The sequence below is a fragment of the Setaria viridis genome, chromosome 9, assembly GCF_005286985.2.
Source record: "Setaria viridis chromosome 9, Setaria_viridis_v4.0, whole genome shotgun sequence".
NCBI lineage: Eukaryota > Viridiplantae > Streptophyta > Magnoliopsida > Poales > Poaceae > Setaria > Setaria viridis.
In genome coordinates, this window is record NC_048271.2 from 22,951,912 (window position 1) to 23,023,829 (window position 71,918).

General features: G+C 46.1%; 3 protein-coding genes across 5 annotated transcripts; all 3 read left to right on the plus strand.

The window, feature by feature from the left end:
* Nucleotides 1-21,354: 21,354 nt before the first annotated feature.
* On the plus strand, nucleotides 21,355-24,327 carry LOC117840913 (putative yippee-like protein Os10g0369500). Its single transcript, XM_034721458.2, has 3 exons — nucleotides 21,355-21,676; nucleotides 22,650-22,758; nucleotides 24,061-24,327. The coding sequence occupies exons 1-3, from the start codon at nucleotides 21,507-21,509 to the stop codon at nucleotides 24,139-24,141; spliced, it is 360 nt and encodes a 119-aa protein (XP_034577349.1). The 5' UTR covers nucleotides 21,355-21,506; the 3' UTR covers nucleotides 24,142-24,327.
* Nucleotides 24,328-25,422: 1,095 nt separating this feature from the next.
* Nucleotides 25,423-28,167, plus strand: LOC117836270 (zinc finger BED domain-containing protein RICESLEEPER 2-like). Of its 3 annotated transcripts, none has more exons than XM_034715659.2 (4): nucleotides 25,423-25,586; nucleotides 25,976-26,544; nucleotides 26,632-27,871; nucleotides 27,959-28,167. In XM_034715659.2, the coding sequence occupies exons 2-3, from the start codon at nucleotides 26,339-26,341 to the stop codon at nucleotides 27,332-27,334; spliced, it is 909 nt and encodes a 302-aa protein (XP_034571550.1). In that variant the 5' UTR covers nucleotides 25,423-25,586; nucleotides 25,976-26,338; the 3' UTR covers nucleotides 27,335-27,871; nucleotides 27,959-28,167. The 3 variants fall into 3 exon arrangements, with proteins under 3 accessions (XP_034571550.1, XP_034571549.1, XP_034571551.1); XM_034715658.2 differs by having other exon boundaries at nucleotides 27,962-28,167; XM_034715660.2 differs by lacking the exon at nucleotides 25,423-25,586 and adding an exon at nucleotides 25,628-25,886 and having other exon boundaries at nucleotides 27,962-28,167.
* Nucleotides 28,168-32,470: 4,303 nt separating this feature from the next.
* LOC140221145 (zinc finger BED domain-containing protein RICESLEEPER 1-like) lies at nucleotides 32,471-35,134 on the plus strand. The gene is made up of 5 exons (XM_072290468.1): nucleotides 32,471-33,051; nucleotides 33,251-33,414; nucleotides 33,478-33,599; nucleotides 33,855-34,233; nucleotides 35,043-35,134. The coding sequence occupies exons 1-5, from the start codon at nucleotides 32,471-32,473 to the stop codon at nucleotides 35,132-35,134; spliced, it is 1,338 nt and encodes a 445-aa protein (XP_072146569.1).
* The last annotated feature ends 36,784 nt before the right edge of the window (nucleotides 35,135-71,918 follow it).

The following is a 71,918-nucleotide window of genomic DNA, read 5'->3' on the forward strand; positions in this document are numbered from 1 at the left end:
TTATTTACACTGTTCCTAAGGCCATTGTCGTGGACATCATGGAGAAAGACGCCATAGAGTGCTTCCACAATGGTCTCTATGACTGTCAGATGTTATAAGACTTTGGTAGAAGACGCCCAGAGGATATGAAGTCTCTCAAGACTATGATCCAAGTCTGGGCAGATGAAGAAGACAAGGAGATCGAGCGGTTGGAATCTAGTCATAACAGAGGCTAGAACAACAACAACCAGAGCAATGACCAAGGTAACGGCAAGAATCACAACAACACCCCAACAACAACCGAGGCAACTACTTGGGTGGTCAAAACCGCAAGAGGAAGCCAGACAACACTATCGTGGCAATGTCTGAGTCCTCCAAGAAGAGCGCTGGAAACCAAGAAAGAACTCCTTTTAAGGCAGTGCCCATGGCACCCCAATTCTAAACACTCTGCGATGGAATGCATAAGCCTTCATAGAGTCATGAAAGATCTGCCGGAATCTTCTGGAGCTAAAGACAATGGAATGGCCAAAGAAGACGGAGATGAGGTTGACAATGGGAAATTCTAGAACCCGTCCAATACCATTAACGTCATATTCGGTGGCACTCCGGGTATTGCTACCAAGCGGCCCCAGAAGTTAACCCTCGGGAAATCATGTCCATTGAGCCAACAACGCCCATATTCCTTAAGTGGTCCGAGGTGCCAATCACCTTCTCAAGAAAAGATCAGTGGACTAGTTCTCTGACCCAGGACGCTATCCTCTCATACTGGATCCAGTTGTCGCAGGCTCTCACCTCACAAAAGTACTCATCGGCAGGGGCAGTGGACTCAACGTGCTCTTCGCCAAGACTTTGAGGAAGATGGGCCTCGATGTGATAGATATGCTCACCCCAACGAACCCCCCATTCTATAAGATTGTCCCAGGTAACACGGCTGTACCCCTTGGTCAGGTGGTTTTGCCAGTTACTTTTGGGACCAAGGATCATTACCAGATCAAGTACATCTAGTTCGAGGTGACTAACTTCGAGACTTCGTACCATGCTATCCTCGGAAGACCAAAACTAGCCAAATTCATGGCCATCCCGCATTACGTGTACCTATTACTCAAGTTGCCAGGACTCAAGGAAGTACTTTCCCTGCGCAGAGACTTGAAGAAATCACACGACTGCGATACAGAAGCTGTAGAGCTAGCAGCGACTACTCATGTGCCAAACTTCATGATGCAAGTCTTCACCGTATCCAAGCAATTGTTCGACATAGCTTGAAATCCAAGAGAAGAAGTCAGGGGCAACCAAGGTCAAGCAAGCAGGAGAGGTTGATCTCAAAGCCATTGACCTCGAGACCGGTGACAGCTCCAAGACAGCCCTGATTAGCGCAGGGCTAGATCCCAAATAGGAAGACGCGCTCATCAGCTTCCTCTAGGCCAACCGGGACATCTTTGCATGGAAGCCATCTATTATGCCGGGAGTGCCCATGGAGTTGATCGAGCACTCACTGAACGTGGATCCCAAAGAATTTTATGCTCTTGTTCATTCACTAGAGACGTGGCAGCACTATTTATGGCCTAAGGAATTTATTATTCATTCTGACCATGAATTCCTTAAGCACCTTCGCATGCAAAGTAAATTGAACCGTAGACGTGCTAAGTGGGTTGAATTCATTGAATCTTTTCTATACATCATTAAACACAAGAAAGAGAAAGATAATATTATTGCTGATGCTTTGTCTCACTGTTATACCATGTTGTCTCAACTTGATTGTCGTATTTTTTGGGCTTGAATCGATTAAGGGACAATATCAATTTGATTCTGATTTTAAAGATGTGCTTTTGAATTGCAAAGAGGGACGTTCGTGGAACAAATATGTGCTGAATGAGGGATTTTTGTTTAGAGCTAACTGCCTATGCATTCCAGTTGGTTCCGTTCGTATTTTGTTGTTGCAGGAGGCACATGGCGGGGGTTTGATGGGGCACTTTGGTGCCAAAAAGACAGAGGGAGTTTTGGCCACACGCTTCTTTTGGCCAAAGATGAGGTGAGATATTGAGAGGTTTGTGAGTCGTTGCACTACATGCCAAAAAGCTAAGTCATGCTTGAATCCACATGGTTGTATATGCCTCTTCCCGTTCCTTCTATTCCTTGAGCGGATATTTCTATGGATTTTGTTTTAGGATTGCCTAGGACTAAGACGGGGAGGGATAGCATTTTTGTTGTGGTTAATCGGTTTTCTAAGATGGCACATTTTGTACCATGTCATAAATGTGATGATGCTATCCATATCGCTGACCTCTTTTTCAAAGAAATTATTCATTTGCATGGTATGCCTTCTACTAATGTTTCAGATTGTGATGCAAAATTTTTGAGTCACTTTTGGCGAACGCTATGGAATAAGTTGGAAGAAAGCTGTTATTTTCAACAACATGTCACCCACAAACAGATGGTCAGACTGAGGTTGTTAATCGTGCATTATCCACCATGTTGCGATCTATCTTGAAGAAGAATTTAAAGATGTGGGAAGAGTGTTTGCCGCATGTGGAGTTTGCATATAATCGGGCGGAACACTGTACGACCAAGGTAAGTCCTTTTCAGATAGTGTATGGGTTTAATCCCCATGCTCCTATTGATATTTTACCTCTATCTTCATCTGAGCATGTTCATCATAATGCTAAAGAGCATGCTAATTTTATTCTGAAAATACATGAAACTACTAAAGATAACATTGAAAAGATGAATGCCAAGTATAAATAGAAAGGAAGTAAAACTTGCTCAAGGTGATTTTGTGTGGTTACACTTAAGAAAACATAGATTTCCTGAGTTGAGAAAGTCCTAAGCTAAAGCCAAGAGCTGCTGGTCCTTTTAAAATAATTGAGAAAATAAATGATAATGCATATAAACTTGAGTTGCCTCCCGAGTTTGGGATTAGCCCCACATTTAACATTTCAGATTTGAAGCCATACTTGGGTGAGGAGGATGAGCTTGAGTTGAGGATGACTCCAATTCAAGAAGGGGATGATGATGAGGATATCGCTGATCAGAAGCCGGATCGAGTGTGCTGTTTCTCCACCATATCGAGAGTTACCCTCACCTGACGGAAGATTGGGCACCCTAGTTCCCATCAAGTGGTAATCAGAGACTCAGGTATTACTGTCGGATTTACCCTAATTTAGTTTGTTTTCGCCTTCATCCCACAGTCCACGAAAAACCCAAAAAAATTTGTAGTCATATTTCCCTGTCCTACAACCTTTTGCTTAGCCTTTGCACAATTTGGATTCGGAGTCCACAGTTCTAAGTTTGTGTCATATTAACAAATTTTTCAACTCCAGGATTCATAAGGTACATCAATGCCACCGCTCAAAGAAATCGGGGCAACAAAAATACAACAATATGCTCAACAATGACTACAAGCCTCTGCTTATCAGCAGTTACAACAGAAGTCCTAGGCTTTTACAATATCACACCAAGCGTGTGTGAATAGCCCCAGGACTACTCTACACCTCGGAGCAAGAAGCGTCGAGGCAAAAAAGGAAAAAAGAGCACACGCAAGAAAGCTGCGCTCAAGGAAGCTGTACTTCAATCCCCCCTTAGGAGTGACCTAGATAAAGACCGGGATGCATGGTGCTCTCTCCTTACGAGAATTCTTCTAGCATCGTGGCCGAAGAGACTGCAGAGGGAAGGAGCATCTGGGCACTCATTACGAGAATTCTCCTGTCATCATGAGATCTAGTGGAAGCTACCCCTGGCGAAGAGAAAAAGCCTCAAACCAACTATCGCTATAAACCAAGCCATGAGCTCTCCGAAGGAAAAAGCAGCCCTATTTATAGCCAAGGCAACAAGAGTGATACACCACGCACCCGTGATCGCAGAGTAAAAGTTCCTCGAGCACCAGACGCCAGTGCAGTATTCACGTGAAGCTTATCCTTATCGTCAGGAATCAGGAGCCCGTGCTCACATGCAGCTCATCCCTTTTACAACTAGATAAGGGTGAACATTACTCCCGTGTGTCCTTCCTGACAAAACAACAATAATGCAAGTCCTCCCGCTACAAAGAGTCAAGGGAAAAAGCCCTATCATGAGAAATCCTGGAGATACTACTCAATGATTACTACCGGATAGCTTGAGTACCCAAGTACTTAGCAAATCATTTCCGAAGAGGCTCATAATAGTAGCCTTGTGCACAGACACTCAACTTGGTCGAACGAGCAGAATCAGGACTAAAGTTTGAGATGCGCTAAACGATGCAGATAACTAAGTTGAAGAGCAACAAATCGCTCAAAGAGGACTTATGTTTTTCATTGGAGGACTTATGTTTTTCATGCCCAACAAAAAGGGGAAAAAGATAAGTCAACTGCATATCCAAATACTTGGCCACCTCTTCAGCGATGGGATCCACCTCTTCCAGATACTGTTGAAATACTTCATTAGTACAATCCCCAGCGATCCCCTCCGTGATAGGAGACAGGTCGGCCTTGGGGTAGAAGGACATGACAAAGCCTAGCAGCTGCTTGGACACAGATTTCGCCATCCCTTGGATATAGCTGGTGATCTTCGCTAGCGCGTCTCAGAGTTTTTCCACCAGTGGGCGAGGTTCTGCGCCTTCAACTGGGGGCTCCACCATATCAACCAAGGGCTAAGCCACCTCAGCCCACTGCTGGAGTTCAGCTTTTTGCGCTCGGAGGGTAATCATTGCTTCAACAAGGCTTACTTCACCATCCCAACGCATTTGGGATTCCTTCTCCAGATCATGCTCCATCTTCTCCACCTGTTGCACCAACTTATCATGCTGATTGGTCAATCGGTAGAAGGCATTCTTCCTACCGGTGACGGAGTTCTTCAGCACAGTTTCTTGATTTTTATATTCTGCGCAATGGAAACAAGAAGTCAATAAAAAAGCTACAGATTACAGACAAACGGAGGCCGCAAATTTGAGTACTCACCTTCAATCTTGTGGTACAACAACTTATTACGGGCAACAAGGCAGTCTTTTTCACTCATAAACTCTTGCCTCTCCACTCGGAAAGACACCACCGTACTGTCAAACTTCATCACGAGCCGGGAGGATTGCAATGTTCTTTGGCCAGTTGTCTCTCCAGCACCTCAATCCGGTGCACGGCTTCGCCATGTTCCCGCAGAAATTGGGCATTCCGGCGAGAATGGTTGATCAGGTCTTGCTCACTAGAAATTAGTACTCGAAGAATGCGCAGAAGACAACTTGCAAGATAAATAGTACAAAACCAAAATCAGAATTTACCTCATTATACGACACGACATGCTGGTTCATCTCCAGAATGGTAGCCACCGTCTGCGGATCCAACAGGGGGTCTTGAAGGCCTGGATTTCCTCAAGACGCAGTAGACTCTCCGTGGGCAACTCGCTCCTTGTGGCGGGTACCGAGACTAGATCGCGGCCTGTTAAAGTCCCCACCTCAGATGACATCCCAGCTGCAATAGCCTCGAGCTCAAAGTCTCCGGGATCAGCAGTGTTGAGAGGTATCACCTCCAAGACCTACGACATGGGCGGATTCCACACAGGCATGCCTTTGGGGAGTGCTTTGGGCACAGCGGGCTCGGGAGCTAGCACTGTAACATCCCCCAGTGAGCTGATCACACCACACATCAGTGCAGCAACAAAGGATGTGGCACCCGCCTCTGGCGCCGGAGCCGGATCCTCCTCGGTTGGGACTACGGTAGGTGCGGGGCCTGGATCTTCAATTGAGTGGCTTGCGCCATCAGTTGTCGACCCCGAACTTGATACACCAAGGTACACATTCGAGGATGTCCTACACAAGGCAGAGCATAAGAAAAGGAAGACAACCAAGTACTCGATACAAAATTGGTACTCAAATAACAACAGAGTACTCACCTGGTGGATCTCTGCAGCTTTAGTGATGGGTTCCCCACCAAGCGCATCGGCTAGACAGTGGGGACGGACACCCTTGGCGGGGCTCGCGGAAGCATTTCCTGGATGTTGCCAGCTAGGATACTCCCAACTTCATCCCCTATGAGTACCTTAGTACCCGTAGGGTTCATTTCAGCAGCGGGAGGCTCACGGTCATCTCCAGCATTAATGTCCTCCCCAGCAGCTGGAATTTCTGTTGGAGCGGTATCGGCTGCCATCTCCATTGTCTTGACTACATCATCAGTCGCCTATAGGAAAAAGAAGCCATGATCAGTAGTCGTGGCATTACTATACAAGCTTAATCGTACCCACACCTCAAGGTCTTTCCCTTCCTCAAAGTTTATTACCGACGGAGGAGCATCCTCGACGATGTGAAGACTACATGAAAGGCGCCTTTTGACAACCGTTGTCCGCCTCCTCGGCGGCGGGGCTAAACTGGCATCAAGCTCATCTTAAGCAGGACGCTTCGACGCGCCAGAGGGTGCTCCGGCCTGCTCGGAGGTTCGATGCTGCACAAAAAAATCCTCAGCAGCATTAGTGTCAGAGCTACTGAGGGACTCAATCTCTTCATCCTCCTGGGTGGCCCCAATTATAGAGCAACCCGGTCCGAAAATACGCCGCGCGTTCTTGCTTTCATCAGCACTGGGGGGAGGAGGGGGTGAAAAGAACACGAGTACGTCTTCCTGCATACAGGGAAACAAGTCGGCAAAGAAGATCAACAACAAATAGGTACTCGGGGGCTACGGCCACGAGTACTTACTTCTCTTGGCGGGTCGGAAGCATTGAAGGTCCCGACTACCTTGGGGATATCCTCAGCATTCTTGAACATGCACCCGAGTCTTCCATCACTTCATCAGTGGAGATCTCTTCAAGCGACATCCTGGACGGGTTATTAAGACCTGAGTAATCATAACCCCACGTGTGGCGGAATTGCAGGGGATGTACTCGTCTCTTCAAGAAACTAAAGGCTACCCTAGTGCTTGTCAGTCCTTTCGTCTTCAGATCGGCGATCCTGGCCAGAAGCTCAGGTACTTGCATACTTTCCTCGGTCGTCAGCTCATCGATCCACCTACTATTCCACACCAGGCAGTGGCCAGTGACCTTAGGCAACTTTAGCACATGGTCTTCAACATAGAACCACTTTGCTTTCCACTAAGGGTGCGATTCGATGGTCTTGTAATCCAGGTACAGACTACTTCTTTTCTCCTAGATCTGGATCCCTCCACAACGGACTACCTCAGTATGCTCCTTACTAGGTTGTGGCTTCACACGGAATATTTTGCGAAACAAGTTGAAGTGGGGTTGAATCACCAGAAAAACTTTGCACAGATGTACAAATATGGCAATATGGAGGATGCTATTGGGGTTGAGATGAACCAATTGCAGCTAGTAGTATTCCAAGGGACCCCAGAAGAAATCAGAAGTGGGCACAGCAAAACCCCGCTCAACAAAAAGCCCGAAGGTTACCGTCTCATCTGGGTGTGTCTCCAAAGGCCATGGATTCCCGTGGGCGCACCTCCAGCCTACAATGGCCTTGTTTTTCATAGCTTCGCTGTCACGAGCTCTTGGATCTCCTCCTCCTTCCTGCTTGACCTCTTCCAAGTCATGGCCTGGTTCAGCGGCGCAGTTTGGTTGGCAAATGACAGAGTAAATGGGAGGGGCAACTTCTCTCATCCCTTTATAGCAACGGTGGAGTTAATGGAGGTAAGAGCCCGATGTTTTCGCACTTGGCCGAAAATTTTGCACTCGTCCGGCGGTTACCAGATTTATCACAAGAGATAGAATTAACTATTGGAAAACGGTCACGATGATAGTGGTTGACCCTTATACCTCCTGGAGCTAGTCGTGCAACGGCTCGGGGGCTGCGTACATCGTGCCTGTTGGTTTAAAAATTCTTTTGCCAAGATCAAGATGAAGATAATACAAATACAGATTGATCCTGAGCCTGATTCTTTGGTTCAACCTAAGGCTCGGGGGCTACTCCATATGGAGTGTGATTTTCATCGCACTCCAATATAAAGATTCAAGAACAGATGTTCAAAGGCAACGTCAGATGAGGCTTGAGCACATTCCAGCCGCATGATAGTACTCGAGTTACTTGAAGACTCAACCCTAACAAAGTAATCAAAGAGCACCATGGACTAGTCGAGCGAAGTCTATAAAGGTACTCGAGACTGCTACATTTGACTCAAACGTACTTGGGGGCTTGTTGTACATACATCTATGGGCTCACCCAAAGGTTTGGATAGATCTGCATATGGGGCTGTACACCGAGATGTACTGGACATCGAGACTACGGTGCCGGACGACATAGCTTTCATGGAGTACAAGGAACTAGTCGAGGGCAAGGAAACTACTTGTAGTAGTTGGAGTAGGACTCTCTGGTCGAATCCGACTAATACTTTTGTAAAACAACCGACCTGTAACCCTACTCCCCCGGTATATAAGGGCGGGTAGGGACTTCCTCTAGACAAGTTCAATCCAATACGAGCAAGCTACACACAAGACGTAGGGTATTACGCGATCTAGCGGTCCGAACCTGTCTAACTCGCGTGCCTACGTACACCATCGAATTCCTGATTTTGGTGACACCCACCAACCAAAACTCTACCTCGGGTACTCCCTTGGTAGGTTGCGGGGTTTAAACACCGACAGTGTCCACGCTAGCGGATCTCCTACAACAAGACAAGTAGCATGACACACTACTCAACGACATCAAGTTGACATCAGTACACGGATACTTACTGGGTGGACCTTCTTATCCTGAGGGAGGGCCCGGTTCCCAAGCGCGGTGCCTTGACAGTAGGTGATGACTTCTTTGGCGTGGCTTGCCGGATCACAGTCGGATCCTCGGTAGCCTTAACCATCGTCTCCTCTCGTCGGGCACTTGACGCTGGGACTTCTTTTATCGTTGGCAGCCTCCCACCGTAGGATCAGAGTAGTCGGTTCTTCCGCCTCTGTCTCCTCCACGACTACCTGCACATCAGCAAGATCAAAGTCAGATTTTGGTGATAAAGCAAACAACGAATGGGTACTCGATCCTCAGGATCTTGTTACCTGACGGGGGGACTTCGTCAGCTACCACCTTCCTCACCGCCCGTTTGGCAGCGGCAGTACGTGCCTTCTTCGGGGGTGGCGCCACATCAACTTCCTGAACGTCCTTCGCTGCACGCTTGGATCCCACATGTTAGACACGCGTGGCAATGGGCCCACATGACACATGCCTTTCTTTTCCTTCTCTTCCTCCTATTTCTCTCCCCCGTGAGCAGCCCTGGTGACCTCAATTCCGCCGCACTATGGGCCACTGTTGACTCCGCCGTGGCCCGAGCCTCCCGTGTCCGCTGCGCCTCCGACGACGAGGACCACCGGGGTCTACAGCGAGGTGCTTCAGCCCACCCGCTTGTTCAAGTCTCTGCGGCTCACCTCCCCTTCCTACGCCACGGTGCCGCAGCCCGCGCTGATGCCTCTGCTTCTACCCCCACCCTAGGCTCATGCCTTGCTCTGCAGTACACCCGACGCCACTGCGGCCACCAGGAGCCAGCTCGTATTCGTCGCTAGCTAGCCTGATCCATAAGCCCTGGGGAATTTAGACCACCATCCCCGACGACGGTTGCTTGCTTCCCTCCCACTCCGTGGCCAACCTCAGAAAATACTAGGAAGTATCCCTCTCGGTGCGTTCTCCTCCCACTCTCGTTTACTTGCAATTTGCAAGCTATAGAGACTAATTTTGAGATCTAGTCACCGACAATGCTTCATCAGACCCATTTTTTATGCAATTACCGAGATGGGAGCCTCTTTGCTGGAATTGTAATTTGCATAACTACCATTGCATTGGGGTTTGGATGGAAATGATGTAGTTCAGGCGACCACCCTAGGGAGAGGGCTGCGCGGGATGGCTACGACGCGGCGCAGCAGTCGTCCCTCACACGAGGAAGGCTTCTCCTGCTCCGGCCGCATCCTTCTTGTTTTCCGACCGCTCGTCCGCTTCCATGGCATGACCTGGGTGGCGGAGGGTGTCGGAGGGGCGGCGAAGAAGGGGAAGGAGCGAAGAAGAGAGGGAAGGGAGGAGAGAGAATACATCACACGCAGACCCACCTATCAGGCATACACCCCAGGACCACGAGTGGGCCTTGCACGGCCCACTAAGGGACGTACTCGGACAAGATCAGAACAAGGATGGGCGTATCCTACTCGGACTAGTCAAGTATGTTTATGGAAAACTACTCGGGCCTTTACCGAGTAGAACTCTATAATAGTACCCGACTAGGACTCAGGCTTGTAACCCTGCCCTCCCATGTATATAAGGGCGGGCAGGGACCCCTCTCAACAAGAACTCCAGTTCATCAAATACAAAACCAACACACAGGACGTGGATCTAGCGGCCCAAACCTGTCTAAATCGTGTTCCTTACGTAACCATTGATTCCTTGATTCTCGACGACCCTTACCGAACAAAAGACCACCTGGGGTACCCCCTAGGCGGGTTGCCGATCTAAAACACCGACAGCTGGTGCGCCAGGTAGGGGGACTCGTTGAGTTTCTCAGCGCGAACTCAATGGCAAAGGTCATCATCAGGCCCGTTTTCTTCATCGAAGCTGGCGCCACCTTCGTTTTTGGATCCTGGTTTTGCGTCGCCGAAGGCTCAGGTTTGTTCCGCCGCCAGATCATCGATGTTCAGGAGAAGAAACCAGAAAATCTGATCAGAAAAAACCAAGATTTCAAAGTCGACGAGTTCGAGTTCGACTACGCGTCAGATTCAACTTCGCCTCGGACTTCTCCAACCCTCTGCTCAAGGGTCGGGCGCATCCGACCCCAGGACTCGGGGTCGGGCGAGGCAGAGCTACTCCCCCAAAGGGTTGGGCTCGGCCGACCCTAGGACTCAGGGTTGGATTCGCCTCAAACAAGTCGGTCCCAGCCAGTGTCCAAGTCGGTTTCGATTTCAAGGCGGTTCCCGCACGGACTCCGCAACGCAACCAAAGTCCACCAAGGATTTCTTACTCGAACCCGATTCGAACTCGGGCATGACGAAGACGTCGACTCCGACTCATCCTATTCGCCAGAGATACCATTGTCTGGTCCAGCCCAAGGATTGGTAATAACTGCAACATCACAAGGCAGATTCATCCACTGGCCGGGATTGCGCCCATCTCTCCTTGACTGCAACTACGACTCGCGCCTTGTCGCCCATATAGACAACCTCCCGTATCAAGAAGGCGTTCCACTCACTTCCAACCGCGAGGAAAATTCCACGGAGATTGCAACATCAAGCTCCGGAAGCTACTACCCGGACAGGGAGATACTTGTTATTACTCAGAATAACAACCCGGGTACTAGCCAGAACAGAACCCCCAGGTGATTAGCACAAATCGACAACATCTCCGAGGATGAGTCTACAGCTGATGCTCATCACGATGAAACCTCCGAGCAACGTAACCAAAGAAGGACGCGCAACACTGCTCGAGCCGAGCGACGACAGTCGATGGCTACAAACATTCCCATTACAAATCTTGAAAGGGCTTTCAATGCAGTTCAGGCTCAGGAGCACAATACTCCACTAGCGGCTATCACCTCGATCAACCTTTTAACAACATCGATTCCTCAGGATAGGGACAATGAAGCCACAGCTCAACTCGTGCAGCGTGACAATGGACTGATCGCACAACTCGCGGAGCAAGCTTACAAGTTACTCGACAAAGAATCACCAATTCCATCTGTTCCTCGCATCACTGCTCACCAAGAAGGCAACAGGGGGGCTGCAGATAACAACAATGTCCCAAAAAATGGCAATGAAGTTAACCAACCTAGGCAGCATAGCCAAGGTCCAAGCAAGCACAAATCCCCAGCTCGCCATAAGGATGTTGGCGAGGTCAGCTACACCAACTCGGTTAAAAGCATCCGCCCTACTCGGAAGAACCATGAAGTGTCCAACTTCAGTGATCTGTGAGAAATCCTCAATAGTCCGCGTGAGCGAGAAGTCGACAGCTACAATCACTTTCCTGCTTTCACAAACCGGGTAATGAAAACAAAACTACCCGAGAAGTTCAAGCCAACCGGAATCACCAAGTACGATGGCAAACAAGACCCAATTCAATGGCTACGATGCTACTCGCTAGCCGTCCAAGCAGCCGGGGGTAATAACGATACCAAAGTTATTCACTTTCCCATATGCATGGAACCCGCACCGTTGACCTAGCTTGAGTCGCTCAAGCCCAAGTCCATTGACTCCTGGGCAAACTTGACAAAGGCTTTCACCAACAACTTCGCCGGCTCCATGGCTAGACCAGGCAACAAGATTGACTTAAGCCAAATTAAGCAAACGGAAGGCGAAACCCTATGCGATTATCTACGACGATTCTTCGAAAAGAAGGCTACCATAGTTGATATCTCCGAAATAGACGTTATCGAGTGCTTCCAGAATGGACTCTATGATCGACGAACATACCAAGACTTCGGCCGCCGACGACCAGCTGATGTCAAAGAACTCAAAGTCATGGTGCAGCAGTGGGCGGATGAGGAAGACAAAGAGCGAGAACGGTTCGGCTCCCACCGTAACCGTGGACGCGACAACAACCATAACAACGACCAAGATAGAACTCGACATAATGATCCTCGGAACAATTATTCGAGTAATCACAATCGCAAAAGGAAGCCCGACAACACTGTTGCTGCCATGACCAACTCCGGGAAAAAAGGAACCCGTAAAAATGATGAAGGGCCAACCTTCACTGAACTACTCAAAAAGCAGTGCCCATGGCACCCGACTAGCAAGCACTCGGCCATAGACTGCTACAGCATGCGCCGAGTCATGCAAGACTTACCCGCACCACCACCTCCTGAAGAGTACACCAAGAAAAGAGATAAGGGGAAGAACAAAGCCCGCAGCGATGAAGACGAAGAGGGCGACTTCCAGACAGCCTCAAAAACCGTCAACGTCATTTTTGGCGGTATCCTAGGCACCGCATCCAATCAAGCCAACAAACTCGTACTCAGGGAGATCATGGCCATCGAACCAACGGATCCAACACCATTAAAATGGTCAGAAGTTCTCATTTCTTTCAATAGAAAAGATTAGTGGACCAAGTTCTCAGAACTAGGCTGTTTCCCACTAGTCCTAGATCCGGTGGTGGCAAGCTCAAAGTTAACCAAAGTACTCATCAACGGCGGAAGCGAACTCAACGTTATTTTCGCCAAGACATTGAGGAAGATGTGCCTCGATGTTACTGAAATGCTTACTCCAATAGATTCACCTTTCTACGGCATCGTGCTTGGAAACGCGGCTATACCACTAGGACAAGTTGTCCTTCCAGTCACCTTCGAAACTAAGGAACATTACCGTACCGAGTACATCAGATTTGAAGTCGCAGAGTTCGAGACATCTTACCATGCTATACTCGGACGGCCAGCACTCGCCAAATTTATAGCCATACCACATTATGTTTACCTGGTACTCAAAATGCCAGGCCCCAAGGGAGAACTCACGCTGCGAGGAGATCTACGGAGATCCTACAAATGCGACACCGAAGCCGTGGAAATTGCTGCGACTACTCAATCTCCTAGTCCCATGCAGCAAGTCTTCACAGCTTCAAAGAAGCTCCATCCAACCGAACTAGAGATCCCGAAAAACAAGTCGGGATCCACAAAGGTGAAACCCGCCAGTGAGCAAGACTTCAAATCAGTTGACCTCCTGACGGGTGATCCTTCCAAGACAGCCCTGATCGGAATAGGGCTAGATCCTAAATAGCAATTCACGCTCGTCAGCTTCCTTCGGGCTAACCATGATATCTTCGCTTGGAAACCGGCTGACATGCCAGGAGTGCCCAAGGAGCTGATTGAGCATTCTCTCAATGTCGATCCCAAAGCTACTCCAAAACGGCAATGACTACGCCGGTTCGCTCAGGACAGACGAGAAGCAATCAAAAAAGAGTTAGCCAAGCTATTCGCGGCAGGGTTCATCAAAGAAGTCTTTCATCCTGATTGGCTCGCCAATCCCGTGCTCGTTTGTAAGAAAAACAACGAGTGGAGAATGTGTGTTGACTACACCGACCTCAACAAACACTGCCCAAAAGACCCTTTCGGGCTACCCAGGATCGATCAGGTGGTTGACTCCACCGCTGGGTGTGCTTTGCTATGCTTTCCGACTGCTACTCCGGCTATCACCAGATAAGCCTCAAAGAGGAAGATCAAGCCAAAACAGCGTTCATCATGCCTTTCGGAGCTTTTTGCTACAAAACAATGTCCTTCGGACTAAAAAATGCAGGGGCGACTTATCAAAGGGCCATACAAATGTGCTTCGAAAAGCAACTTCACCGCAATGTCGAAGCTTATGTCGACGACGTCGTCGTCAAAACAAAAAACCAGGAGGAACTCATTGCTGACTTGGAGGAAACTTTCTCTAGTCTTCGCGCTTTCCGATGGAAACTCAATCCTACTAAGTGCGTCTTTGGAGTACCTTCCGGTAAGCTACTCGGGTTCATCATTAGCCATGGCGGCATTGAGGCCAACCCGGAAAAAATATCTGCCATCACAAACATGCAGGCACCAGCTAGCATTAAGGATGTGCAGAAACTCACAGGCTGCATGGCCGCTCTCAACCGGTTCATCTCGAGACTCGGAGAACGGGGACTACCCTTCTTCAAGCTTCTCAAACGCCAGGACAAGTTCAAATGGACGGAAGAGGCAGATGAGGCACTAACACAGCTCAAAGACTACATGACGTTGGTAACACCAAAGGTGGCAAATGGCTCAAAGAGTTACCCAATGCTCTATGAGGCCTATGTACCCAACCGTGCAAGACTACGGGGCTGTCGCCCTATTTCCTGGTATATGGCTCGGAAGCCATACTACCCGCTGACATCATGTGGCAATCACCATCCGTTGAGCAATACGACGAAGAACCGGCAACAGAAACATGGCGAACAGATATAGACAGTCTAGAAGAAACAAGATGCGCAGCATTAGTGCAATCTGCCAGATACGTTGACAGTTTAAGGCGTTACCACGACCGCAACGTCAAGGAAAGATCTTTCAACTCGGGCGATATGGTCCTTAAGCGTATCCAAGACACGTCAGGGTTGCATAAACTCAATTCACCATGGGAAGGTCCTTACATCATATCAAAGGTTACAGGACCTGGATCTTACAGACTCCAAGAGCTTTCAGGAGAACAAGTACCAAACTCTTGGAATATAGAACATCTCTGTCGCTGTTACCCATAGCAGCATCCGAGTAACTATTTCAAGGCAATAACTCATGATGACTACTTGGGCTGACTGACCAACCACCGACTTCAAGACACCTCAGTTTCGAACAAGAGTTGTCAACTCAAATCACTGCCCTGGTACAAATTTTCCATAAAGTATTTCTTTACTGAACCGAAGATACATCAGTTTACATACGAGTACAAGTACTCGAAATACACGAAGACTGCAAGCAACTGCCTACTGGCGGGCTGCATTTAAGCCTCAGGCTTTTACTATATCACAAGGCCACTCAGGTCTGCCGACCACAAGGGGAAGGGCCCACACGCAAGGAAGCTGTGCAAAACGCAGCCATATCCAGGTCCTCTATCCAAGGCAACGCCAGGACCTCCAGCATTGCCACTGCCTTGACAGCGGCAATGATGAATCCGGCACGACGCGCCTAGAGGGAACCAAGGTTGCTCTTTTGCTAGCCTTACGGAGCCAATCTACTCTACGGCCGCACCTCCACCTCTCAAAGAGTGGGATAAAGACCGCGGCACTCATCACCCATCACTCGCGAGTTCCAGCGCGTACTCCACTAGATCACGAGCTGCAAGATGAGGCATGCGACGAAACCTCCTACGAGGATTCTTCTAGCATCGCGGCTATCCCTACGAGCGCAGGAATCTGTGAAGGGAAGGTGACCTCAATCTACGAGGAATCTTCTAGCACCGGTGCACTCTTTGATGGCTCTCTACACTCAAACAAAAGCAACCGGAGGCAATCCATTGACACTCAGCAACTTGTTTGGTTCGCTCTCCAACTAGCTCTATTTATAGCCGAAAGATGCAACTACCACCTGCCCGAGAGTTACTATGCGCCCATGATCAATGAGTCTGATGACTCCTGACTCTGCCCACGTGATGGTACTTATGCCACAAAGGACAAAAGAGCACAGTACACCCGTGCATCCACAAAGGACAAAGGAGTACAGTACACCCATGACCTTCAAAAATAGAATACTCGACAGCATTACGACTACTCGACACTCGGAACTACTCCAAGCACGGCCTACGCGCTCCCCATTATCTCGGGAGCTTGGACTACTCCAACCCTCCGCTCAAGGGTCGGGCGTGCCCGACCCCAAGACTCAGGGTCGGGCGAGGCTGAGTTCTCCCCCCTCAAGGGGTCGGGCGAAACAGAGTTTTCCCCAAAAGGTTGGGCTCAGCCGAACCCAGGACTTCGGGTCAGCCAGCAAGGAGTAAAATTACCCTTCGCAAGACAATCACCTCAAGCAATGGGCAAGTATTCATTTATCATAAGTATTGTTCAAAGTACTCAACACAAATACAAAAGTACATACAAAAGCTCAAGGCTCTTCTAGAGAGACAAACTCTGACATCTTCGACGCGATAGGCTCCGCCTCCTCGAGGTACTGCGCATATGCTTCTTCTGTGCAGTTGCGAGCCACGCCATCACCAGCTGCCGCCAAGTCTGCCCTCGGGTAATAGGACTTCACAACTGCAAGGACCTGTTTGCAAACAGTTTTGCAGAGTCCCGCCACTCTACTCGGGGCAGCCTTCAATCGCTCGACTAGTGATTGCGGCCCTACGCTTTCTTCTACGGGGGCTATGGCGTTCACCAAATATTCAGCTGCTACAGTCAGCTCTTGGAGTTCGCCTCAAAGTCTTCCCATGGTCTGGGCATGGTCCCTGCATGCCACCATGGCCATGGCAAGCATCACACCATTTTGCATCTTCCGGTCCCGCTAATGCTCGCAAGCAGCCTGTGCTTCCATCAACGCGGCCTGAAGATGTTCAGCTTCATCTGCCACTCGGTCATGCGCGTTCCTCCAGTCGAGAACTTGGCCCCTTGTAGCCATCTCTTGCTTCTTGAGCTCTACAGGACAAAACAAGCTCAACAACAGCCGACTACAATCAAACATACTCGGAGTATGCAAAGTGCTTACCTTGATACTTCTTGTTCAGCGACTTGTAGCAGCTCTCCAGTTTTTGCTGCATGACCGCGTGATCCGTACATTCCACAACAAAAGACTTCACCCCAACCTCGTGAACCCTCAGAGCTTCTGTCAGACGGGCACACTCCTGCTCCAGTTGATGACTTCGTTCCTGAAAAGATCCAAGTATGCAAGGTACTATGGTGAGTCAAAAGCCTCACGACTACTCGGTCCATGTGACAACTCAAAAAAAAAGGAAATTTACATGGAAGCTCCGGAAAACATTGATGGCCTTCTGGAACTCCAAGTTGGATGGCAGGCTGACCACCGGTCTTTGAGTACTTTCCGCAAGATGAGGAGTTGTACCCAAAATGGCACCTACATCATTTATCATCAGCCAACTGCCCGCTATGATTACAATAACAAGACTACAGAAACATACCTGGAGCAGTCGCCTCTTTGGCTTTTTCAACACCCACTACGGTCAGCGATCCGCCAATAGATGTTGATAAGGCAGCACTCCCTGAACGCGATGCAGCGGCGGGAACTTCCGCTGAACGGATGACGTCTTGAAGCATCGACATGGTAGCTCCAAGATGACCGGCATCAACCCCGGGTACCTCCTCAACAATTAAATCCTCGAAAGGAGCAGATAATGTAGTCGGGGGATCCGGCCCTACCCCTATTTCTACAGGGATCGTTTCCTCTGCATCTCTACACCAAAATATGTCACTACAGGATTTCAAGACAACCTAAAGTCTTTCAACAGACCAGAAAGCTCACCGGGTTGAGCGTGGCGGCAATCGCACATGCTTCTTCTCGGCAACAGGCAGCCGAGTACTGGACGCCGCAAGAATAGCTGCTGGCATTGTCTTCTTGACAAGGCCTGCGAAGCAGAAGTCAAGACTACAATACAACTCAAAAAATACATTTAGAAGGGACAATGCTTACCATTGGTGATCACATAGGACAGCAAAGTACCAGTAGCAAGTACTGGCGACACCTCCTTAGCAACACCCGCTATTCCGGCAGGCAGCCCCAGGACCGCTTGGTCAGCAATGGGCATCACAGCAGCCGACGGAGCCGGTGCGGACAACTCGGGGGGCTACTCCAACTTCTGTTGATGGCACCGTCTCTGGCACCATATCAACAGATACATCACCGACACCCGAGTCGGTTACGACTACTTCTTCAGAAGCAGCCTCATCGCTACCAAGCGCCATGTCAACAGCCTTTATGACAAAGACGAATTGGTCATAAATAGCAAGTTCAAATTTATCAGCTATAGATAAGTTCACGAATATATACCTTGGCACCCCGAGACTTCTCAGGGTTGAAGCAGACTTAGTCGCAGACATCTTGCGGACTACTCTGCGTTTCTTGACAGGAGGAGAGGGTTCGTCCTCTGACTCCTCAGCAACAACCTCTGACTCTTCTTCCGACTACGCCAAGTAGCCGGCAAGAACTCGAGACTACAAAAAACAAGTCGATATCAATAACAAATATCACACAAGTCAGAAAAGTACAAGTCAGGTGCAAAGACATACCACTTCTGGCTCATACCAGGCGTCATACTGATGAAGGGCCGCAGGGATTATTAGTACTCTCTAATAGTTCCTGAAGAACTTGGCCAGCAGCGCCTCTACATCATCATCGAATATATCCTCATCGGACATACGCGATGGATCCTTAAGACCTGCGTACTCACTTCCTGAGTGAGCACGTTGTTGAAGCGGCTGGACCCTTCTCTTCAGAAAGCTAGCCGCCACATTGATTCTAATTAGACTGAGTGCCTTCAACTCGGTAATCTGCTGCATCAGGTGATCAAGCTCGGGAGTGTCTTCGGGTTCGCTCACCTAGTTTTCCGCGCGCTTGGGCGCATGACCAGTCACCATAGGCAAGCGAGGATCGTGGTTCCCAATATAGAACCACCTCTTCTTCCACTCACTATGGGAGTCAGTCAAGTTGTACTCAATGTACGCGCCCGAGTTCCTGAGTTGGAACCTGGCGCCTCCAAAGACTTCTGTCCTTTGGGCACTCGGCTGAGGCTTACAACGGAACAACTTCCTAAACAGCTCGAGACTTGGAGGAACTCCCAAATAAACTTCGCAGCGGTGTACAAAAATGGACATATGCAGTACACCATTAGGGTTCAAATGCACGAGTTGAAGCTTATAGTACTCGAGAATACCTCTGAAGAAGTCGGAGGTGGGCACTGCCAACCCCCTCTCCACAAAATGCGCGAGCATCACGGTCTCGCCTGGATGCTCCTCAAATTGCCACGCATTTGGAAATGCGGGGCGCCACTCCAGAATCTCCTTCGGCTGAAGAAGCTTCGCATCGACTAGTGCTTGCACGGCTTCCTCCTTCATCACCGAATGTTGCCACGTTGCCCCAGGCGGCGGCGGCGCAGTCTGGTTCGTCGGCCCCACCTTCGGCGCCGGTAGCACCAACTCTTTCCCCTTCTTGGATTTTGCCTTGCCCGTCGCCGGAGCCTTGCCCTGGGTCTTCTCGGGTTTCTTGCCCATCTTCTTGGTGCGCATTTGACGGACTCAACCTCAAGCTAGAACGGCACTCTCACTCAGATCTTTCTCAAGAGGCGGCAATGGCGGCGGTGGTGCTGGAGGTGGCGCAAATGTGGAGCAGGAGGTCGGAGGAGGCAGATAATCAGATCTGATTACCGTGCGGCGTAAAAACAACCGAAAGGGGGCTTCCCAGTTTTATCTCCGTCAGCTCCGGTTTCCACGCGTCAGTTGCGCAACGGACAGATTAATTGCAGATTAATCGCCTTTAACACTCAACGGCTACTCTTTTCAACAGACTGTTGACCACTTCAACGACAGAGATCGCCTAAGTGCTCGGGGGCTGCGGGTACCGTACCGTTGGTCAGTTTTTTCTTTTTCCAAGATTTCCAAGGGTAAAGTGGACAAAAGCTGGTTTGACCCTAAGCCTGATTCTTCGACTCAACCTAAGGCTCGGGGGCTATTCCATATGGAGTGCGATTGACATCGCACTACCATATAAAAATTTCTCGGGACAGAAGCAACTCGAAGAAACAAAAAGAGTACCTTCCAGCCACGCGACAGTACTCGAGTACTTCAGTCTGCGACCTCTACGACTAGCTCCTCGGATAGTGCCCGCAGTGCCCAAGACTATGGCGCACGACTACAAAGTACTCGGGAGCTTGTCGGGCATACACCCCAGGACCACGAGTAGACCTTGGACGGCCCACTAAGGGACGTACTCGGACAAGATCAGAACAAGGATGGGCGTATCCTACTCGGACTAGTCAAGTATGTTTATGGAAAACTACTCGGGCCTTTACCGAGTAGAACTCTGTAATAGTACCCGACTAGGACTCAGGCTTGTAATCCTGCCCTCCCATGTATATAAGGGCGGGCAGGGACCCCTCTCAACAAGAACTCCAGTTCATCAAATACAAAACCAACACACAGGATGTAGGGTATTACGCGATCTAGCGGCCCAAACCTGTCTAAATCGTGTTCCTTACGTCACCATTGATTCCTTGATTCTCGACGACCCTTACCGAACAAAAGACCACCTGGGGTACACCCTAGGCGGGTTGCCGGTCTAAAACACCGACACCACCGCCACCTGTTGCCTGACAGGTGGGACCTAGCGCCATGTTTGCAAAACCTTGAGGGTACAAACGGATTTTTAAAGTTGAGGATGATTGATACCCGATTTTGTACATGAGGGATGAAATTCAGAGTAAATTCCTATCCATAATAACTGGGCATACCAATTTGCACGTCGGCCGTCCTGCTGCCTGCGTTGTCGGCCTAATACTCAGACCAGATTGGTTTGCGGCCCAAAATCGAGCCAGCATATCTGCAATTAAAATTTGTCAATTAACAAGTGAAAACTCGAATATTTATAGGATGACTATCAATGCAATTTTCTAAGGATTTTAATGATGGTGGTTGCCTCCGGTCATCAGAGAAGGTCATGTTTAGTTCAAGCTTTAAGGCCCTAAAACAAATTGTCCGTGCTTAGTAAATTTGGTCTCAGTTTGGTCCCAGGCAAATTTTTATCCATGTACCATGATAATTCGAGCATTTGAAGTGGCTATCCGAATTGGGCATGCCAAAATTTTGATTTGATCATAAAACGTATCCCCTTGCCTCCTTTTGGCATAGCCAAAATTTAGTTCAAAAGTTTTTCAAAAAAAAAACATCCGAGCTATAACGATGTATGTTTGATTCAATTCGAAGTTGAATGAAGTAACCGACCAAACTAGATGCATGACCCAACAAATCCTACTGGTCCATTCCATTAATCCATTGTGTAAAAAAAAACAAATCCTACTGGTCCATTCCATTAATCCATTCGCATCCTTGCGTGAAGAAAAGGCAACCAAACAAAGAGAGACAGAGGCCTTCTTCCTCTCCTGTTCGTCCTCCCTCCGCTGCTGCTTGCCTGCTTCCATCGCCGGCTCCCCTCTCGATCGATCCATCCACGGTCGGTCGGTTGAGTCGTCGAATGGGTCTGCTGTTCGTGCAGGTGCTCCCACGGGGCAACGGGGACCCCGGCTCCCCGGCGGCGACGGTGCTCCAGTGCCGGCGGTGCCGCCTCGACGCCGCCTCCATGGGCGCCATCCTCTCCAGGGAATTCCAGGGGCGCATCGGCCGCGGCTACCTCTTCGATCGCGTGTACGTACTGCTTCTTCTCCCGCTCCCCGATCTGTTCATTCTTGGCCCGTCGAGTTAGTCTCGCGTCATGTAATGTGGATCACGTTTCCATTCCCCACTTTTCCTGTGTTCCTTTTCATTAGCTGAATGAGCTGTGAATCGCATCTGGATTACCGGAATAAAATTGGTTGCTGATCGTAGGATGCTGTGCATACTTGTGCAGAGGGTCGTACATTGGTTGTGAGGATTGGGAGGGACTTCGTTAAGTGGCGAAAATCTTGGTCCCTGTGGTCTCCTGCCCTGGCACATATTTTCTACTGGGTTCTTGAATCTCTAGGAATCGTGTCGAGTTCCCTCGAATCTTGTGGCGTGCAAACACATACGCGTTATTCCTCTGAGCTGCTGTACTTTGGTCGATCCAATAGATGGGCAATGACCTCCGAAACAAAAACAGCAACCCTGTAGAAGGGAGGAGTGGGGGTGGCTTAGGTAGATGCATTAGTAGGTGATGAAGTTGATTTCAGATGCATATCAATGGTAGAGCAGAAGGTTTTTGGGTATTCATCAGAACAGTGAATGGTGCTCAAGTTGCTCTTGAATTATAGGTAGTGATAAGAGAAATCAATGGAATGGCTGTTGCTGTTTGCCTATTTCTTCGCGGTGAATTCTAGGTAAAAACAACAGCTGTTTTCCTCCCTGTGTAAATTTAGTTAGATTCTTTTCCAAGCCATTCAACTGTTCAATTAATTATCGACACACTACAAAATATCATAACAAACTATATAGTGCCACAAACAATTGGCCTTATTCTTTCAGCTTCCTTCTGTATTCATGTGAAGTATTTCCTCTGTTTCAAGTCTGAACTGATTACTGTTTTCCAAAATCACTGGATAGATGAACTGATCTGTTTGCTTGATGGACTTTTGAGTCGTTACCATTTTGTTCCGTTTATTTCTCCATTCTATGTTTTGTGATGTGTACTGCCACATTTCAGGGTGAACATAACCCTGGGCCCTAACGAGGATCGGGAATTTACGACTGGGCCGCATATAGTGAATGACATTTACTGTATCTGCTGCCAAGAAATTATTGGCTGGAGATATGTAAGTTACAATGATATTTTCTTTCAGCATCTAACAATGGGTGTCCCATACTTTTATACTGATTACGTACATGCATTTCAACAGAGAAATTCGCAAAACAAAGCATTCTATCGAAAGTTGGTAGAAAATTTCTTATTCATGCCCTTTACTACATTGGCATGAATTCTGAATATTAAGTGTACATAGAAAACATATTGCATGATTAGTTACACATAAAACCCTTGGTGTTTTGCTTTAGTGAACTTGACTTGCTTCCATAGGCTCATCATTCTATTGCACAATGATTTTCTAGTCAGTTTTTCAATTTAGTACATTACAATAGTATTATACCTCATTGTTCCAGCAAATGATGCCACCTCTTTCTTGTAACCCAGTTATGATTGTACATCAAAGTTAACAAAAGGTGAACTAGTGTTATTGCATCTACTGGTTCACGTGTCAGAGAAATGCGACCTGTTACCTGTGGTTTGGTCTCTAGTTGTGCAACTGGTAAATGAAAATCAGAGTATTAGAATTTTTCACAACTTGATTTTAAAGTTGAAACACAGTACTCCTCTGCTTCTTTAACACAGGTAAATGTAACCCATTTGTAATTGGCCATCGATACAAGTCAAGACTTTGTCGCTCACTGTTGTAGAAAATCCATGAAAAAAATCTAGTATATTGAAGCCTTTTGCTTTACACTGTAGAGTAGCTCGTTGCCTGCCTCAGTGATGTCTGATTTGGTCCTGCTTCAATTATGTTTGTGCATATCCAATTTATTTCAGTTTGGTTGCTCTTATTTCATCAGAGCCGTGTGGACAACAATTTCATCATCGGAACATGTCTGACTTCCTATATGTGTGTGATTCCCAGTAGTGTTGCCCTGCAAGTCTTCAGAGCCCTTTGCCCCCATCAAGGAACAAGTAGTCCTGGTTTTCCCTGTCAATCTGGAAACTTGTTTTTCCACTCTCCCCTGGTTCCTTTATGGATTTGTTCCATACTATTCTGATCCAAATGCTCAGTGTGTATAGATTTAATTTAGCAAACAGTGACAGATAGTTTTCCCACTTATCTAACATAATATCTGGAACCAAGCTTCATTATTTAGTGTATAAAACTGTTACTATTATTCTTGAAAGCGGGGAATACACATTTCCAAGTCATGTATACTCTTAATAAATCCTTAATAACACGTAACTCCACATTCCGGTATCTATACAGTGTGTTTTATCATAAGTTGTCTTAATGCTTTGTCATTAACTTCCCTGGATGCCTTATACAGTTCTCTCAGGCTGATTTATACTGTATGGTGCTCTGCAGGAGAAAGCGTACGAGGAGAGCCAAAAATACAAGGAAGGGAAATTCATCTTGGAGAGAGCTTTGATGTGCAAAGCCCCGTGAAAGATCTCATGCCACGGAATGCAGGAACTGTAAGTAATTGTGTAGAAAATTTTAGTTGGACAAACCTGGATAAAGACAAAGGTTGTATGCATAGCCACATGAACTACTGCAGTACTGGAAAGATGTGGGTGGCTTGTGAATGATGATTGGCACAGAACAGCATTAGTTCTGTGGTACATTTCGGTACTTCACGCAAACAGCTAACCAGGGAATGGTTCAAAATTTGGTTGGCGCTCTTTCTGTTTTCGAAATGGCATTCGGCGCTATATACAAACGTCATGCTGCAGGTTGCAGTTAATCTCGTTCTTTTAAGCTTCAGACCTTTGAAGAAATTGTCTAAGGTTTCTCGTGGTCTCAATTTGCCCTTGAAGGCTAAGCCGTTCTAACTTTCATGAAAAGACATCTTGTTTAGACATTTGACTCTACTTCATATTGGTTATTGGGAAGGCCTTCCACGCGTCCACGACTTGGTAGAAATACGTAGAAGAGTGCTTGAGTGCTCCCAAACGGAAAATAATCTTGTACATGAAATTTTCCATGTTGATCCAATTGCATAGAAGACAATGAGAAATTAAGAATTAGACGGAGGCTGTAGTTGACGTCATTGAATGTGTTGTATGTATTTTGTGACTAAAATCATACTGTGAAAATCTTGTACAATTCCTTTTTAAAACTATCGTGATCCAAACAAGACCGACTATATAGCTACTCCCTCCGTTTCAAATTATAAGTCATTCCAACTTTCTTGGAAAGTCAAATATTTTTATGTTTGACTAAAATTATAGAGAAAATCACAAAAGTTTATGGCATCGAATAGATATATTATGAAAATATATTTAATGAAGAAACTAATGGTACCTATTTGATATCATGAATGTTAGCAATTTATTGTATAAATTTGGTCAAACTTGAGATGCTTTGACTCTCCAAGAAAATTGAAATAACTTATAATTCGGAATTGAGGGAGTACATAATAACAGGATACAAATAGGCAATTGGGAGGCAACTGGCAGTCCAGCTTATTTTACTGTAAGTTTGATACGACATATTTTCTTCGATTTTTTTTCCGAACAGCATATCTGAGAGAAGAAGATAAGTGTTCCGACGAGGTTGCAAGAGAACAGCTAAAGTGAGGAAATGAAATTTCAGCAGAAAAATATGTAACAAGGCCGCTAGCATTTCATCCTACCCCATTCGGCCCAGCTCGCGCCCATCACATGCCAAGGCCTCTCTCTCTCTCTCTCTCTCTCTCTCTCTCTCTCTCTCTCTCTCTCTCTCTCTCATAGAAAAGAAAAGAAAAAAAAACCAAACATCTCAGTCCGTTGCTGCTGCTCCTCGCGCGGGCGACGCTTCCCCTCCTCGACGCCTTCCGTCTTCTGCTCCGGCGCCGGCGAGCATCACGAAGCGGCTTCTCCGCCGCGCACCGTCCTTCTTCCTCCACCGAGGTTCGCGCACTCGTCCCCGAACCATATCCTCCGAAACCCTAACCGATAGCTCTTTTGTTTTCTCCATTTGCAACGGATGGTCCTGGCGTCCGCACATTCTCACGCGAAATTAGGTTGCCGGAATGCTGTTTATAAGTATGGTGCAGAGGTGCTGCCTGATTGCGTTGATTAATGTTAAGGATGTGTATGCTATGCGATAGTAATAAGCAGGCGGGAGTAGGCCAAGACTGTTTGGTGGGCCATTTCGTTCTTTTGAACTAAATAAATAGGGACTAAGATATATCGAACAACGACTTAATGGTAATGCGAAAAAGTAGTTTTCTGAATATGCGGATTTTTTATTCCTGATTTAGTAGTGTTAATCAAACATTTGTCACCTCTAATTTCAGGTGACTGATGGTCACTCCTCCGACCAGTGATGACCAATCTGAGAAACTTTCAGCGCCCTCTGAATGTAATTGTGCAGTTCAACCTTGGCAATGTGGATCTGAAGCTGCATCTGGAACCAAACGACACGTTGAGGATGCGGCAAGTGAAACGTGTAGCTCAAAGAAGAAGCGCACTTCACCTGTTCGGGATTACTTCTCAAGGGAGAAGTTCAATGTGAGGTTTTCTGTAGACAGCGGTGTCTCTGATCAAGAAGAAGCTCAGAAAGCAGTTAACTCTGTGTTTATACTGCATGACTATCCCCTGTCAGTTGCTAATCACCCTGGTCTTCGTGCATTTGTTGGTGCATTGAACCCTCTTTTGAAATGGTAACTCAAAAGACCATTAGAAATGATATCTTGGATCACTACGAGATTGAGAGAAGGAAAGTTCTTGATTACTTGCAAAAGAACAGTGGTCGTGTGGCTGTTACAACTGAACTCTGGACAGATGATAAGAGGAAAAGAGACTATATCGCAGTCACAGGGCATTTCATTGACAAGTCATGGAAGCCCAGAAGGTGCATCTTAAGGTGATTTCCTACTGTAGGTTCTTTGTTAGTTTTATCTATGTGTACTTGTCTTGCCAAATAGATAAAAATATTCTTTTCTTTGTGTAGGTTTCTATATGTGCCATACCCTCGTGCGTCGGATGCTCTTTGTGATGCACTTTATAAATGCCTCGAGAGTTGGGATCTTAATCGCAAGCTGTCTACTCTGACTCTTCACAATTGCTCTTCTGATGATGCTTTAATTCCACAAACTGAGGCAAAGATTGGGACAACTAATCTTTTATTAGGTGGAAGGATGCTAAATATGCAATGCTGTGCACATAGTCTTGACTCAGTTGTCAAAGATGGCTTGGAAGTGATCGCGACAGCCATTGAAAAAATCCGTGTTAGTGTTGCTTATTGTCTTGCTACACCAGAGAGGTATGAAAAGTTCGAGGAAGCTGCTCTATCACAACAGATTGAATTGACTGAAGAACTGTGCCTTGATTGCAGAAGTAAATGGAATTCAACCTATACTATGCTTCACATTGCTCTGGGATATAATAAGGTTTTTGATCATCTGAAGCAAATTGACTGGAACTTCACTTCATGTCCAACCGCTGAAGATTGGAAATCTGTGTCATCTGTCTGTGATGGATTGAAAGTTTTCCATGAACTCAGAGAAATGTTTTCTGGAACTAAATTCGTGACTGCTAATGTGTTTTTCATACATATATGTGAGATCAAAATGAATATGCACAAATGGCTTGAATGTGGAGATCCAATAATTGAGAAAATGTCTGCTGTCATGGTAGAAAAGTTTGATAAGTAAGGTCTGATATTCACGGCTTGATGGCACTTGCTATCATTCTTGATCCACGAGGTAAAATGGCAATGTTGGAGGTTTGCTATGAGGTCCTCTTTGGTGAAGGAAACTCTGGGAAGCATGTTAGAAAGAGTTGTGATTTTTTGTGTGAGTTGATAAATGAGTACAAAGTGCAACGTGAAAAAGAGTAAGGCTGCATCATCTGATATAAGGTGCTGACACCATTCCGAGCTTTTGTCGCCCATATGAGAGCTAAACATGCTGTAAGGCCTGAAAATGAGCTGGATCGCTATTTAGAGGAAGAGAATGTCCCTTACACAGATGATGAATTTGATATACTTTCTTGGTGGAACGTTACAGGAAGGTATCCTACACTAAAGATGATAGCTCGTGATATCTTTGCTATTCCAATAACAAGGATAGTGTCTGAATCAGCTCTTGAAACCGGCGGGAGAGTTCTAAGTGGACGTTGCAGCCATCTCAGTCCAAAGATGTTGGAAGCCCTGGTATGCTCTCAAGACTGGCATCATATAGAGCTCCAAGGTAATTGAATATTCGCAATATGTATTTGGTATTTCTTTGTGATTTTCTTCTACTAATAATATATAGAATTATGCTTTTTTGGTAAAGAAGGGATCAGAGCTTCTGACATGCGTGGAAGACACTGAAGAGGAGCTCCAGAGTAGTTGTTCTTTTTTAAATGTTGACTCAATTAGAGCATCCTTGTTTGATGCTTGCAATGTAGGCTCATAGTTTATTTGAAAATCACTGTACTCGAACTATGTTTTGTCTCTTGCCAAGGGCAGTGGGTGAATTAGCATTAAGGCCTCGTTCGTTTCCTTTGGAACGGATCTAGTCCAGGAACCGTTCCAGCCCAAGATCGAGTGGATCCCCTTACTTCACTCAATCCCAGTTAGGAACTATTCCAAGCCCACAAATAATATGTTCGGCTGTACAGGAATTATTTCAGGGCTAGAGCCATTTCAACAGAGCTATTTGACAAAAAAAATTGTTCTCGAAGCAACGAATTCAACCAAAACAAATGTAGCAACAAAACGCTTGTAGCAACAAATTTGTTCTTGAAGTAACATTTGTATTCAACAGAGCCATTTATAAGTAGCAACTAGCAAGACGCTGTACGTGTCCTATACTAGCACGGCAAAGTTTGAATCACAGCACTCTCTTGGAAAAGAAAGAAGAACAAAACAAGTCACGCCCTCCTCTCGTTAGCACTTGAGCTCTTTAACTTACTTCATTGCCGGTGTTAATTTAAAGCCAAGAAAAGGAGGTATTTCAAGTTCCTGTACTTGGTTCCTCAACTGTAGAGGCTGCTCCCAATGCTGCAGACATTCATAGAACATATCATAAACAAGATAGAGCTTTTTAGAAGCATGTGCAATTTATACACACAAATAATCTGTGCATGATAGTATGATATTTATACACACAATCTAAGGATATGCAAATGGCACAGACACAGTGAAAGCAAGAGAAATTCACATAAGAGTATAAATTAAGATGTAGTAAGCTTCTAAAATAATGTCACAATTTTCAAGCAGTAGAACTAAAACTATTCACTGGTTAGTTGTGGACAACACTACTTGTGAAAGCAACAATATATACACAAGTGCTGGTTAAACATATCCATAACGAAGTTTCTTTGAAGTCTGTTAAGCTGAGATTCTTTATTTTAAGCTGAGATTCATAATCATTGTGCTTACTCAGAGACAAACTATAAACAATTTCAGATTTAACAAAGAACAAACAAGTTCAGATTTAACTAATGATAGACAAGTTCAGACTGAACAAAGAATAAACACACAATTTGGCAATCGATGAGCAAAGGAAGAGCAATGCAATAACCCACAAGAACAGGAAGCGCACAGATAGATGCCGATCAGTAACTGCAGATTGATAACATGAATTTGATAAGAGCAAACGTGTCTAAAGATGGGCACAGATTGGTTCCGACAAGAGTAAAAAATAGGCAAAATAGCAAGCTATTCCACATGTACAGACGTTACAGGGAAGTCCACATTGTCCGTTCCCTACCAATAGAGGTTCATTTTTGACGCATTCTCAGATTGATTTAACAGTTAAATTTCAATGACAGATAACCAATTGAATCCAAAATTGAAGCTCTCAAGAGGCACAACATTGTGATCTAAAGATTATTTCTTCCTTTGGAATCTTAGGAGGCTTAAACTACAAACATTCTGTTCCTTGTTTAGCAAAGCATACAACTATGCAACAGGTTGTTACTCAGAGTACATCTAGTTCATAAGCAACGAAGAAAAAGACATGATATACTAGTAAATAAATGCTTAGTAGAATCGATCACTCAGAACTGAAGGTGAAGCAAAAAAGGCGAAGCCCAAGAAACCAAGAATCATCCTGTATTTATTTCGGCCCTGAACTCGCAACAAGAACACCACCTAACAAAATAAGAAAAACCATGCGCATCCCTCCCGTTATTATTTTCTGAGCAGGAACACGTAAATGACGCCGAAATTCGCGGAATAGTTGGACTAATCCTTGCAGCAAAACTCAGGAAGAGACCTGAAACTTCACCCCCCACAAGAAAAAAGCCGGTGAGCCCCAATGATACCAGCAAAGAAGAAATAGGGGGTGGTCGCTACTCGCTAGATAGGAAGGGGAGCAGCGCCATGGTGCTACCCCTACCTGCTGGCCAAGATACAGAGGCGGCAAGCTGACCCCTATCAAGCGCCAGATCGACCGCCATCAATCGAGCACCAGATCGATCTGCCAGGGCGAGAGGGAGAGAAGAGGAAAAGGCAGCAGCTTACCGACGAGAAGGCGGCGGCCGTCGTCGCGGTGGTGGCCGTCAAAGATGTCCCATACCACCACGCCGTCCCCTTACGCCGCCACACCGCCACCTCGTGCCGCCGCCGTGTCGCCTCACGCGCCGCCACCTTGCATCACCTCGCGTCGCCTCGTGCGTCCGTCACCTGGATCGGAACGGGGGGTGAGACCAGTGGAAGCGTTCCGGGGCGTGGAGAGGGCGGAAAGTTCATTCCGGGTCCATTTTCGTTCCAGGCCGTATCTAACCGAAGGACCATCCTTGTCCGACCTGACTTCAAACCGATCCTATTCGATCCGAATGGAATAGGCCACGTTCCGGACCGTTCCAGCCAAAACGAACGAGGTCTAAGAGGGCCAAAACGAACGAGGTCTAAGAGGGCTTAGAATTTCTTGGTCATAGTAATAATTGCCCCTGTTGAAACCAATAATGAGAATCCAGATGTCTTCTCTGATTGTTGGCGCGGAGCACAGCGAAAGGTCGGCAAGGAACACCGGAAAGGCCTCAATTCCTTTATCACCCTCAGGGCATGGTGGTTTTGGACTTGTGGTCTTTGTCGAAACACCGCAGTGGCTGTTTTCAATGTGGTATTGCCTCGTTTGGATTGTGTCCTCCGGGAGATCTCTGATGTCGCTCGTCTGTGGATCACGGCTGGAGCAACAAGATTCGTTCTTTTCCATTTGTGCTCGTTCTCTCTTGCTACCGGTGGTGCGCATGTTAATCTAGAGCGCTGTCCTTTTCTTTTTCTTCCTCTCGGGGCTGTGTTTGGGCCGTTTTCTTCTACCTTTCAATACAAAGGTATGCATATTTCAGAAAAGGAATCCATAATGAGCTGGGTAGGCTCCAATCTCAGAAAAGGAAAAAAAAACACATAACCAATTTTCTGGTTTTCCAATATCAAAATGGTTAATTAATTCTTCACACTTACATTAATAGTTCAGTGACACTGAACAAGGTTACATATTATTGCTGTATTTTCACTTCTTTTACTTCAGTCAAAGCTTCAGTATCTTGGAATAAGTTTATTTTGACCATCGAACTATTACCGGAGTGTGCTCAAACATCATACAATCAACTATATTTACATGCAGTGCTCGGTTAAAAAGAATTGACTCCTATAAAAGTTATACTCCTATAAAAATTTGGTTTTGATTGAAAAAAGTGATCGCATCTGGATGTCTTTTCCTATTTAAAACAAGTAGTGACTGGAATTCTAGAAATTTTAATATTCAAAATCATGAGCTAGATACAAGTGAGACACTTGGCTAAGAAATAGCCGAGTGAGGTCAGAAAAATTTCAACTGATTCGGTTAAAAAAAGTTCTTGATTACATGTCGACACATCCAAACCCAAACGTGTTCTTAACTTAGAGCCTGTTTGGATACACCCTCCTAAAGATTACGAGTCCACTTTTAGGACTTGTGCATCCAAACATGAGTCCTAAAAGTACACTCCTAAACTTTATCATTAGGAGGGCCAAGGGGTCCTAATGGATCCTTTTTCTACTAAAAGTGGTCCTCAAGTCCCCCTTTACCCTATTGCCCTCGCATGCATTAATGACGTGAACAGTGCAGGGATAGTTTAGATGAGTAATTGAGGGGTAAAAATGATATTTTCCCTCTAAGGTTCTAAAGATTAGTAGTCCATCCAAACAGCCCTGTACTAAACTTTAGTACTAGCAATTTGAGAATCTTAAACTTTTAGTACACTACTAAACTTTAGGAGTTTGTATCAAGCAGGGTCTTAAAAGGGAAAACCCAAGGCCTCCCTCCTTAACCCTCCTACTCCCTCCCGAGCTGCTCTCCCGCTTGCGACGCTCCCCCTCCTCGGCGCCTCCGGTCCAGCGGTCCTCCGCTCCGGCGCCGATTTGCAGCGGCGAAGCCGGCACGCGCCATCCTCCGTCCTTCACCAAGTTCGTGCGCCAACTCCGCCTCTGAACCATACCCTCCTAAACCCTAATCCGTCTCTTTTCCCTTCCTTTTTGATTTGGTGATCTGCCTCGGTGCCGTTCGTTCGCACTTCCTCTCCCGAGATTGGAGCGCGGAATGATGTACATTGAGAAAAATGCGGTAGTCAGTAAAGAGCAACTAGGCTGAATGAAGACGATATACTGTTTGGGTCATTTCGTTCTTAAGATTAAAAAAATTCGCTTGGGCTGAAGAGGCTCGAGGATCTCTAAAATTTGCACTGTGATAGCCGTACTATCACCCTGATGATAATGTTCAAAATGAGTGTGTTGAATAAATAGCATAATTTTTATTGTTGATTTATTATTGCTAAGTGCTAATCATGCATCTCTTACTGCTGATTTCAGTAGTCTGATGGCCACCCCTCCGGCCAGTGGTGGCCACCCAGAGGAATCCTTAGCAGCCCTTCCATTTAATTCTGGGGTCGAACTTGAAGCTGCATCTCAAGTGCAACAACAGAGCGAAGGTGCTTTAAGTGTATCTTTTGGCTCCAAGAGGAAGCGGCCCCCTGTTTGGGATTACTTCGCAAAAGAGAAGGCCCATGGGGTTTGGAAAGCACAGTGTATTTGGTGCATGAAGTATATCTCAGGTGGAACAAAGGCTGGCCCTGGTACTGCAAATCTGATGCAGCATTTGGATAACTGCATTGGTGTAAATTGTGGTGGTGGCAAAAAGCAAACAAGTTTGAGTTCTGGAAGTGGTAAACGCAGAAAAGTTTCTGTGGAGAGCGGTGTCTCTGATGAACAAGTAGCTCGCAAGGCGCTTTCTTCTATGTTTATACTGCAGAATTATCCGCTGCCCAATGCTGATCTTGTTGATGCATTTGTTGATGCATTGCAACCCTTTTATGAAGTGGTCAATCAAAATACCATCAGAGAGGATATCTTGGATCTTTATGAAGCAGGGAGAAAGAAAGTTCTCAATAACTTGCGAAAGTACAAGTCCCGTGTGGCTGTTGCAACTGAATTTTGGACAGATATAAAAAAAAAAGACGCTATATGGCAGTTACAGCACATTTCATTGACGAGTCCATGAAGCCCAGAAGGGCTATTTTGAGGTGATTTCCTACTGTTGATTCTTCGTAAGGTTTACATTTAAGTACTTGTCTTGTTGAAATAGTTTTGCTCCATGTAGGTTTCTGCGTGTGCCATGCCCTGGAACATCAGATGTTCTTTGTGAAGCACTTTATAAATGCCTCCAGAGTTGGGATCTAGATTGCAAGCTATCTACATTGAATCTTGAGAACTACTCTGCAAATGAGGATTTAATTCCACTTATTAAGGAAAAGATTGGGCCAGGTAATCTATTACTAGGTGGAAAGATGTTACATATGGGATGCTGTGCACATAATCTGAACTCAGTTGTCAAAGAAGGCGGGGAGGTGATTTGGGCAGATATAGTAAAAATCCGTGATAGTGTTGCTTATTGCCTTTCTACACCAAAGAGATATGAAATGTTCGAGGAAACAGCTGAGTCACAACAGGTTGAATTGACTGAAGAACTATGTCTTGATTGCAAAACTAGTTGGAATTCAACCTATATTATGCTTCGTGTCGCTCTGCTATATAAGAAGGTTTTTGATCATTTGAAGCAAATTGACACCCACTTCACTTCTTATCCAACTGCTGAAGATTGGGAATTGGCCTCATCTGCTTGTGATAGATTAAAACATTTCCATAAACTAAGTGAAATGTTTTCTGGACCCAAACTTGTGGCTGATAACAATTTTTTTGTACAGATATGTGGGATCAAATTTCTAATGCAAAAATGGCTTGGATGTGGAGATCCAGTAATTGAGAAAATGTCTGCTGCCATGATAGAAAATTTTGATAAATATTGGTCTGACATTCATGAGTTGATGGCCCTTGGTATTATTCTTGATCCACGAGGTAAAACTGGAGCCCTGCATACTGTCATTGGTGAAGAAAACGCTGATTATCATGTTAGAAAGATTGTTGACCTTTTGCGTGAACTGGTGAATGAATACAAAAAAGTGCAAACTGAAGAAGAGGGCATGGCAACATCATCTCCTAGTTCCTTTGATGCCTGTATGGAAGCTGAGCACGCAGAGTGGATGGAAAAAGAGCTAGACCACTACTTAGAGACAGAACGCCTTGGTAACGTGGATAGGAGTAAATTTGATGTGGTTCGCTGGTGGAGTGTGGATTATTGTTTTCCCACACTGCAGATGATAGCTCGAGATATCTTTGCAATTCCTATCACAACAGTAGGTTCTGAATCAGGTCTTAGCGCTGGTGGGAGAGTACTAAGCGGACACTTAAGCCACCTCGCCCCAAAGACGTTGGAAGCATTCATATGCACCCAAGACTGGCTTTGCAACGAGCTTCAAGGTAATCAAATGTGCAGCGTCAGTTGTGTCTTTTTCGTGTGTGTGTGTGTGGGTTTGTCAGTTTCTTCTACTGATGTAAAGAATTATGCATCCTTTAGCTGCAGATGAGACAGGAGCCTCTAATATGCTGAGAAGACGTTGAAGAAAAACTGAAGAGTAGCAGTCCTGGTTCGACCATTGACTTGGATTAGAGTAACCTAGTTCTAGTATTGAATTTGAACCATGCCTGTTAAGAAGCTTGTATCTGTCCTGTTCAAGTGCTCCCTGTAAGAGAAATGTACTTTTGATGCGCAACTGCGCAAGGGTTCGTCCGGTTGCTAGCTCTCAGTTCTCATCATTTTGGAAAAGCATACTTGGACTGGCAGGAGTTGCTTGTATGCAACCAAAAACAAATAAAATGAAAAGAGTACATTTCATTGTTGACGTATTACATACTGCCACGTACAAGCAAATCCAGACACCTCCCAGCTTGTGTGATTCGAGCGCCGCCGCACGTTGCTTGGGTGTTTCCTTCTCGTCCCCCTTCTTAATTTCTGATTATATGGTTTTAATTATAATACTTCTATATCATTCCAGACCTGTGGCATATCACCTCCATTAAGCACATCAAGGACCTCCTTTTTCACCCGTTCACCCAGAACCTGCCAGAATCGTTTGTAGAAAATTGATGGCATTCCATCAGCTCCCGGTGCTTTCAGGTCCCCAATGCTCTCCGTTGAAATCCCAATTAGTGGATACCATACCACTTGTACACGTGAAAGCTTGATTTGTCTAAAGTACTCCTACCTGTGCGTATGGAAGATTAGGAGAGATTAAACAATGCAGCTTGGTAGAGTGTGGATCGGCGGCCTGATGCTCAACTCCCTTATTGCTCCACTTCCCAACCATCTCCTTCACCACCTCCTAGGGGTAGGCAGCTCAATGCTGCTTGCTGCTGGCTGCTGCTGCGTTCTGTGCTCATCCCTAAGGTTAAACAACCGGAGAAATTGAAAGACTTGAGGCCAATCATCTTGTGCATTGTCCTCTACAAACTTGTATCTAAAGTGTTGGCAAAAACAGATTGAAGCAGTTCCTGCTGGATATTATTTCCCCTTCGCAAAGTGCCTTTGTGCCAGGCGCTTGATCACGGATAATGTGCTTTTGGCATATGAATTAACCCATCACATAAAAAATAGGAGAAAAGGGGCTCGAGGAATGGCTGCTATTAAGCTTGACTAGAGTATGGGGCGCGCCTCTGGCGGGCCAATTTTCTGACGAAATTTTCATTAAAAGAATGATGTTCATGTATTAGCGTCAAGAGCATGATATGTCTTGGGAAAAAATAAATTTAGTGGTACTAATCAGGCAATTGCATGTGCTTATATTTAGGTCTTTATATTTTGACATGACAGTAGAAATTATGATTTTAATAATGATGATTAATGTCTGCATGCGATAGTATAAGCATTAACTTTGAAGGAGTTGCGTAACAATCACATATTCATCAGTGTGGGATAATTGCATAACAATCACATTCACGTTATTTTTGCTCATATGAAGAATAAACCAACTATTACTGAAACAAGTAATAAGATAACATAGTACATAATTACAAAGTAGTGATAGAAGGTGAGTATTAAAATAACTAAACACATCTAAGAGCAGTGCTTGTTGACTAAATGGACAAACTGGTCAGTAAACATCTCAAGAGTAGATTGTGGAGGAATTTTTCCTGTGTATGTAAGCGTGACGGCGTTCGAAGCAGTAGCGTTGCCTGTATTTGGAGAAACTGCAAGAAAAAGTATGTTGCTGTAATCGGCGGATAGCTCTGCGATCTTAGCGATGAAGTTGCGATGTTGATTTTCTATCTTTTTCAAGCGTTTCATATGAGCGACACATGTGTCCTCAAAAATCCATGCCCAAGACATAGTTGATTCCTTCTCTTTCTGAGTCTTCAATAGATTGGCATGGTTGTGATCAACTAAAGTTAATTTTCCTTCGCTTGCGATATTGTGAATGGCATTGTCGTAGCCTGATTCTATTGCTCCGCCTACGGTATCTATGAAATCGCTGTAGTAGGTTGTTTGCTTATTACGCGGAGGAGGTGTTCGCTGCGTTGGCATAATAGTAATGGAGGTAGTAAAGATAGAATGATTCATTTCTCTCACATCTATTCTAGATACATAAAAGCCTAGGTCTTGCGCAATTTGATTGAAAAATAGCTTCTTTGGTATCTGAACAGACGACATAGTTCTGCAACATTTAAAATAGTTCCTCAGCTTTCATGTTGGAGTAGTAGAGATTTGATGCGTTGTACAAAAGAAAAAAATGATTTAAACAATGGAAAGTTCATACTTGTGGTTTTAGTTGCAATATCGCCTTTGTGTTTACTTCGTTGTGAAAGTGATTACCATATGGAAAGATCGTAGCTTGAAGAGATAGAAGTACTTGCATCTTGGATAGCTATTTATATAAGATAGTCCTAGTTACAAACACCTATAGGCAAAGGTGGACACATATGAAATTCGTGGCAGCTAATCTTCTTGTCGTGCATTCGTTGTGTCATGCAAGTGTTGCGCATGAAAGTTGTGTTTATCCATGTGCCTATGTCTTGTATATGTGCGTATCCTCCACTCGACAACGTGGTTCCACGTATTGGGCTGGGATCGGCCCATTCATTCCGAAAAGCCTAGTAGTTGGTGTAGCAAAGAAACACGAGGTCACCAGTAGCTTCCACTATGAGCGCGTGACTTCCAGCGTCTTCTTTCATTTGCTTGGGTATTCACTCCATGCGAAATCTAGCATTGATGGCACTTAACATCTTCAAAACCTATGTCAAGAAATGGAGCGTCGATCTGAACAGCACGCGAAGGGCAGGCGCGTAGCGGCAGTCAATAAGAGAGAGGAAGTTGGTTGGTATGCAGTGAATAGTTAAAAGTTATCTAATGATAATTGTTGAATTTGATTCGACTAACTGATCCATGTTTCTTTTCGAACAAATCGGAGTAAGGAGGACAGGGAGGAAAGGTACGTGGGTCTCTTTCGATTCTCGCAGTAAAGTGAAACATTCGCTGGAACTGTGGTAGGATTATCGCTGGAACCCAAGTAATTCATAGGTTAGTTCATCAGTATTTAGTCTCTGCATACAAAGATAGGAATAGATCTATATAGTTTTGCTTACTCTATAGAAATGAACATGAATATTCACTACAAAGAAATGGAAAAGCAGTTGACTAAGTAGGAAACACTACTTGAACTCAAAGGGTCATAGATATATAAAGTTCTCCCATAGATTAGGTGTATAAATAATTGGGGATTGTAAATCATGACCACACTTTTTGTGAAACTTAACATGGTTATAGTACGTTGATGTTGTCAATATGTTGTTGATGTCAAATAACTATGTATTCGCTGTTATGTTACTAAATTAAATTGAAGACATAATATGAATTGTGTCAATAGCATTGTAGTGTGCAACATAGCCGTGGTAATGTATAGATCAGACGGTTATGTACGCAATATTAGTGTTTGTGCCCGATATTTTATATGACTATATTTGTTGATTACAACTTTAGCTTGTCCATGCTCATATTGATTATATTACGACTATAATTCACCTTTTTTATATTGACCTGTGTAGAATGACAACAGAAGAATTATGCCCTATGAGTGATATTGGAAAGACATTCTAGTGGTACGATGATTGGTATGGAAAGATCAGTACCAATGTTACTGGGAAGGTACAATACTATTGACTAATCATCATTAATTGATAATATACTAATATCTAATTTTCTGGAACATGGGTTTCTGTATTTCAGGAAACAATTAGGATTAATGGAGAGTCAGTAGTGCGAGAGTTGGGTTGCCTACTAAATAGCATGCAACCATGTTTTAGCCGTACTTGCATAGAAAGCAACAACTAGCAAATAAGTCTTTCTTTTCAGTTTCCAAAGAATGGCAACATATTCAAGAATATGACAGATGTGTATATTCGCAGTGACTTACATGACAATATTGAGGATGCAAAAGCATGTTTGTATAACAAAGTAGTGGAGCATCCGGTGCAAATTCACAGAATTGGTATTGCCGATTATAACAGTAAAGAAAGAGACGTCATCTATGTAGAATGGGAATCAATGCACGAGAAGATGTGTCAACTATTCTATATTAACTCTAATATGCTATTTGGTTGGGAAGCTGGATTGGTTGAAGCAGAAAGACTATATCAAGTATATGGTTACAGTTTGATTAATTCTGATCTCAGTGGTATTGAAAATGCATCAACAAAGGTGCGGACTCGGTTTATAAATATGCTTCGAGATAGAGTATTAATATTTAGAGATGATGTAGTCAAAAGCAAAGCAAGGCTAAAGAGCTTGTGCGAGAAGAAAGACATATATGTAAGCTGGGTTAATGTCAATATACGTGAAGCTACAAAGGTATGAGTTATGACCACAATCGTTTCTTACATGTCCATCTTAAAATGATCGTAGCATGATCAGTCTAAAGATAGATTTTGTCATTGTACTTACAGTTGCTAATATATGCAGAAGTGGAGAAGGATTGTTTCTGTTTCCAATAAATTCATCTTCAATAATATAATTGATGGCTCTCGAAATGAAAAGGAAGAAGTGGAGGTAATACAAATGGGAAATCACGTGTTTGCTGGTGAGATGGTATTGCATGTAGTAGAACATGATAATAGCAAGGAAGATGTTTTATGCAGAAGAATGTTGGAAAGTGAAACAAAATACAACTTTGCAAGTGCAGAAGAAGATGTGTATAAAGAAGGCATTGCATCTGTCGAAAATGAGAGGAATGGTGTTTATTTTGGACATAATTATCGATCAATGGCTATTGCTATAGAGGACAAAATCAAGGGAAACAAATTGAAAAATGAAATGGTGGAATTTGGATCCAAGATGATTTCGAAGTGGAGGTCAATGGTTGCAGCAATACAATACATTCATACAGTTTGGAGTGAAGCTCGTAATCAAGTGGCTCAATGCCAAAACATCATAGGTAAACATGAAATAGCATCAAAAATAGTAAACAATGTTGCTGATTTACTTGCAAGGAGCTCATGGATTAGAACCTAATATGCGTAGATTTGAAGCAGCATCTATTTGAGTAGAATGTAACGGTGAATTTGTATGTACAAAACATTGTAGGTGTACTTGGTGTAAATGTAAGTGATGTAATTATACACTCATCTAAGCGTCATTCATTTTGTTGTGACATTAGCTGTAGCATAGAAGATCTAATTTTGTCTGAGCTTAGGTAGCTGGCAGGCCACACAATTGTTAAGTCTGTTTTAGACGCTATCTAGTTAAATACTAAAGTGGTTTAGATCTGGATCCAGCAAAATCGCAATTCTGTACCCAGTAAGATACAATGCCATGGTACTTGATGGTGCAAAACTATCTGTGAATTGAATCATCTTTTCCTTTGGCCCAATTGAGGTGGTACTTAGTTTAACGGGTCAAGAAGCTATTGAATGCAAGAGACTTGAACTCATAACAAATTTCAAAATTACCTAATTGTTCACGCCGAAGTACATATGCATGGAATCTAACTATTCCTTCTTGTACATATTTTGATTAAGCATTATTAATCTCTTTGTTTCCATGTACTGCACTCTGTTTTATGGAAATACTGAAGTATTCTCCGTTGGCGGGGATTGTACAAGATGGCTTTACAATCATACTTGTAAATGAATATTTTTTTTCGTATATCAATACATTACTCTTAACGCCAGATCTAATTTACCACATTAGAACCTGGCTGACTCACTTGTTCTTTGCCGTGTGTCGTAATACGAGTGAAACGCCGCTCTAAGGTGACACACAATGCATGGTGATAAAAGTGTCATTGTTTTAGAATTGAATTAGACGCGTGTCGTCCTATACTGCGAGTAAATAAATATATAGCGTTCTCGATCGAGCACTGCTAAAAGAAATCGTGTGCAAGGGAAAAGATAAAATTGGTAGAAAACGGAGAGTTCAAAGAGAGGTTATTTACCGCGTGTCGTAGTATGAGTGAAACGCCGCTCTAAGGTGACACACAATGTGTCGTGGATTAGACGTGCATGGCTAGACGCATGTTGTCCTATACTGCGAACAAATAAGTATATAGCATTCTCGATCCAGCACCGCTAAAAGAAACTGTGCGCAAGGGAAAGAATAAACTTGGTAGAAAACTGTTGGGAGAGAATATTAACGACCTCCTAATACCCATTAAAACAACAATCACGAAGGCCCAGACCCACCTGCGATGATGAAGACTGCCATCGGCCCAACATGAGAGGGGAGCGCCCCGCTCTGCCTCGCCCGACCCAGAGCCCCGGGGTCGGAAACCCTGACCCCTTGACGGCCAGACTCCGCCTCACCCGACCCGCAGTCCCAGGGTCGGGAGCGCCCGACCCCTCGCCGCAAGACTCCGCCTCGCCCGACCCAGGGCGTAGGGGGTCGGACTCATCCGGGCCCACAAGACAAGAATCCACCTCGGGCGCAGACTGGAAGATAAGAGTGCGGATCTCGTGGGCCTCCCGCCGATCTCACCATAAATGCGCCACGGCTCTAGCGCGCAGAAAGGTGCCCGCGCCCCCGACGTGTCCCGCCACAAGTACCCAAGCACGGCCGCACAGCACAGGCTACAGTGGCCGTGGCTCTCCCTGATTCGCTGCCAGGCACTCATGCCCTGCGCCACCCGGCACAGGAAGAAGCCCCGCCCGTCTTGCGCCCCGCGCATCCGACGACAGGGACGCGACGTCCGTTTCCCACGGGCCATCAGCAAGATAACAAGATCAGCCACCTCCCCCCGATGTGCACAGTCACCACGACTGAACACCACCATCATGTTTGGCGGCAATGGTCACCGGGGAGATCGTTGACAGGATCCGAGGGCAGCCGCCCTCCCCCGGGGGACGCGCTGATAGGATCTAAGGGCTGGAGTAGGAGACGGCGGCCCTTGGACTTGATTTTTCTCCTTGTATTACTTAGCTTATCTCTTTTTTACTTCTCCTCACACCCGGTCTCACCTGTAACCCCGGCGTCCTCCTTGTGTTATAAAAGGAGAACTAGGGGCCTGAGACAGGGGAACTCTCTCTCTCGAAAAATAGAACACACACACTCTCCTTCAGAGCATCAGTGCACACCCAAGAGACTTGGGACCAGCTCCCTCTCTCGCCCACCTATAACCCCTACTACAGACCCCGCGTGGGCAACACGAGCAGCACCTCATACTGGACGTAGGGCTTTTCCTTGCCGGAACCAGTCTAAACCCCGTGTCTCCCACGCCACCATCTGAAGCCTTACGCGCATAAAAGAAATTTTACTAGTCTTAGTCTTGATCGGCTAATCTTGACAACGACAGTTGGCGCGCCAGGTAGGGGACCTTTGCGCGTACATCACTGGCTTCAGATGCCCAGCCGCGACGCCAGCTTCGCTCCGGGCTCCCTCGTCCGCTTCGGGAGCTTGGACTTCCTCACCACGGGGGAGGGGATCGAGCTGATCCCTCTCCTTGTCTTGCCCGCTTGCCCCGTCATTTCTGGCTCCGCCACCGGGATAGTGACGAGCGGCCGGGCGCGCGCCACGGGGCCCCCCTTCGGAGGAGTGGCCCTTCGGGCTGCGCAATGCCGTGGCGACCTACGGTCGCTGCCTGGCATGGTCCATGACCGTGCCGCCCACGAGCAACGAGCTCGTGGGCGTGGCAAGGACAACCTCCAACATCGGCTTGAACAACGAGAGCTACCGCCCCTCGTGCGAGTGCTTCATGGCCGAAGTGCACTCCGAGGGATCCAACGACAACGGCGCCGAAGGGAAGCAGCGCACTCCCTCACCGCGCACCGCAGCTACAACTGAGGCCCTTGCCAGGGTCTCGGTGCGGCCACGACAGCCGGAGGCGCGCGCGACGCCCCATCAGGAGGACGAGCACCGCCGCAACAAGAGCGGGGCACGTCGTCGGGCCCGTGATGTCCAGCGGCGCATCTGCAGGGACGAGGGTCATCCCCAAATCTTCGCACGCGCCAGCCAGAACGTCGCCGCCGCGGCAGCCCTACTCCAACGACTCCCCGAGCCGGCAACGCTCGAGGAGCGACAGGCCCACCAGGAGGTACGCGACTTGCTTGAGTGTGCAGCAGTTCAGCAGGCAGAAAGCTCCACATCCCGGCAACGCAGACACGGCACCAGCAGGGTCACACCCTCCGCGCCTCTCGAGAGGTGTGGAGGATCTGTCCATCAACCTTCCTCCCACGGGGGAAACCGGGCCTCGCCTATTCGACGGACTCCACCACACGCGGGCGACGGGGCTTCGTCTGTCCACCGCCGCGTCGGCCCCATCCATGACGCCTTGGATGCGCCGTGCGGATAGGGAGGACAGAGCCGACCGCGGCTACCGCGTACCCCATGTTGGTCGCCACGACGGCGGAAAAGATCGGAGCCCGAGCCCCGACCTAACGGGGCCTAGGGCCTGCTCCACGCGCATCCTGAATGCGCTGTTCCCAGTGCGCTTCTGACAGCCCACCAATGTGGATAAATACTCTGGGAGACGAACCCCGGGCCTTGGCTCAGCAACTACCGGCTTTCCTGTCAGGCCGGCAGAGCGGATGACAACCTGTTCGTCATTCGCAACCTCCCAATGTTCTTGGCCGACTTGGCGCGAGCCTGGCTGGAACACGTTTCGTCAGGTCAGATCCGTAACTGGAATGACTTGAAAGAAATCTTTGTAGGGAACTTCCAGGGCACATAAATGCACCCCAGGAACTCCTGGGACCTCCAGAGCTGCCGCCAGGGGTCGGGTGAGACTCTCCGAGAGTACATCCGACGTTTCTCCAGGAAGCGCACCGACTCTCCAACATCGCCGACGCCAATGTCATCGGGGCCTTCCTGGCGGGGACCTCCTGTAGGTCTCTGGTCCACGAACTGGGATGTGTAGGCCCATGGACCACCAAGGAGCTTCTCGACATCGCTGCCAACTTTGCCTCGGGCGAGGAGGCCGTCGGGGCGATATTCGATCGCTCCAAGGGCAAGGCAAAGAGGGAGGAGGATGCCGACGAAGGTGCCTCCAATCGCCAGAAGAAGAAAAAGGCCGCGGCAGAACCCCGAAGGCTGCGGAGGGGCTCAAGCATGACAATGGACGAAGACGATGACGATGATGATGAGGATGATGATGAAGAAAGCTCTTTCGCTCTCTAAGGAGCGCGCGGCAAACGAAATACGAACCGCCGCATCTACTGCGATGTCAGGTACATCCCGTCACCTCCGTCTTTCTCCGGAAATCATACGCACGATCTCTTTTTAACCGCAGGGAACACCACGCCTCTTTACCCCATGAGTTCGGTGTTTTCTACCGCTTCGACTCCCGGAGATCATATGCACAACTTTCTCTGCAAGCGGACTAGGGCCCGCTTCAGGTAAAAAAGGGATATAGAGCTGAAAACGCTCTTACGGCCCATTACGGTCCAGGGGTTCGAAGGCTAGCCCTCCAGAGGGTTCGACAGCCGCCCCAGGACATCCCCTGAGCAAGGGGTGAGAAGGGACGGGTCCGCTAGCGGCCACCACCTAGGCGAGCAAAAGCCAAGGGCGTCCCGACCTCACGTTCCAGTCCGGGCTAGCGTCTAAGTTCATGGTGTTTCCCCGAAGAAAGGCAACGAGCCCCCGAATCCGATCGAATGGACTTGGGAACTATATGAATTGGCTAGCCGGAATCTGGAGTACGCCACCAGCTTGGCTCGAGCCGGACCCCCCCCCCAAACGGGGACTGGGACTCCACTCGAACTGACCCGTTCGCAGCTCAACGAGCACCACGGTTCGTCCAACGAGGATAGCGTGGCACGGCTCACCCCCTCCGTCTTAGCGAACGGACGCTTGAGGGGTAACGATCAAAAGCCGATCTAGCCTCCCGATCAGTCTCCTGCAACGCGCGGGGGCTCAGGGGCTAGCGTTGCATCCAATGACCATGCGTGTGGTCGCGGTTTGAGGTCTCGAGGCGAGGGCGTCCTAAGGAACAACGAGAATCTTCTCGCGCCAAGACACCCACAGGGCGCTCGGCCTGGACAACCTCCTCGGCCAAACTGAACAAACAACACTTCCCATCCCTGATTAACTGCAGCTTGCACGACAAGCAGAGATCCCCAACGGACGACGATAGCAGCCTCTGGAGGAGCGTCCCCGCTCCACCACAGGCTCAGGGGCTCCTGTTGGGGGGAAATATTAACGACCTCCTAATGCCAATTAAAACAACAATCACAAAGGCCCAGGCCCACCTACGGTGATGAAGGCTGCCGTCGGCCCAACATGAGAGGGGAGTGCCCCGCTCCGCCTCGCCCGACCCGGAGCCCCGGGGTCGGACGCCCCCGACCCCTTGACGGCCAAACTTTGCCTCGTCCGACCCACGGTCCCAGGGTTGGGAGCACCCGTCCCCTCACCGCAAGACTCCGCCTCGCCCGACCCAGGGCGTAGGGGGTTGGACTCATCTGGGCCCCACAAGACAAGAATCCACCTCGGGCGCAGACTGGAAGATAAGAGTGCGGATCTCGTGGGCCTCCCGCCGATCTCGCCATAAATGCGCCGCGGCTCTGGCGTGCAGAAAGGCGCCCGCGCCCCCGACGTGACCCGCCACAAGTACCCAAGCACGGCCGCACAGCACAGGCTACAATGGCCGTGGCTCTCCCTGATTCGCTGCCAGGCACTCATGGCCTACGCCGCCCGGCACAGGAAGAAGCCCCGCCCGTCTCGCGCCCCGTGCATCCGACGACAGGGACGCGACGTCCGTGTCCCACAGGCCATCAGCAAGATAACAGGATCAGCCGCCTCCCCCCGACGTGCACAGTCACCAAGACCGAACATCACCATCATGTTTGGCGGCAATGGTCACCGGGGAGATCGTCGACAGGATCCGAGGGCAGCCGTTCTCCCCCGGGGGACGCGCTGACAGGATCTGAGGGCTGGAGTAGGAGACGGCGGCCCTTGGACTTGATTTTTCTCCTTGTATTACTTAGCTTATCTCTTTTTTACTTCTCCTCACACCCGGTCTCACCTGTAACCCCGACGTCCTCCTTGTGTTATAAAAGGAGAACCAGGGGCCTGAGACAGGGGAACTCTCTCTCGAGAAAAATAGAACACACACACTCTCCTTCAGAGCATCAGTGCACACCCAAGAGACTTGGGACCAGCTCCCTTTCTCGCCCACCTGTAACCCCTAGTACAGACCCCGCGTGGGCAACACGAGCAGCACCTCATACTGGACGTAGGGCTTTTCCTTGCCGGAACCAGTCTTAACCCTATGTCTCCCATGCCACCATCCGAAGCCTTATGCGCATAAAAGAAATTTTTACTAGTCTTAGTCTTGATCGGCTAATCTTGACAACGACAAAAACAGAGAGTTCAAGGAAAGTAGAGTCAAAGTTGGTTTTGCTGAGTAGCGTCCAGCATGGCGCCTCGACCACACCAGGTCATCGACTATTACTTTGTGAGCTTTGCAAGGAGCTGAAACTGGATGCTCTAAGTTTTGGAACCGGGTCCTCTAGTGATACCAATGTTGGGTTTGGATTGCATACCGAAGGTCTGATGAAGAAACCACATTACTGCAGTACAGAGTTACTGGCTCGGTAGAAACGGCTGCATTTACTGCTCTGGAAGCTGTCACCGCAAAAGCAACTGAATTTTTAAAGAGCAGAATGATCATCAACGTAGACGATTTTAACAATCCAAGATATTAGTCTCTGCTTTTTACCCAAATGTGTTTATAGAAAGATGATGAAATTGCGACCTAGGGTATTGCAAATATAAATGAAGATGTAAATAAGCAGCAGCATGGCTGGGCAGAGACTCTTCGTGAGTTGCATGTCCTCTAGCACGCTTGTGCCAGTGGGTCAATTATCCATGATCAATCAAGTGGAGATTTACTTCCTGCTCTTGCTGCGGGAGGAGTCATAGAGATGCAAGCATTACCTGTTCTTGGTCGTGTAGCTGAAAAGATATTTCATACGCGGTGTAACTCAACGAAGAAGCGTCGATCGTTCGGTTACCTTCCTTGAAAAGGTGATTGGCACCTCGGACCACTTGAGGAACGTAGGCGTTGCTGGTTCAATGGACATGATCTCCTGGAGGGCCAATTTTGGGACTATTTCGTAGCAGTACCCGGTGTGCTGCCAAAGATGACGTTGACAGTGTTGGATGGGTTTTGGAACTTGCTGTTGTCATCATAATCTTCGTTTTCTTTGGCCTTCCCCTTGTCCTTTGCTCTAGAAGGTTCTTGTAGATCTTTCATGACTCTGTGAAGGCTATAGCAATCCATCGTAGAGTGCTTAGAGTGTGGGTGACATAGGCACTACTTTTTTAGGAGTTCCTTGAACAGGGTCCTTTCTTGATTTCCACCGCCCTCTTGGAAGACTGGGACATTGCCGTGACAGTATTGTCTGACTTTCTCTTGCAATTTTGACCACCCGAGTAGTTGCATCAGTTGTCATTATTGGGGCGATTGTTGTGGTTCTTGTTATTGCATTGGCCATTGCTTTGATTGTTGTTGTTCTTGCCTCTGTTGCGACTAGACTTGAATCGCTCGATCTCTTTATCTTCTTCATCTGCCCAGGCTTGTATCATAATCTTGAGAGATTTGATATCTTCTGGGCACCTCCTGCTAAAATCTTGGAACATCCAGCGGTCGTAGAGATTGTTCTGGAAGCAATCCATGGCATCCTGCTCCGTGATGTCCATGATAGTGGCCTTCTTATCGAAAATGGCATAAATAATTGTGCAGGATCTTGCCTTGTTGCTGTTTAACTTGAGACAAGTCGATCCTGTTGCCGGGACATTGCATTGCCCATGCGAAGTTGTTTGTAAATGCCGCTTTTAGTTGACTCCACATGTCAATGGAGTTCCCTTCTAGAGATTCGAACCATGTGAGTGGCCCTGCCTCCATTCAGATGGGGAAGTAGATGACTTTGGTGTCATTATTTCCTCCTGCCGCCTAAACTGACAGCGAGTAGCACGTCAGGCATTGCATTGGGTCTTGTTTGCCATCATAATTGGTAATATCCAGAGGTTTAAACTTGTCGGGTAGAACCATCTTTTGTACTCATTTAGAGAAGGTGGGAAACACATCAGAATCTTCTCCCAGGTACTCGACTTCTTGCTCGCGCTCGTAGCGGCGTCCTTCGATGATGTTACGGGTGTCGCGATTAATGTTGATCTTCTGACGGAGGTCATGTACTGGGCATTAAAGCTTTGGATGGGGCCCACGGTGGCCACAGCCTCCCAAGAATTCCACCAGACTACTTTCTGCCCTGTGCTGACTTGGTTTGGGGTTCTCGATTCTGGGTGCTTCGTTTCGACTTGGTCTAGCATCCTCATTTCGACTTGGTCTGCCGCCCTCATTGCAACTTGGTTTGGCACTACTACTGTGATGGGATGAGGTGTGTCGAACCGAGTGTATCAAACTCCGCTTATCAAGTTGTTCGTATGAATGCTCCATCAGTGGAGCCAATTGCCTGGTGTACTTGGTTGGTGGCAATGTTTGAGTAATCAGGTCAATGGGATTGGCGAGAGGAGTGTGATATTGACGTGATTGAACTGCTTCAAACGTGTGGTCCAAGTTCAAGATAGGTAGGTCAGATGCAAGGTGGTGGCGACGCTCTGCTCTAACAGCATTTCTTGCTCACCGTCAATTCCTTTGAGATTCAGTCTCTTCTCCTTCCACGTTGACGGTGAGTTCATCCTGTGAGATGTCATCTGGGTGACATTCGTGTCGCAGATTCCTTTCTAGTGGCTCTTCACCATCACCATCTTGTGCAGCAACGATGGTGAGGAGTTCTCACTCTGGAGAGAAACTACCCAAACTTGATGTGATGACCTCTGTGGAGCCATCTTCTTCGTAGATAGGTGACAGATGTGTTCCCTCCTGGTATGGGAGGTTGTCAAGATAGGAAACAAGGCGTGACTCATCGTCCTTGGCAAGAGCGAGTGGCTTCATGTTGGGTAAGTAGACGAATCTGCCTTGTGCAGTAGATGTGATGACCAAGTCCTATTGTGGACCTGACAATGGAGTCTCCTCGTTCGAATACGAGTAGTAATTAGGATCCTTGATCAAATCTGAGTTGAATTGTGATCTGGAGAGGGTAGCTTGGTAGACAACACTCGAGTTTCGGAGTCTGAACGGGAATTGGCTTGTGTTGTAGACCGATTCACTCGATGGCTTCAACGCTAGCTCGTGGAAGCCAGTCCAACTGGTGGGAGAAGTCGAGTTGTACTCGAACTCATCCCTCAATCCTCAGAAGAGGTCCTAAATTTCATTTAATTTTTCAACAAAATCCTCTAAAGCTTGGCGATGAAGGTCGATGTCGTACTGCTTCTCCTCCAGGGCTGGCGTAATGTGGCAGTGGAAGTTTCCAACACCGTCTGCAACACAAATCCAGGAGCCAAAGATGAACGTCACACCGGCTTTGAACACAACGGTGGGCTTGATGATGACTTGGACCATTAAGTTCGCTAGAGGATCTTTAGCGAGAGCCCCTACATGGCGCGCCAGCTGTCAGTGTTTAGACCCGGCAACCTACCAAGGGGGTACCTGAGGTAGTGTTTTATGCATGGGGCTCACCGAGATCAAGAACTCAAAGGTGAACTTAAACACACGATTTAGACAGGTTCGGGCCACTTATGTTGCGTAATACCCCACATCCTATGTGTTGGTTGGATTGTATTGATTGAACTTCTTTGGAGGGGGTCCTTACCTCAACTTATATTGCTGGTGGTAGGGTTACAGGTCGGTTTTTTACAAGAATACTAGTTGGATTCGACTAGAGAGTCCTACTCTAATTGCTACGAGTACTTTCCTAATCCTCTACTAGTTCTTGTCCTCCATGTATACGACACCGTCCTGCACCGTAGTCTCCATGTCTGACACGTCTCAGTATACAGCCCCGTATTGTAGGACTGTCCAAACCTTCTGGTGGGCCCATGGATGTTTGGCCGATAGTGGGAAAGGCTTCGGGAGTACATACTGGCCTATCCTCACCACGGGATGGATAAATGTCTCATTCTTCAGAACTTCTACAATGGGTTGACTCCGACATCCCAAGGCCATGTTGATGCTCCTACTGGAAGAGCCTTCTTCTTGCTTACTATTGATGCTGCTACAACATTGATCGAGAAAATGGTCTCTAATTAAGGGTGGAGCGATGAGTGATTCCAACCCTATCAAATAGGTACGCATACCGTCATGGAAGTGGACATGCTTCCCGCTAAGATGGACCTCCTCATGAAGAGATTGGATGACTACACCAAAGAGAAAGTTGCCATGTCCAACATCGTCCAAGCTATGGATTCCCACATGACATGTGAGGTTTGTGGAAACACTGAACCCTCGGGGAATAACTGCCATGAGACTCAGGAGGACGTGTTGTACATGAATGGTAACAACAACGGATATTGCCCACAACGAGGCTAAGGGTGGAATCAGCAACGCCCTTACCAAGGAGGTAACAATGGTAATTCTTTCAATCCTAACCAACCCTCCTTCAAAGATCTCATTTTTGGGCAAGCTAAGATCAATGAAAGATTTACTAAAAAGTTAGCTGCTAACGAGAAAACCTTGGCTAGCCTCAACATAAAACTTGATGGTCCTTCTTCCACTTTCAAGAACTAGCTGAGTTTTAATAAAATACTAGAAACCCAGTTAGCTCAGTTGGCCACTGTTGTTCCTTCTGCTAAGATCGGGAAGATCCCGGGGCAACCCTAGTCTTCATGTGAAAATGTTAGTGCGGTGACCGCTAGATGGGGTAAGCCATCTCGGAGGCCATTTGTTGCTAACCATGCAGGAAAAGCTCATACACCAAGGAAGGAATCATGGATGAACTAGTAGCAACAAGCAAGGAAGATCCGGGATACCTGGTGATCAGCTACTCGATATATGATTACTACATCGAGTTGGCCCTTTGTGACCTTGGAGCAAGCGTCAACATCATGCTCAAGGTGATGTTTGAAAGGTTGAACTACCATGCTATTTCTCCTACCTTGATGAGGTTGCAGCTAGCCAATTTGACGATCCCATACCTTGAGGGGATTGTGGAGAATCTTCTACTGAAAGTACAGGATTCCTAAATCATTGCGGATTTCGTGGTCCTCGATATGGAAGGTGACTTGGGAATGCCACTCATTCTCGAGAGACCATTCCTAAACGACGCCAAGGCAATGATCAATGGAGGAGCTGGAGAAATCCGCTTCCACATTGGGAGGAAGAACATGATGTTCAAGTTTCAACTAAGAGAGGAGCAATGCTACCTGATTCATCAAGACGATGATTGGCACAGGGAGTGGATGGAGCCACAGCCCCAATCCAAGAAGCCACTGACCGTACCGATAAAACCTAGGAAGACCAAGAAGGTGTGGTGGAAGGTGGAAAGAGCATCTTCATCCACTTCTCCAAGATAGGACTGTCGGTGTTTTAGCCCAGCAACTATCAAGGGAGTACCCGAGATAGTGTTTTGGTTGGTGGGTGTCATCGAAATCAAGGAGTCGATGGTGACGCAGGAACATGATTTAGACAGGTTCAGGCCACTAGATCGCGTAATACCCTATGTCCTATGTGTTGTATGCTTGTATTCGATTGAACTTGTTTTGAGGGGGTCCTTGCCCGCCCTTATATATCGGGGGAGCAAGGTTACAAGATAGTCTTTTGTACAAGAGTACTAGTCGGATGCGACTAGAGAGTCCTACTCAAACTCGGCAAAGTAGTCCTACTGCCTTCCGACTAGTTCTTCAGGAGTCCATGTAGTCTATGTTCCCTGTGTAGTAGTCTTCATGTCCTGATACATGACCGAGTACGTCCTTTGTGTGAGTTCGTACAGGGCTCTTCGTGGGCCTAGGGATGTATGGTCGACAGGGACGCCGAGTGGTAAAACACGACAGAGAAGAGTCCCGCTCGTCGGACTCAAAATGGTGAGCCCTTTGCCGAAAGGTAAAATCAGTAGTTATCTCATATTTCCCTTTCAAAATTTTGATTTCCCCATCATTTGATTTTTTCAAATGGATATTTGATTTTTCCAACCCAGATTTGAATGCTGGAATTTTTCTAGCCATTTTTCCCTTTCTATAAAAAATTCTGAAAATGATTTTTGAGCTAAATCTCTTTGAAAAAAAATCTTTTGAGCATTTATGGGGCAAACTTTGGCCGATGCACTTAGGCATGACATCATGTAGCCATTGGGAAGACAGTGGCCAAAGTTGGTAGCAAGTGGGCCCGACCATGGGTCGGCCGAACCATGGTTCGGCCGAACTAGCCCAATGGTCGCTGGGCCCCACCTACCACCAACGGCTACTAGCCGTTGAGCCTCAGCCATTCTCGGTTGTTGGCCCCCTTTTCTCTATAAATAGGACCTGAGAGGGGGTGATCTTCACCCATTCAACACATTTCATTCACTCTCTCCCTCTCTACTCTTTGCTCTTGGGTTTTCTTGGAAGTTTTTCTCAAAAGTTGAGTGCAAGCAATCTCTCTCTCTTAATTTCTCTATTGCAAGATTGGCCAAGCATTGGAGGAGCAACGTTTGGATAAGGATTTCATTCGATTACACTAACCTGTTCCGAGTTTCTCTTGTGTTTCCTTTGTCTTCAGTGGCAAGCATGAGGCGGGTTGCCGGTGCGTTCAGGAGGATTACGGGTTCAAGCTCATCTCGTTCGTAGGCTCATGCAAGCTCTCCTCACTCCCTCGAATCAACACCAAGCCCAATCTCAATGGACTACGAAGAAGAGCAAGCTGGACCACAAGTCAAAGTTATGAAAGTGGGCGCAAATGATGCCCCCTACCTCGACTTGCAAGGCGATCGAGAGAAGCAAGCCTACGCCATCCTCAAGGACCAGACCATCAGTCACACCAAGGCCTATGACCCAGAGCTTCTAGAAAAAATAGGTATGAACATTGACTTTGCCTCTGTTTGGTCCGCTATTGGGTGGAATGATTTTTCGCCGGTTGAGGATCTTGGTTCTCAGCCCCTCAACATCCAGTTTCTTTGCACTCTCCGTGAGGTGATGGATGGTGTCCCTTTCTGACTCTTCGGGATGGAATACCATTTTACTTGTTAAGAATTTAGCCATCACCTTGGTTTTGGTCCTCGTGGTTCTATTTCTCTTAACAAAGCTTGCCGCGGTTTTTCTTGACATAGTTTTTTGGGTGAAATCTCTGGGCAGATTGTCCATGGCAAATTTGCACCTCAGTGCAATGAAATTCAAAATCCGATTCTTCGCTTGATGCACAAGTGGTTGGCAATCACTCTCTTTACTAGAGAGGATGTTAGGCCCATGTGCAACAACGAGTTGATAATCTTATATGCTATGGTCAAGAAGATCAGGATCTCCCCCGTTAAGGCAATGGTTCGGCAATGGCTTGAGAATTTTAGGATGATGAGTCCAATTGAGTGCACTTCTTTGATCACTCACATTGCTTCGAGGATCGGGCCTCTAGATGGGAATGCTATTCCTTTCATTGAGACGCCTCATCCTCACATCGGCGAAGTGTATTTGATTTATGGCCACACACTCAAGAAGGCTTCAGATGATTCCTTGGTTTTCTTCTTTCCCGGTTATACAATGAGGTTTCGTTACCTAACCCGGGACTTCATTTGTATAGTTGCCGGTCACTGCAGGAGCAGTATTTCTGGTGGTAGGATGACCTGGAGTATGTCAAGGAACGCAGCCATGTAGCAGTCACCACCACCGCAGCCGCAGCCATAGCCTCCCGTGTACCAGCTCAGGCGGGATGGCCCACAGCTGGTTATGTGCTCGGGGTAACACCCGAGTAGACTTCCGGTTGGGACCAACCCTCCTATCAACATGGGGCGAGTAGCTCGGTGTGGCAAAGCGTGGGCAGTGATGAGTGGACCCAACTGATCCATCGGGACCGGCCCACTAGTTCCAGCTCCGGTGGTCTTCCTTCCATGTCTACCGCTCGGCGCTCGTTCTTAGCTTGAGACCACTCTGGTCTTGCCTAGTAGCTGAGTGAGCTCACTGTGTGTACTAGCGACATGAATGAGTCACTAAACCAGCACATCCAGTCCACTCAGGATTGGCAGCGACAGACCAGTGAGAGGATCCACGAGATGTAGCAGCTCCAACGGCAGCAGCGGGAGGAGCTGAGGGATTACTTCCGTTGGGTGGGGTACAACCCCAACCAGCAGCAGTGAGCCTGAAGCTAGCTTGGGGGAGGACCCCCACAAGAGAGGTAACTTCTATCTTTACTATTTTCAAAATATGCATGATAAAAACAAATAAAAAACTAAAAAAGACCAAAAATATTTACTGCTTTCCTATGCGTGGTAAGAATGTTTTAATTCTCCATGGTTGAAATGATGAATAGTTGCTCTGTTTATTTCCTCTCATAAGTCTTGTTACAACTTAGTATCCTATCCATGTTTTTGAGTTTGTTGGCTTACATGATCAAACCTTAGCTTGAAACTTGTGGGTAGCAAAAAGCATGATCCATGTCTAGGTTGTTGTGAGATATGATATGTTAGAATAGAGTTGCTAGAATAGGTTGGTGTCAAAGAAATCATGCGGTGTCATTTTCCCTTCGGGCACCTTCCTTCTTTTGGGTGCATTTCTTACCTCGAGCAGCTCCTCTGTGTCAAAGTGGCCATTGTTTGGATGCTTCAACTTCCTTCATGCCTCCCTTGCTCTTTCCTTCATGGTTAGGATATGGTGGATCGCGAGTGGTCTTACCCCCTCTTGTGATCACAGTACTAGCATTTTCACGAGAAGACTCAGGTTTCCCTGGGGTCTTCCCGATCTCAGCAAAAAGGAAAAGTAGCGGCTAGTTGGGCTAACTGGGTTTCTAGCATTCTATTAAAACTCAGCTGGTTCTTGAAAGCAGAAGAAAGACCATAAAGTTTTATGTTGAGGCTATCCAAGGTTTTCTCGTTGGCAGCTAACTTTTTAGTAAAACTTTCATTGATCTTAGCTTGCCCAAAAATGAGATCTCTGAAGGAGGGTTGGTTAGGATTGAAAGAATTACCATTATTACCTCCTTGGTAAGGGCATTGCAAGAAGCCAACTCCGATTGGAAAGAAGCAATTTTGGAAACACCAACATTGGAGTGACAAAAATTGCGAGAATCAAAAGAATTAGCACTAAGACTCTTGCATCTTGTGGCTAAAACCTCATTTTCATATTTAAGGCAATCACAAGTACCACATGGAGCATTTCTTAAATTATCCATCTGCTTTTCAATGCACTTAGCATATGTGGTAGGAAAGAGTTCATTTTCTTTCTCAAGGTTGGCACTCATCTCATTGTGCTCAACCAACTTAGCGCTCATATCATCACGCATTTGCTTCAAAGCCAAAACTTCATTTCCCAATTTAATGCATGATGTGCAAATAAGACCGCATGAACAAACATTGTCATTCATATCAAGCATGATATCATGATTATCACAAGAAGTAAGGCAAGCATCATCATCAAGAACCAAGAGCATATGCTACAAGGTATAGACTTCATTTCATAAATTTCAACCCTAGCATGCTCAAGTTGATCTACACATCTAGTCTGAGTCAATTTTAGTTCATTAATTTTAGCAAGTAAAGACTCACATGAAACACATGGTAAACAAGCATTGCATCTCAACAAATCCATTTCATCTCTAGCTTTATCAAGATCATTATTCAAAGTAACACATGAATTATATGGCAGAGAGGCATTAGATTTCAACAAGTCATTCTTAGATTTCAAGCAAGTAAGAGAAGACTTCAATTCATCATTCATTTTAAGCAAGTTATCACAAGAATTGCAAGGATTTAAAGCACATGACTTCCAATGAGCAATTCCACATTTCAACCTAGCAAGAGAATATTTCATCTTCTCATTCTTCCTACGCAAAGCATCACAAAGCTCTATATTTCTCTCATTTTCATCTTCACAATCATCAACACGATTGCATAGAACCATGATGCATTTTACAAGCGTACCTTGGCTCATGTCTCTTAGCCCCCGGTAGAACTCACCCTTCGTGAGATCACCATTCTGGTAGTTCTCGAGGAGATTCATTACTGCCTCCACTTCTGGTTCCAACTCAATCTCCGAACTCCTCCTACTTGAGGACAATGAAGCACCAGAAGAAGAGCTTGGTGCTATAGCTCAAAGCATCGGTTAGGATTAGCCAAAAGTAATCTCGAATCTCGAAAATCAAATCGCAAGCAAAAGCGCCCTTTACCTTGTCACCCTGTGGATCACAAAGCCGATTAAGGTGGTGTGATTCTTAACCAACCTCTGATACCAATTGAAGAACCGGAAAGATGACCAGAGGGGGGTGAATGGGAGCCGTGGAAATGTTGAAGTAGTATATTAAAATGTTTAAATATTAAAATAAAATTTGAAAATATCATCATAACTCATTTTGTTGCATTAATTTCAACAAATACTATGGTTCAAATGAATTTAAATTCAAATGCATAGTTTAAGAGAAAATGATTTGAAGTTCAAATTCTATTAGCATCCCATCCAACTCTCTCCTTCGGTGTGGCGACTGCTATCCATGCACAAGTTAGTGTCCACCTGCTCCACACTGCTCTCATGCACGGCTTCACAAATGATCCACCTCTGCCTCATAAAATCCCGATCATCCAATTTGTGTTGGGCACAGACAATAAAAGTCCAATGACAAAAAACTTGCGGAACTTACATAGGATTCCTAGGGAACTGGCTCGATGGAGAAGCAGCAAAGAAAAAAAAGCTACATGTTCGGCACCCCAACTTTTATATTTAGGTTGTATTGTGGGGCCTACATGTCATAAAGAAGAAGGGTGTATTTGGAAGCCCATCTAATTGCCACTAAGGCACTCACTGTTGTCGGTAGAGCCTCAGTCGCCCTCATCAAATCTTGGGCTGAGGTTGTCATGGACCGCTAGGTCTTGGGGGGAGGCTGCCTGGAGCCACTTGATCCTGGGCTGTTAAGCTTGGGGCGGCCGAAGACTAGGCGTGGAGGGAGCTAGAGGAGTGGTGCATGCTTAAGGACAAAGGGAGGTCGGTAGAGGCGCAAGCTCAGGGATGGGGGGAGGTCAGGGGCGGCGCAAGGTCGATGTGAGCTCGGGGGCGGTGCGGTGGTGGCAGATTGGGTGGAGGCAGCTCCGGGGTGGTGGGAGAGTGTGACAGCCCTGGTAATTAAGAAAGTAAATCAAAGAATCAACACAGGAGTTAAGGAATAGATGATAGCTAACTCCAAATTGCTAAGAGTTAAGGTCCAAAAATAACTTAGATTTTGAACCAAGTGTTAAAACTCCCTCCTGTTGAGAATCACTTGTGAAGCAAATAAAAACAAATTTTATATAAGAACTTAAATTTTGACCAATATAAAAGTTGCTGAATTTATCAAGTTGAACACCTTTACTCAAAGCACTTCTTCTAATTTTGAGCAGAGGATGTTCCAAAAATCAACTAGAAGTTCGGTCAAATTTCAATTAAATTCAAAAATAGCTTTGATCGACGTTCCACCAAAGTTCCCACAATCCTATCTCCAACTCCCTCGAGCTTCTCATCTGTGGGCCTTTATGAAAGTTATATCATATACCTTAAACTCTAACTTGTATTTTTGGAAATTCAAACGCATAGTTCACTTTTGGTGAGAAAACATGCATTAAACATAACATCTTTGCACGACACGCATCACAAGCATCATTGTGCATATTTGGGCATCATGAACACCACTTGTGCATAGTGGAGCATCATGAACACCACTTGTGCATAGTTGAGCATCATGAACATCATTTGTGCATAAATGAACATTGTGGCCATGCATTGTTTAAGTTCCCAAAAAATTGTTATTTATTGTTGAAAAACCAAAATTGTGAAGCAACCCCAATTTTTTCCATACAACTATACCCCCAATTATTTAATTTAAAAACTATATACACTTTAGTGATTTTAAATTATTTTTACCAAATCTTTTAGAGATGTTTGCTTGTGCCAAAAATTCATATAATGCTCAATTTTAGCTGTTTTGTTTTGTCAATTGCGTGAAAACCATAGCATCTCTTGAGTTGATTTTTATGACATTGTATTCTTGGTGATTTTATATTTCCAATGAGTATTTTTGGGAAATTTTGAAAAAGTGTAGAGGGGTCAAATGAAGGGAGAAATTTGAACTTGTTTATTATCTCGCGGGGCCCGCTTGTCAGTGCTTCTTCCTGCTTGCTCCTCTGCTCGCACGCCAGATGTCCTGCACAGACCCCGAGGTTCATTGGCTTGGTAGCCTCCCCAGCGCCAGCAAGGCCTCCCTCTACCGGTTGGTCTCTCGAGCATCTCCCACGTGAGGTCCCTGTCCAGCCCACGCCTCTCCTCGCCATGGATTGGGCAGTACCCCTCCCGAACGGCATGGGCACCAGGTGGCCGTCAAACTTTGGTGGCGCCCCTCACCGCCAATGGACGAGCAGCAACATCGTGGCGTCCTTATCTTCACACCCGACCTTATCTCCTCGCGCTTGTTCCATAAATCGGCCTCATCCCTAAGCCCCTAGCCTCCCAAACCAAGCTTTCGAGGAACTTTTCCCCATGGCCGAGTTCTTGAGCTCCTCCGACCTTCAGCCAAAATCCGGCCATCTCCCTCCACCTCCACCAAATTCCTCCCGTCCAGAGCTGCTCCATTCCTTTCCATCAATCATCCATAGAACAGCAAGGAATCGGAGTTTCCCCCAAACTTCCAGAAACTTTCAACCGCCACCACTGCCCAATGTCGCCCCCTCTTCCGGCCCTCCTCATCGTCAACCGGTGGCTCCGATCGAACCTGGGTGAGGCCCTAGTTGTGATGCTCGCGTTTGTTTTCCTTGTTGGGCGACTTTCCGCATGCGTGCCCGGCGATGCCAATGGCCATGCGCCGCCTCTCGTCGCGGTATAGGCTAGGGTTAAGGGCACGTCGAAATAAGAGGGGGAGAGAGTGCGTGAGGGTGTGGGGATTGTTTTGGGGCTGTCTTCGACAAGGGGGAGGGCACCGCCGTGCCGGCATGGGTGCGCCGCCGCCGGCCCTGCCAGGTCTGTGCGTTCTGTGCGTGTGACTGGAGGTTGAAAAAGGTGAAGGACGTGGTTGTGAGAGAAATAGAACTCCAGGGGGTCCGGCATAAAAGGGATGGTTTTATGTGTGAGGTGGGAATCTTCCCAGGGATCTGAGCTCAAAATGCAGGGGGTTGAATGTAAGAGAAGGGCAGATCTGAGTAGGAAAATATTTTTCCAGGGGGTAGATTGCAAAATACTTTCGGTTTGATTAAAATCACTATATCTAAATTGTTGCAAACTTGTAAAATACATAGAAAAATGTAGAAAAATGCTAAAAATATGATTCTTGTTTTGTTGGATTCCGTGTGAGGTCTAGTTTATTTCAGAGTTGAGTATGTGCATGTTGCTGTTTTATATTTTGTGCTATGATTTATTTTATGTGAAGGCCATTAAATGCTTTATAAGTCACCTATAGCTCTAAAAATGGCGAAACCACTTTTGTTAGCTTCCTCAACATGCATGCTTCATATCTACAATTTGTGTTAGTGGCATCCATGATGTTCATATTGTTTGACTTAAATGCTCACTTGCTATGTTAATATTGCTAAGTGCATGATAAATAGTGGAAAATTGATAAAATGATGAAACCACCTCTATTAGTCTTTGTGTTCCATATAGAAGCTAGGAAAAATGATGTTGCTACCTTTATGGTTGATTTACAAGACTTTTAGATTTAATGTGTTCAATGGTAGTTCATCTTGTTTAATCTATAACTCCACATTAAAAAGTGATCTTGATGTGAAACCAACCCTCATCATTTTGTATTGTTATCTTCTGTTGATGCCATTTATTTCACAATTGTTTCTCAACAAATGATTTTAACCTTCCCATTTCGTGCTTGCTTTTGACGTGTCATGCAAACTTGCTTTTCTCGTCATCTTGTATGACCTTGTACTGTTTAGCTAGATTGTGTGGTTCAAAATTGATTTGGTGTTGTTTCCTTTATTTTACACACCTTTCCAAAGCTACTAGTCTTGATAGTCCGATTTAATCGAGAAATGTTGATACACTGAACTTGATAGTCCCAACTTGCTACTTTGTGCATTGTGTATGTGTAGAACTGCTAGTTATATACATCCACCATCTGATGCCATAGAAACCATTTTCTTTAATCATGAAGTGTTGCATATTACCGGGAAACTCTGAAATCACTTGTGTTACTCTACATGTATGATGGAAATCCTTAGTCAAATAAGTGACATAAGGCTAGTACCGTTGTTCCCTAAAACTTGTTGCCTTACGTTAGAAATATGCTTGGTCATGGAAACGTGGTTAATATTTTTCTACAAGACTCATAGGCATACCTAACTTAGTATGTGCTTAGCTAAATGTGGAACCAAACCCTAATATTGTATTTCTACATGTCCTGTTGATTAAAAATAATGCCAATCATGTGATCTCAGGATTTCCTTGGTAATCAGTTTGTGTTCTTTTTCAACATATAGATCATGGCTGTTGTTTCTTTCTTTTCTAGATAGGCCTGCACTAAAACACTTATGCCTTATTAAGTTTTAGATATGTTGTTGTTTGGTTCCTTACTTCTTGCACTAGATATCCTCCCAAGTTTCATTCATTCATGAGCATTTGCACTCATAGCATCATCTCTAATGCATGCACACATTTTCATTCTTTTAGGGAATAATTTGCCGGAGAACGTGACCTTTGAACACTTGAGCCAAGGCTGGCATAAAAGTCGAGTTACAGCTGCTGAAAAACAAGGCAAGCCACTAAGCATGTTTGTCTCCTACTGTTTAAGATGAAATTTTTACTAGGTTTCACAATGGGTTGCATGCGGTCACCTTATTGCATTATCAAAACCTAGGTTTTTATTGTTATGGACTCCTTTTCTTGGTTATCATACACCTCATTGCTCGAGTAGTGTGAGTATAATAACTTGATCTTGCAGTTGCTTAGTCCAGCTTAGTCATAAAATGTGATTTAGCTTTGGCCTGATCTTCCGAAAGGTAGCGATAAATTTGATTGATGGAGACTCGACGTTGACAATCCGGCTTCAAATCAGACATGATTTGAATCCTGCAACCGCTACACCACAGCTCCGTTGGTTATCAACCAAGCACAACTTGATTGACCTCACTGAGAAGGCTTTCCCTACAAGCGAATCGAAGAATACAAGTAAGAGAACGGTAAACACGCAATCTGAAATTGCAAATATGGATGAAGTAAAGATCAATATGGGGTTCAAAATCTTGATTCAAATGGACTAATCATCACAGGCGAGGAGAATAAGAACAGGGGCCCTGAATCACTGTAAATGGATTTGTCACCACAGTTATAATGAATCAATCTCAGTTTCTCGATGAAAACCTAGAACTAAACAAAACCCGAGTTCCTAAGGTGGTGGTTACTGAGTTTATATCAAAAGGGGTGGACTAGGGTTGGGGGAGACCAGGGAGGGGGTGCCCACAACTTGGGCTTAAGGCCCGACACGATACAAGGCCAAGTTGGCCCAAAACTGGTGACACATCACCTTGTCGTGGTCACATAGAATGATCCACGAACCTTCTAGAGCTAGGACTAGAGCCAAAAGAACGGCATCGTCATCCCCGTTCCAACGTATCAAAGAACGCCTCATTTCAATATCGTATAAGGGAGATATGGCTAAAATTGTGCAGGGGTGTCGGCTGAATCCGAACTGAACGCGACGACCGAGTTGGGGACGACTTGTAACTTGGGAAAGACCATGAGTCGTGTGTGTCCAGCATGGCGATGTCCTCATCAAAATAATAATGTGGTAAGGAAAAATAATCATAGGTTAATCAACACTATTTCTAGTAAGGATCTTTAAAGACGTTGAACAAATGAACATGATGGGTAATGTCGGACACGAGTTTGAGCAGTGTGCCGGAGTTGCAACCACCAGAGTCCACAAGTTAACACATAAGACAAGATAAATTAAGAGCATATTAAATAAACAAGTCAGTGGATACAAAACAATGGGGACATGTTTAAGTTGGAACAAAACTTATATTCATCATTATTTCACAAAACTTCATTGAGAGGGTTGAAGCACTCAAGTAATAAGTAGGGTTCATTGAACGTAGAAAACTAAAAGACAATGTTGTAAACTTGAAAAGTACTAAGAGTCGTTCGGTAAAAGTAGGAAATTCAAAGTTGAATAAAATACATTGAAATGGTTGAAACTTTGGAAATCCTTAGAAAAACATAGAGAATAGATAAGAATGCAAGATAAATCTTGTTAGACTCCCGAGGTACCTATCTGACTAGGGAAAAATAATTGCTTCGGTAAAATGTGTGTGTTTAAAGTTGCTTAAATCAATACATGTGGTTTAATGTACTTACTAGGTGATAAATAGTTCCCAGGCTTATAAAATCCCGATGAATTCACAGTAGCCTAAGTTAGTGTTGGAAAACCCTGCTGTAAAATTTGTAGAGCTAAACTAATAAATAAACTTCAGATATAAATCATTCTTTATAGCTGCAGAATAACCATATTTGATTTTTAATAAATTTTGTAGAAGTCAAATGCATCTCAAATCATATCTTAACAAAAGCTTCCAAAAACTTTTATTCATGTTTAAAGGCTAATTTAAATTAATAACAACAATTGCTAATTAGACAGGGTAAAATAGTAAATGCTTAATCATGTTGGTTTGAAATTCAGAAATAGGATAACTTTCTTTTGTGAATTTTTAAGTTGTTAAAATCTTATATGTGTACACAATCACCATCAAAGTAAAGCACGGGTTTTAATTACATCACACCTTACTTTACAAGAAAAGAAATGGTTATAACCTTGTTTAGGTGATTGTGGCTAAAAGGAAAGAAATGTTTGTAACTTGTCTAAGTAAATGTAGTCCAAAATATACCCTATGCTCTTGCAATGATTAATGAAATGCAACCTACACATGAAAGCTTGTAATTGAAATCTTGCATTTGCATCTCATGTAGAAGCTAACCTCGTTGACGGAACATACAAGCTCGGCAGGAACATGAAGAAGGACGCCCTCCTGCTGAGCTGAATGTAATCAAGGCAAATCAATGCCCGAACCAAGTTCAGAAGAGCCCAAGGCTGAGTTAGGGTAAGAAGGCAAGTCCCGGAGCATAACCTTGGTTTCTGAAATTACGCATTACTTATCTTACTTATGTTTGTGCATTTATGTTCATAGGAATTGCTTGAAACCCTAGCTGCATGAACCTAAGTACCTATGTTTGAATACTAATATGATAGGTCGAGTAGATGTAATGCTAAATAGGGACTCGGTAAAAGTCGAGTGATTTCTTGTCACTCGCGAGTTATAGGAGTTGCCTGTTTACTTATGCTGGAATCATAAGGATTGACGGGCGGGGTTGGGGAAATATGTTCTGGATTGGTGGATAGGCCCTCCTGTATAGATGAAAAATGTGCTAAGGTCGAACCATGATGGTGATTGTGGTCAAGTGTTTGAAAGTACTAAGCTCATACCTAGTATGGGATGGGGAAGCCTACTACTTGATTGAACCGGGACGTGGGCATACTCCCTGCTCTCTCTAGAACTGGGTTCCCATGCGGCCGCATGTGGGTACAAGTGCAGCCACGGTACGACATCATTCCGGGACCGTTAGTGTCGAGCATACATCCCAGGCCCACGAGTAGGCCCTATGCGGCCCACTAAGGGGCGTACTCGGACACAATCAAGACTAGGGGACCACGCGGCAAGAAGCGTGTCCCCCTCAGACTAGTTAGGTGTGCATATGGAAACTACTCAGTCTACACTGAGTAGAACTCTATAATCGTACCCGACTAGGATTCAAACTTGTAACCCTGCCCTCCCGAGTATATAAGGGCGGGCAGGGACCCCCTCAAAGACAACTCCTTCAACACACCCAAGTTCAATACAATCAACTCACAGGACGTAGGGTATTACGCGATCTAGCGGCCCGAACCTATCTAAATCGTGTCCCTTGCGTCACCATCGACTCCTTGATTCTCGACGGCCCTTACCGCACAAAAGACCACCTAGGGTACCCCCTAGGTGGGTTGCCGGTCTAAAACACCGACAGCTGGCGCGCCAGGTAGGGGAAGTCGTCGAATTTCTCTGCGCGAGTTTGATGGCACCTGTCGTTATCAAGCCTGCTTTCACCTTCGAGGCAGGAGCAACTTTCATTTTCGGATCCTGGCTCTGCATTTCTGACAGCGCTGGATTGTTTTAGCGCCAAATCATCAACATCCAGGAGAAGAAATCTCTCGATGAAAGCTTTTCTCAGCCGAAAACAGAGGATTCAGTCAGGAAAAACCAAAACTTCAAAATCAACAACACCGAGTTCGACAACGCTACGGACTCAACCCCAGTTCGGATTAGTCGATCCTAGTCACTTCACAAATCAACTTTGACTCCAAAATGGTTCCCATATAGACTCTGCAATACAGCCAAAGTCTACCAAGGTCTCCTCACTCGAACTCAACTCGAACACGGGGAAGACAAGGACGACGGTTCCAACTCAGACTACGTCCCAGAGATCCAGCTATCAGGACCAGCCCAAGGTCTGGTAATAACTTCAACACCGCAAGGCAGATTCGTTCACTGGCCAGGAATGAGACCATCTCTCCTCGCCCGCGACTACGAGTCACGCCTCGTCGCTCATATAGACAACCTTCCATACCAGGAAAGTTCCACAGAAATCGTAACATCAAACTCTGGAAGCTACTACCCAGATAGAGAAGTTTTTGTCATTACTCAAAATAACAACGCGGGTACTAGCCAACAGAGAACCCCTCGACGGATAGCACAACTCGACAATGTCTCAGAGGACGAGTTATTAGCTAACACCCCATAAGATGAAACTTCCGATCAAAGAAACCAAAGAAGGATGCGAAATATTACTCGAGCTGAACGCCGACAAATGCTGGCTACAAACATTCCCATCACAAACCTTGAAAGAGCATTTGACACAGTACAAGCTCAAGAGCACAACACTCCACTCGCAGCAATTGCCTCAATCAACCTTATATCAACTCTCATACCTCGAGACAGAGACAACGAAATGATAGCTCAACTTGCACAGCGAGGCAACATACTAATTGCACAACTCGCAGAACAAGCTTACAAGCTACTTGATAAGGAATCACCAATCCTATTTGATTCCTCGCAATTTGGCTCATCGAGAGGGCAGTAGGGGTGCTGCAGTCAACAATGGCTTCCACGAAGCACAAAGGAATAACAACGAAGTAGTCAACCAACCAAGGCAACACAGCCAAGGACTGAGCAAACACGAAGCTCCAGTACGACAAAAAGATGTTGGAGAGGTCAGCTGCACCAAATTCCGCAAAAAGGCCTCGCCATATCAGGAAAATTCATGAAGTATCAAATTTTAGCGACCTACGGGAAATAATCAACAGTCGACGCGAGCGAGAAGTCGACTACCACAATCACTTTCCTGCCTTCACAACTCGGGTAATGAGGACAAGACTACCCGAAAAATTCAAGCCAACAGGAATCACTAAGTATGACGGCAAGCAAGACCCAATTCAATGGCTCCGATGTTACTCGTTGGCAGTCCAGGCAGCCAGAGGCAATAACGACACCGAAGTCATCCATTTTCCCATATGCATGGAACCCGCGCCTCCAACATGGCTTGAGTCACTCAAGCCTAGATCAATTGACTCTTGGGAAGACTTGACAAAAGCTTTCACCAACAACTATGCCGGCTCCATGACTAGACCAGGCAACAAGATTGACCTAAGTCAAGTAAAATAGTTAGAAGGCGAAACACTACGCGACTACTTACGACAATTCTTCGAAAAGAAGGCCACTATAGTCAACATTTTAGAAACAGACGTCATCGAGTGCTTCCAAAATGGCCTCAAAGTCATGGTGCAACAATGGGCACATGAAGAAGACAAAGAACAAGAACGGTTCGGCTCTCATCGCAACCATAGGCGCGACAACAACAACCATGACCAGGATAGGAACCGACACAGCGATACTCGAAACAACTTTTCGAGTAACCAAAATCGCAAATGGAAACCTGACAACACCATTGCTTCCATGACTAACTCAGGGAAGAAGGGATCACGCAAAAACGATGATGGACCAAGCTTCACCGAACTACTCAAAAAACAGTGCCCATGGCACCCAACTAGCAAACACTCAGCAATAGATTGCTACAGCATGCGCCAAGTAATGCAAGATTTACCCGCATCACCACCTCCCGATGAGTACAACAAGAAAAAAGATAAAGGCAAAAACAAAGTCCATAACGACGAAGAAGGAGAAGGCGACTTCCAGACCACCTCCAAAATAGTCGACGTCATCTTTGGCGGAATCCCAGGTACCGCATCCAAGCGATCCAGTAAACTAGTACTCAGGGAAATCATGGCCATCGAACCAACAGATCCAACACCGCTAAAATGGTCAGAGGTACCCATAACCTTCAGCAAAAGGGATCAATGCACAAAATTCTCAGAACTAGGTCGATTTCCCCTAGTACTCGATCCTGTCGTTGCAGGCTCAAAACTAACAAAAGTACTTATCGATGGCAGAAGCGGACTCAACGTCATTTTCGCCAAAACAATAAGAAAAATGTGTCTTGACGTCACGGACATGCTCACTCCAACAGACTCACCCTTCTACGGAATTGTACCAAGAAATGCAGCCATACCACTAGGACAAGTCGTCCTGCCAGTTACTTTTGGAACCAAGGAACACTACCAAACCGAGTACATTAGATTTGAAGTCGCCGACTTCGAGACCTCTTACCACGCCATACTCGGGAGACCAGCTCTGGCTAAGTTCATGGCCATACCACACTACGTTTACTTGGTACTCAAAATGTCAGGGCCCAAGGGGGGACTAACGCTACAAGGAGATTTACGGCGATCCTACGAGTGCAACACCGAAGCCGTGGAAATTGCCGCAACTTGTCAAGCACCCAGCCCTATGCAACAAGTTTTGTCAGCTTCAAAGAAACTTCACCCAACAGAACTCGAAATACCAGAAAACAAGTCGGGGTTAGCAAAGGTGAAGCCAACAAATGAGAAAGACTTCAAAACAGTTGATCTCCAGACTGACGACTCTTCTAAGATAGCTCTGATTGGAACAGGGCTAGACCCTAAACAGGAAACCGCGCTCATCAGTTTTCTTCGGGCTAACCACGATATCTTCACCTGAAAACCAGCTGACATGCCTTGTGTGCCCAAGGAACTGATTGAGCACTCTCTAAATATTGACCCTAAAGCTACCCCAAAGCGACAGCACCTCCGCAGGTTCTCCCAAGATAGGCGAGAAGCAATCAAAAAAGAGCTAGCCAAACTACTTGTAGCAGGATTCATCAAAGAAGTCTTTCACCCTGACTGGCTAGCCAACCCTGTACTCGTCCGCAAGAAAAACAACGAATGGAGAATGTGCGTCGATTACACGGACTGCAACAAACATTGTCCAAAGGACCCCTTTGGACTACCCAGGATTGACCAAGTAGTCGACTCTACTGCTGGGTGTGATTTGCTATGCTTTCTCGACTGTTACTCGGGTTACCATCAGATAAGCCTCAAAGAAGAAGATCAAGCCAAGACAACCTTCATCACTCCATTTGGGGCCTTTTGCTATAAAACAATGTCATTTGGATTAAAAAATGCGGGAGCAACTTATCAACGCGCTATACAAATCTGCTTTGAAAAGCAATTGCATCGCAACATAGAAGATTACGTAGACGATGTAGTCATCAAAACAAGAAGTCGGGAGGATCTAATCATCGATTTGGAGGAAACCTTTTCAAGCCTATGAGCTTTCCGATGGAAGCTCAACCCTACCAAATGCGTTTTTGGAGTACCTTCCGGCAAACTACTCGAGTTCATCATTAGCCATCGCAGCATTGAGGCCAACCCAGAGAAAATATCTAGCATCACAAATATGCACGTACTAGCTAGCATCAAGGATGTGCAGAAACTCATGGGCTGCATGGCAGCCCTTAATCTATTCATCTCGAGACTTGGAGAAGGAGATCTACCCTTCTTCAAGCTTCTCAAATGACAGGACAAGTTTAAATGGACAGAAGAGGCAGACCAAGCATTGACACAACTCAAAGACTTTTTGTCAAAATCACCAATCCTCACTGCTCCATCTCCAAATGAGGACTTGCTCCTATACATAGCGGCTACTACTCACGTCATCAACACCGCAGTAGTAGTCGAACGGTCTGAGCCAGGCCATGTTTACAAAATCCAAAGACCCGTATACTTCGTCAGTAAAGTACTCTCGGACTCCAAAACTCAGTACCCGCCAATACAAAAACTGCTCTACGCAATTCTGCTCACTTCACAGAAGCTGCGACACTATTTTCAGGAACACAGCATTACAGTCATCACCGACTTCCCGCTCGGCGAAATCCTCCACAATAGAGATGCCACGGGTAGAATTTCCAAATGGGTAGTAGAGCTCGGAGCTTTATCCTTGGACTTCAAACCAAGGACAGCTATCAAATCTCAAGCTTTAGTCGATTTCATTGCTGAATGGATAGAAAACCAAGTACCAACACCAATCGAGAGGCCAGAGCACTGTGTAATGTACTTCGACGGTTCCCTCAAACTCGAAGGAGCCGGCGCAGGCGTACTCCTCATTTCCCCAAAAGGAGACCAACTCAAATACGTACTACAAATCTTTTGGGAAGTCTCAAACAACGAAGCCGAGTATGAAGCACTGTTACACGACCTTCGTCTTGCAATCTCCCTCGGAATCAAAAGACTACTCGTATACGGTGACTCACTAGTCATTATAAACTAAGTCAATGACGAATGGGATCGAAACAAAGACAACATGGACGCCTACTGCAAAGAAGTCCGTAAACTAGAAAACAAGTTCTCAGACTTGGAATTTCATCATGTCGTCCGTGACAACAATGTAGCCGCTGATGTATTATCAAAAATGGGCTCGACTCGTGCAAAAGTTCCAGCAGGAATTTTTGTACACAAACTCCATAAACCATCCATACCAGAACAAGTTACACCTTCAGTTGTCAAGACTACAGAAACTAATTGGGAAATCATGATGATAGAAGTTGACTGGAGGACACCCTTCATCGACTACATCAAAGACCATAAGTTACCATCTGACAAAAGTCAGGCTGAGCAAATCTCCCAACGAGGAAAAAACTACGTTCTAGTCGGAGACAAGCTCTATAGGAAAAGTGCATCATTAGGGGTACTCACGAAGTGTGTCACCCGAGAAGATGGCCAAGAAATCCTGGAAGAAATTCACAAAGGAATCTGTGGCAACCACGCATCTTCACGAACAATCGTAGGCAACGCTTTTCGAGCAGGCTTCTACTGGCCCATGGCGTTGGCAGATGCAAAACAATTAGTCCAAAAATGCCAAGGCTGTCAATTCTTCACTAAACAGCAACACGTCCCTGCCTACAAACTAGTCACAATCCCTCCAACATGGCCTTTCACTTGCTGGGGGCTTGACATGATAGGACCACTACCAACTACACCAGGAGGTTTCAACCGAGTACTCATGGCCATCGACAAATTCACCAAATGGATCGAGGTCCAACCAGTCACTTGCCCCAAGGCAGACCGAGTCCTCGACTTCTTGGACGAAATTGTACACCGTTACGGTTTTCCAAACAGAATCATCACAGACCTGGGATCCAACTTCAACAACCATGACTTCTGGGAATACTGCGAGAATAGTGGAATTGATGTCCGCTACATCTCAGTTGCTCACCCACGAGCCAACGGACAAGTCGAGCGTGCCAACGGCATGATACTCGAAGCTCTCAAGAAAAGGCTACACGATATTGGCAATACAAAAGGAGGCAAATGGCTCAAAGAGCTACCTAATGCTCTGTGGGGACTACGAACCCAACCATGCAAGACTACCGGGTTCTCCCCCTATTTTCTGGTATATGGCTCAAAAGCTATCTTACCCATGGACGTCATGTGGTAGTCTCCTCCAGTCGAACAATACGATGAAGGAATGGCAGAAGAAACAAGACGCACGGATCTAGATAGTCTAGAAGAAACGAGATGCGCAACATTAGTTCAATCAGCCAGATACCTCGACGAGTTAAGACGATACCACGACCGCAATGTTAAGGAACGATCCTTCAACTTAGGCGACATGGTCCTCAAACGAATCCAGGACACATCAGGGTTGCATAAACTCAATTCACCATGGGAAGGTCCCTACATCGTATCCAAGGTCATAGGACCCGGATCTTACAGACTACAAGAACTTTCAGGAGAACAAGTACCAAATTCCTGAAATATAGAACATCTCTATCGCTACTACCCATAGTAGACAAACGTACTCGAGCCTTCGTCTCAAGCATCTCAAAAAAAAACTCATTCCAACTACTCGGAGCTAACAGCCCGAGTACCGACTACAGATGCTCTACTCTTGACACAAGACTTTACCAAAGGTCAGCAGGCACCCCAGCCTCAGTACAAGTTCCAAAAACTTCAAAAGGCAAAGCAATTTTCTACTCGAGACCGATTGAAGCAGAAAATTTTGAAGTTACATGTGATTACTCATAATAGAGTAAGGGTACTCAAAATACAACATAACAGCACAACAAAGACTACAAGCAATTGCCTACTGGCGGTCTGCATTTAAGACTCAGACTTTTACAATATCACAAGGCCACACAGGCCCAACGACTACTACAAAGGGAAGGGCCCACACGCAAGGAAGCTGCACAAAAAGCAGCCATATCCAGGTCCTCCTCCCAAACAACACCAGGTACTCCTTCACCGCCGCTACCTCAACAGCGGCAACGATGAATCCCGAGTGCTGCATAAGGGAGAAAAAACAAAACTGCTCTCTTGCTAGCCTTGGCGAGCCGTCCCACACTTCATGCCACACCTCCACCTCTAGGAGAGCCGGATAAAGACCACGGCACTCATCACCCATCACTCGTGAGTTTCAGCATGGACTTAGCTGGATCACGAGCTGCAAGATGAGGCACGCGATGAACCCTCCTACGAGGATTCTTCTAGCATCGCGGCTATCCCTACGAGCGCTAGAGTCTGTGGAGGGAAGGTGGCTCTAATCTACGAGGAATCTTCTAGCACCGGAGTACTCTTTGAAGGCTCTCTATAATCAAACAACAGCAACCGAAAGCAATCCATCACTACTCAAGCCTTCTCTCGATCGACCTCCATGGCAATCTATTTATAGCCGAACGCCACAACTACCAACCACTCAGGAGTTACTATTCACTCGTGACAACAAAGGTACTGATGAGTCAAGATGATCTCTAACTCCATTCACGTGAAAGCGTTCACGCCACAAAAGACAAAAGAGTACAGTACACCCGTGCACCCCCCCCTCCAAGAATAAAGGGACAGAGTACTTGACAACCATGCGACTACTCGACTAAGTACTCAGAGTTGCTCCCAATGGCAAAGGATGGACAATCATTAATTTCAAACAACATTCAAAACATTGTCTCGAGTACTCGGCAGATTACAAGGCTACACAAGCCTAAGGCTCCTCCAAAGATACAAACTTAGACATCTTCGAAGCAATTGGCTCAGCCTCCTCAAGGTATCGCACATAAGCATCCTCTGTACAGTTTCGAGCAACGCCATCACCAGCCGCCGTCAAATTCGCATGTGGGTAATAAGACTTGACCACCACAAGGACTTGTTTACAAACAGCCTTGCAGAGGCCAGCAACCTTGCCCGGAGCAATCTTCAACCGCTCGACTAGTGAACAGGGCTCTGCGTCATCCTTAAGAGGAGCAATGGTATTAACAACATCTTGAGCGCCATCAGTCAACTCTTGGAGCTCACCTCGAAGCCTTCCTAAGGTCCAGCCTTGATCCCTACACGCTACCATGGCCATAGCAAGCATAACTCTGTTATGGTTCTTCCTGTCCCTCTGATGCTCGCATGCAACCTGAGCTTCAGCCAGTGATGCCTGAAGATGATTAGCCTCATCAGCTACTCGGTCATGCGCGTTCCTCCAATCAAGAAGCTAGCTACTTGCAACAGCCTCTTTTCTCTTGAGCTCTGCAAAAATCAACAAGTTCAAAAACCCCGAGTACAGTCAGGAAATACTCAAAGAATCGCAAGTACTCACCTTGATACTTGTTGTTCAAAGACTTGTAGCGATTCTCCAACTTCTCTTGCAATACCTTGTGATCACTACGCTCAACGGCAAAAGACTTCGCAGCCTCCTCATGAACCTTCAAGGACTCAGTGAGACGGCTGCACTCTTGCTCCAATTGTGCTAGCCGCTACACACAATCATTTCGCTCCTGGAGGGCCCGAGCATTACTTTGAGCTCTGTCATATAGATTCTTCAAATAAAAGCAAATCGTCAAGTTTTCAGCAAAAAATAGTCAGACAAAAGAGACAACACACCTGAAAACTCCGAAACTCCGACTCCGACGGAAGCTCGAGTACTGGACCTTCATCATTCTTTACAACATGAGGCTCTGGAGCTGCACCCAAGGTTGTACCTAAAACGACACAGATTAG

Bases quoted from the DNA above. Each gene is read 5' to 3' on its own strand.
- LOC117840913 (XM_034721458.2), top strand. From the start codon at position 21,507: ATGGGTCTGCTGTTCGTGCAGGTGCTCCCACGGGGCAACGGGGACCCC. The intron at 21,677-22,649 runs GTACGTACTGCT...GCCACATTTCAG, and splicing joins GGCTACCTCTTCGATCGCGT to GGTGAACATAACCCTGGGCC. The intron at 22,759-24,060 runs GTAAGTTACAAT...GGTGCTCTGCAG, and splicing joins AAATTATTGGCTGGAGATAT to GAGAAAGCGTACGAGGAGAG.
- LOC117836270 (XM_034715659.2), top strand. From the start codon at position 26,339: ATGGTAACTCAAAAGACCATTAGAAATGATATCTTGGATCACTACGAG. The intron at 26,545-26,631 runs GTGATTTCCTAC...TTCTTTGTGTAG, and splicing joins CCCAGAAGGTGCATCTTAAG to GTTTCTATATGTGCCATACC.
- LOC140221145 (XM_072290468.1), top strand. From the start codon at position 32,471: ATGGCCACCCCTCCGGCCAGTGGTGGCCACCCAGAGGAATCCTTAGCA. The intron at 33,415-33,477 runs GTAATCTATTAC...ATCTGAACTCAG, and splicing joins TAAGGAAAAGATTGGGCCAG to TTGTCAAAGAAGGCGGGGAG. The intron at 34,234-35,042 runs GTAACGTGGATA...ATATCATTCCAG, and splicing joins CTTAGAGACAGAACGCCTTG to ACCTGTGGCATATCACCTCC.